At 40.5% G+C, this 69,187-nt stretch overlaps 9 protein-coding genes across 18 annotated transcripts in view; 7 read left to right on the plus strand and 2 right to left on the minus strand.

Moving 5' to 3' along the window:
- Positions 1-1,151: 1,151 nt before the first annotated feature.
- LOC124411797 (homeobox protein OTX2-like) lies at positions 1,152-11,265 on the plus strand. Of its 3 annotated transcripts, none has more exons than XM_046891240.1 (7): positions 1,152-1,791; positions 5,293-5,623; positions 6,222-6,373; positions 9,166-9,353; positions 10,377-10,497; positions 10,679-10,885; positions 11,076-11,265. In XM_046891240.1, exons 2-7 carry the CDS (start codon positions 5,368-5,370, stop codon positions 11,175-11,177), a joined length of 1,026 nt encoding a protein of 341 aa, XP_046747196.1. In that variant the 5' UTR covers positions 1,152-1,791; positions 5,293-5,367; the 3' UTR covers positions 11,178-11,265. The 3 variants fall into 3 exon arrangements, with proteins under 3 accessions (XP_046747196.1, XP_046747197.1, XP_046747198.1); XM_046891241.1 differs by having other exon boundaries at positions 10,679-10,882; XM_046891242.1 differs by having other exon boundaries at positions 5,293-5,608.
- A 3,711-nt stretch (positions 11,266-14,976) lies between these two features.
- Positions 14,977-37,676, plus strand: LOC124411790 (inactive tyrosine-protein kinase 7-like). The gene is made up of 9 exons (XM_046891224.1): positions 14,977-15,314; positions 21,047-21,361; positions 33,543-33,666; positions 33,753-34,186; positions 34,284-34,580; positions 34,705-35,268; positions 35,447-35,722; positions 36,295-36,480; positions 36,577-37,676. Exons 1-9 carry the CDS (start codon positions 15,272-15,274, stop codon positions 37,623-37,625), a joined length of 3,288 nt encoding a protein of 1,095 aa, XP_046747180.1. The 5' UTR covers positions 14,977-15,271; the 3' UTR covers positions 37,626-37,676.
- A 4,582-nt stretch (positions 37,677-42,258) lies between these two features.
- LOC124411795 (probable cytochrome P450 49a1) lies at positions 42,259-47,366 on the plus strand. 3 transcript variants are annotated; one of them, XM_046891235.1, is made up of 12 exons: positions 42,259-42,389; positions 44,239-44,531; positions 44,631-44,773; positions 44,860-44,972; positions 45,075-45,191; positions 45,309-45,385; positions 45,524-45,725; positions 45,795-45,951; positions 46,032-46,195; positions 46,367-46,445; positions 46,902-47,108; positions 47,194-47,366. In XM_046891235.1, exons 2-12 carry the CDS (start codon positions 44,315-44,317, stop codon positions 47,311-47,313), a joined length of 1,596 nt encoding a protein of 531 aa, XP_046747191.1. In that variant the 5' UTR covers positions 42,259-42,389; positions 44,239-44,314; the 3' UTR covers positions 47,314-47,366. The 3 variants fall into 3 exon arrangements, with proteins under 3 accessions (XP_046747191.1, XP_046747192.1, XP_046747193.1); XM_046891236.1 differs by having other exon boundaries at positions 42,294-42,389; positions 44,212-44,531; XM_046891237.1 differs by having other exon boundaries at positions 42,304-42,389; positions 44,261-44,531.
- Positions 47,367-47,529: 163 nt separating this feature from the next.
- Positions 47,530-49,774, plus strand: LOC124411802 (N-alpha-acetyltransferase 80-like). Its single transcript, XM_046891249.1, has 4 exons — positions 47,530-47,932; positions 48,228-48,425; positions 48,717-48,847; positions 49,112-49,774. Exons 1-4 carry the CDS (start codon positions 47,760-47,762, stop codon positions 49,441-49,443), a joined length of 834 nt encoding a protein of 277 aa, XP_046747205.1. The 5' UTR covers positions 47,530-47,759; the 3' UTR covers positions 49,444-49,774.
- Positions 49,775-50,354: 580 nt separating this feature from the next.
- Positions 50,355-52,078, minus strand: LOC124411805 (flavin reductase (NADPH)). Its single transcript, XM_046891254.1, has 5 exons — positions 51,878-52,078; positions 51,462-51,626; positions 50,996-51,085; positions 50,746-50,877; positions 50,355-50,645 (listed from the first exon to the last, which is right to left on the minus strand). Exons 1-5 carry the CDS (start codon positions 51,951-51,953, stop codon positions 50,503-50,505), a joined length of 606 nt encoding a protein of 201 aa, XP_046747210.1. The 5' UTR covers positions 51,954-52,078; the 3' UTR covers positions 50,355-50,502.
- Positions 52,079-53,461: 1,383 nt separating this feature from the next.
- On the plus strand, positions 53,462-54,936 carry LOC124411803 (mediator of RNA polymerase II transcription subunit 6). 2 transcript variants are annotated; one of them, XM_046891250.1, is made up of 5 exons: positions 53,462-53,623; positions 53,798-53,957; positions 54,043-54,217; positions 54,380-54,626; positions 54,712-54,936. In XM_046891250.1, the coding sequence occupies exons 1-5, from the start codon at positions 53,596-53,598 to the stop codon at positions 54,789-54,791; spliced, it is 690 nt and encodes a 229-aa protein (XP_046747206.1). In that variant the 5' UTR covers positions 53,462-53,595; the 3' UTR covers positions 54,792-54,936. The 2 variants fall into 2 exon arrangements, with proteins under 2 accessions (XP_046747206.1, XP_046747208.1); XM_046891252.1 differs by having other exon boundaries at positions 54,380-54,575.
- A 1,809-nt stretch (positions 54,937-56,745) lies between these two features.
- LOC124411437 (aquaporin AQPAe.a-like) lies at positions 56,746-58,017 on the plus strand. Its single transcript, XM_046890535.1, has 4 exons — positions 56,746-57,009; positions 57,129-57,321; positions 57,461-57,654; positions 57,829-58,017. The coding sequence occupies exons 1-4, from the start codon at positions 56,746-56,748 to the stop codon at positions 58,015-58,017; spliced, it is 840 nt and encodes a 279-aa protein (XP_046746491.1).
- An 83-nt stretch (positions 58,018-58,100) lies between these two features.
- Positions 58,101-62,537, minus strand: LOC124411798 (dual specificity mitogen-activated protein kinase kinase 6). 4 transcript variants are annotated; one of them, XM_046891245.1, is made up of 7 exons: positions 62,420-62,537; positions 61,591-61,777; positions 60,916-61,081; positions 60,466-60,702; positions 60,121-60,300; positions 59,734-59,951; positions 58,101-59,444 (listed from the first exon to the last, which is right to left on the minus strand). In XM_046891245.1, exons 2-7 carry the CDS (start codon positions 61,653-61,655, stop codon positions 59,300-59,302), a joined length of 1,011 nt encoding a protein of 336 aa, XP_046747201.1. In that variant the 5' UTR covers positions 61,656-61,777; positions 62,420-62,537; the 3' UTR covers positions 58,101-59,299. The 4 variants fall into 4 exon arrangements, with proteins under 4 accessions (XP_046747201.1, XP_046747199.1, XP_046747200.1 ...); XM_046891243.1 differs by lacking the exon at positions 62,420-62,537 and adding an exon at positions 62,090-62,253; XM_046891244.1 differs by lacking the exon at positions 62,420-62,537 and adding an exon at positions 61,921-62,016.
- Positions 62,538-62,924: 387 nt separating this feature from the next.
- Positions 62,925-69,187, plus strand: part of LOC124411786 (NEDD4-binding protein 2) — an 8,888-nt gene continuing 2,625 nt past the window's right edge. The window contains exons 1-4 of one of the 2 annotated variants that reach the window (XM_046891207.1): positions 62,925-63,076; positions 63,913-64,147; positions 64,298-64,487; positions 64,608-69,187. The exon at positions 64,608-69,187 is cut by the window's right edge and continues 844 nt beyond it. In XM_046891207.1, the coding sequence (XP_046747163.1) occupies positions 64,310-64,487; positions 64,608-69,187 (4,758 nt within the window). In that variant the 5' untranslated portion in view covers positions 62,925-63,076; positions 63,913-64,147; positions 64,298-64,309. Of the gene's footprint in view, positions 63,077-63,235; positions 63,405-63,912; positions 64,148-64,297; positions 64,488-64,607 lie in introns of those variants that run through there. The other variant, XM_046891208.1, reaches the window with a different exon arrangement.

The raw sequence follows: 69,187 nt of genomic DNA on the forward strand, positions 1-69,187 counted from the left end.
GGATCGTTAATGGATTTCGTTGGAAATGCATAAAAAATAAATTTCGATGATGTAATTAGGCACTCGCATTCCATAGGATGGGTAATTTCGAAGATGATGAAAGCAAAGTCTTTCGACCTAAACACTGTTGCCGTTTGATAGGAGCCGAGGCGGGAAGAGGATCACGAGTGGATCTCGCGCGGCGTTGATCATCGGATCGTTTCCATTCTCCGCGCAGGGTTCGAGTCAATAGCTGGTTAAATTGGCCGAGTCGGTGAATGGGTGCAAAGTATAACGCCGGTATATGTAGGTTTATAGAAGCAAGCCGGTCTTAGCTACGCTAATAGCATAGTAATGCTGGCTGATCTTTTCGGAATCCTGTAAGAGCATTAGCCGCGCTCTGGCACGTGAGCAAATTAAAGTGTTCCAAGCATACGCGTGTGTTCGTACACATCGCTGACTATATGCGCGTATAATATCACACGTATCCTATATCGGTGCGTTTATATGTGTATATAGCAAGCGTTGAAGAATGTTGTGACGGAAATTGGCGAGTGTAGTTCACCCAGCGCGAGATTAAACTCTTATTTTTTAAGTACAAGGTCATGCACTTTAGAAAAGGAGAAGAAAAACCAGATTTCTTGGGATCCACCATATCCTAAGTATATAACGCGTCTTATTTTCTTTATGGAACAGGAACTTCATCGTTTGAAATCCTGATCCGAGTTCCGCGGATGGCGGACTTAGTAGAACGCGATACGCCAACGGCCACGGGCCATTTGTTCGCCATGATGAAAGGGTTCCTAAGTATGAACAGGTACCAAGAGTGCTGGTTTTGAATATGACGAGATGGAATGCGTGGGCTGGCAAATACGAGGACCAAGTTAACGAGCCGAGATCCTTAAAGCCTCAAGTTTGGGACTTGAGAGCCACACCGCGCTGGTTCCTGGGACAAGTATTTCCGGAACCGGAGTGTACGAACCGCATATATCGTGAAGAGTGCGCAGTTGCGTTGATCGCAGTTAAAGCAACAGTGGGGAAATTGGTGGCGACCGATTGGTGCCCCACTGCCTTTGGCGCAGGCGTAGCCACCGTCGAGCATACCTTCCCCTCGCCCCCCTGGGCACGCCCTGATCCAGTAGCCGACGCTGTTAGTGCCCCCACGCCCCAAACAACCCTCCGAAGAGAGAGCGTACCGTAACAAACTAAACTTCTCGTGAAAAGTTGAGCTGCTTCTACTACGCCCTACTGCTATTATAGCAGGCTCTGTCTCTCGTCCGTTTGTCCGTTTGTCCGTCTGTCCGTGTGTTGTTCGCCTGGTTTCGCCTGATCGCGCGTTTGCCCGTGCCCCGGTATCGCGTACCTACATACGTACCTACCACGCGGGGTAAAAGCCAGGATTAAGTAAGGCTAAGGAATAAAGACGCTACCTGCACCACCTATATACACTTGGTCCAAGACCGAAACGTTATCTCTGATAATTGTCTGTGCTGGTTATCCGACACGACGAGTGCTTCGTTTCCCTGTTTATTTTTATCTTTGTTACGTTTTCCTTTCGTCGGTTTGTTCTCTGTGACTTACTACGTGGGATACCTTCTTACGCAATTATCACTCTCGAGTGGATAACACCGGATTTGTGATACACTGTGCGCCATTCGTCGTCGTAAGAAGTCAAACTGCAAGATACTGGATACTCATGCGACAAACTATTGCCAATAAAACCCAAGCACAACGCTTCAGGATTATCCAGCTCTACACATCCCTCTGATTTCTACTGCACTGAAGCTGACTGATCACGGAGAACGAGAATAGGTACGTTGTTTCACATACTCGATTTAATTTTACGTGGTTACTAAGTTCCTTCATTGCGCTCACCCTAAAATAACAACTCGGTTAATAACTTCTGGTTAAGAACTCGCACTCGAAGCCACAACAATGTTGTCCTGCACTTGGCACATTGGGTGTAGTCCTGTATGTATCCATTCGACGTCATGTTATCGTCGTGACGTTTGCCGAACCGTCGGCCGTTCAAGTAGTATCCGCAGACTCCTGGTTGACGGCAAGAGACGACTGTCTCGCGGTAGCTCGCGCACGAATTAGATGCGTGATTGCAACAGCGGCAGTAGCAGCAGCAGCAGCGGAGCCGAGGAACGCGGAGGCAGGACTCGGGGCGCTATCCGGCAGAATAATCTGCTTACGGTAATCTTCTTGGATTGCCCCTGCTACGCTCTTCCTGCCTCTCCCTTACAGTTCTCGCGGTGGACAACCGGCCAGGAACCGGGACAGTCGCCTCGGTTCCATCCGCCGTCGCAATGTCCTGTAGACCACTTGGAACAGGACGCGTTCGAAGACGGAGTGAACAGAAGAAGAAGAAGAAGAAGAAGAAGAAGAAGAAGCCTGAAGAGCATGGGAATTAGAAATTCGGTACCGAAATCAATCGCGGCGAGGGTTGTCACCTGGAGGAACGTGACGAAGGTCCGTCAGAGGCGCGTCAGAACAGAGGATTTACTTGGCTCTACAAGACTCGGGAATACTTGGAGAGTTTATGCTTATGAGATGCCCCGCGAGGACGTTTGGATGACGTCTGAAGCTCCGCGAGGATCGAGGCGCGATCCTATATCTCGCGTGGATGATTTCTAAAAGAACCAGCTGAAGGAGGCTTTGCTAGACGAAACTGACTCGACCACCCAGTTAGGGGGGGCAAAACCAAGCTGCGTTCATGATCGTTCGAGTCCTATCCTCGTCCTCGTTCGCGTGCGAACAAAAACCCGGCGAAATTGGCTCCGACGGAATTACAATGTGCTCCGCACGGACAACAACGTTAGGATCCTCGAACCCTGCGTGCATCCGTGTGCCAGGTATACATGGACGTCTTATGTATACGTTATAGTATACAACTCAGTGCCGTTTCCATGGGAATTAAGTTTTACGCTCAATGGATCCGCAACAACGGGGTATGAGTTTAAATTGCATTCAATTCCCTTGGGGTATTAAAAAGAATGGTTTGGATTTAAGGTGGTATATATGTGGATCGAAATACATAGGTTACGGCCTATTAAAAATCCAGCAGTTCGCTCGTCCGTTCGTCTTCTCTTTACCGTCGGTGCCACGAAAGAGAGAAAAATCCGTTCGGGTAATCGGTATGAATAGTTCCGTTGTTGTCCTGTCCAATAATAGAAGGTTCTCAGAATCAGTTGACGTCTGGTTCAAACTGAGCCCACATACATTGTGCTGAAAGAAAATAAATAAATAAAAGAAACATTCAAACATCCATAAATCATGCGGATGATGAGAGGTAACAGGCAACGAGAGAAGAGGAAAATAAAAACAAAAACAAAACAAGAAACCCGATGCACGTCCCGAGTTTAAATTATTGTTTGTGGACAGTTATCGAAAAATGTTCGCAGTCAAAATCAAGGATGAACATGGCTCTACGTGGGGAACACGGGGACTCTACTGATCACCCTGCGCAGCTACACCCACGCCTCCACCCACTCGATGATTTAATACCTACGGCACAGCCCAGCTTACGCGAGAGCACCGTGCAACTCGACTTTCTTGAGCATCCTCGAGTAACAATGCATGCTCGTTGAGCAAACACTCGGGAAAACAATGCGCGGTTCTACTCTAGTCCGGGAGTCTTTAGTGGCAGGAGGGTCGACAATCATCAGGTTTTTCTCTCGGTTTTTCCAATATCCATACGAACGTCGATGTCCCCGCGTGTACGGTGTGCAGAATCGAAGAATCATTCTTTGGTGATGGATATTGGACTGGCATTACAGACGATCGGCGTTCCAAGATCCACGATGTGGGCATCGAGGCGTGACATCAGCCACAAGGCAATAACAGAGATTTAGAAGTCGTTAGCCCGTCGGTCCAGATACACTCGACTCATACTCATTCATTGGCAACACAGAAAGAGTGTTTGCGGTTGGTTCGCGGCGGGGTAGCAGCCTGGCTGAAAGTGGAATCGATTGATCGGTGAGAGGTGCTCGTCGAGACGAGGCCGAGCGAAACGACCAGCCAGCGAAGGTCCAGAGGACGGGGAGAAGAGAGGAGAGACCCTCGAGGATTTTCAAGAGCCAATCCTTGAGGCCCGTCCTGTGGTTGCTTGTAGCAAGTGTAGGAAGAGGACCAGGATCGGAAAGAGAGCGAGATGCCGGAAAAATAAAGGGCAGCTCGCGCCTCGCCGATTTCACGGTTACCGCACAAGAGAGAACTGAAGCACCACTTCCTGCCATCGCGTTCCCTAATTCCTTCTGTCGAGTTTTTAATATAACCGACCAAGGCAAAGAGAGACTGTGCCGCGGCCCACACGAGTGCCCGAAGAACAATACTTTATTAAAAAGGGGACCGCGACTTCACCATCGACTTCACCATTTACACTCCGCCTACCTTTACACTTTGTACAAAACAAACCAAGCGTGGTTTATTGCTAGAATCGCGATTCCAACCCTCGCGTAGCTCGGTTCACACATCTGTACATCCAGGTTGTATCCACTGCTTGGCTTGGTTGCTACCCTTCGTTACCTCGCATATTCGTATCGGTCCACCAAAACGACGTCTTCATAATCTGTACAAAGTCCAAGTCGCGAAGGAGGAATTACGTCGCAGAAGACATTTGTGACCCTTGATCAAGCTTCTGTATAGAGTCAAGAAACATGCGAAATGTGACGGGTGTTGATTGAAGGAACAGTGAATGCAAATGAGAGTAATTAAAGTGATCCGAAACACGTGTGCGACGTCTGAAAGCCGACATGAGAGGTCTGCTTCACATCTGTGTCGCAAGTAAAAAAAAATATCTTATAGCTGGCCTCATTGCGCCTTACAGGTGTTCGGTCGAGGTATCGAGTGCCTGGATAGTAGTTGCGCTACGTCACCGGTTCTCATATGATTTCGTTCCAATCCTCAAGAGAGATAGGAGGTGGGAAAGCAGATGCAGTCGATACGGAGGCAGACCCAGAAGCGAGATGGCGTCGTCGGCGAAGATCCACGCCGAGTAAATATCTATGTTGGAAAAATAGCGTTTCGACTTCGTAACCGGAGAGGATAAAGCCGGGATCAAGCGCGTCCGGGACGCGGGGCGCTGCATCCACCGCGCCAAAGCTGAGGAATCGTGTTGCAAGTCGGGGATTATCCTGCGTCGGGCATCGCAGCTGCCATTCGTGCCAACGACGACCAACTGCCCGCGTGATCCTCGCTCTGCAATCGCCCCCCATGCGTGCCCCAAACTCTAAACGTTACGTCTAAAAACGCCGCCCAAAACCCCTAAACCACTAAACCACTATGTATGTCTAACTCCAGATTCTTCAGTTCCAGGGCGGGACGTCGAGGTCACCGACGTCTCTGTGGCTGGGCTGACAACGGGGACCGGAAGTGGCGGTGGTGATGTGGCCCAATAGCCTCGGCGGGGGGGCAGGTTGCGCCGGAGGCGGGGGCGGCGCCGATCTCGGCGGACTCGCCTCGTCCACCGCCTCGGCTACGGACTTGTTCGGGCCCGCGGGCTTCGGGGCCTCTGCCGCCGGGCCTTACGGGGCCCTGAAGACCAACCCTTACGTCAGCGCCCTGGGGATGCCACCGATCGAGGCCCTCCACACCAGTATTGGCTACCCCGGTTGCACAACCGCCGGTGAGTCCTACTACTGTGAGTGCCGAATTTCAACCCTACTAATAATTCCATCCCCACACACATACACATGTCACTTTATACACACGCTATGATCTTTAAACTCAATACCGATAAGCAGCGTCCGTTTACCTGACGGCTGATATCCCTTCAGTCATTGCCGTAATTCACCTGCCATGGGCACTTTTAGTCGCCACCCTCTCACCCTCGCCGACGATCGCTCGTCTGATTTTATCTGATCGTTATCTCGCGTCTTTTCACTTCCATGACCGTTTAGACTATATCGCTTCTTCTCTACCCCTTTGCTGTGGGTTTTTAATCTTGATGCTAATTAACGTCGGAGAATCAGTTTCTCTGTAGTTATAGATCTTTTTGATGTCGAAGTTTCGTGATTTGTCACGAGCATTGGCGGTGATTAGCCGTTGGGTAACAGCTGATACAAACCAATAATCAGGATAGTAACTATCGTTGCGAAACTTTAATGATACACTTTTGCCTACACAATTGTAACGATAATTGCAATGGCTCGATACAGTTTCAAAGAAACACGTTTCCAAGTAGATAACGACTCAACTTTTTCGAACTCACTGTCATTCGTGATGCGTCGTTTATGAAGGTAACCCTCGAAAGCAGCGACGGGAACGAACGACGTTCACAAGGGCTCAGCTGGACGTGCTCGAAGGACTTTTTTCGAAAACTAGGTATCCGGATATTTTCATGCGCGAGGAAGTCGCCCTCAAGATCAACCTACCAGAGTCACGAGTTCAGGTTTGTATTCAACCTTCGTAAATCTAGTAGAACGATGAAAAACGATCGGATGACGTGAATTATTTTTCTACGGAAAATCGTTTTTTCAAGACACGAATACACAGTTCACTCATCCATCATTGATCAGAATCGCGATCACTTTCATCTTCCAGGGACGAATTCCTTGGTACACTACCATTTCTACAATCTACCGTCGGAATTGGACGCGCTTTTCTTAATCGAAAAATGTAAATATAATATCCCGACTTTGCATTCTTCTCGCATGGAGCTTAACGAACCATCTAGCACAGCGAAGCAATCACAGAATTAAGAAAATTCTTAGCTATCTTTTGTACGCAGATTTACACACATTACCTGCCACGCGCATGTATAGAGATAAAAGCTCAATGCAAAACCTGCGTTGAAGTTCTATCTCAGAGTTGAATCTGGTTCCAATTACCAAACGAGTTGTTCCCAGCTTTGAAAATATCGAGATGTAAATCAGTAGCGTTCTTTTCAGGATATTTCGAATCCTGACCTAAAAAATGTCGCGCTGCGTCCTCTTCGACACGATTTAACAACGATTGTGGAGTTTGCGCGTCGTTGCGCAGTTTGAGAAAGAGAAAACGAGATGCGTATTAGGTCGGGGAGATTAGAACCTTAGGTACACCCCGTACAAACATAGTACAGAGGCGTAAGCGCAGTAGCCGTGTGTGTACAACGGCACGTGGCACTCATCGATTCGCCATTCCCAGTCGCCGGGAGCTAACTCGATTATCCTGTTAGGTCGCGTTAGAGGAATACCAACCACCCGACGGTCAATAAGGGGCCGAAGGTAGGTACGTGCGGGAATCTTTCTCAGGGTGGACGATCCTCGAGTACTGCACGATGCGTGCACCCTGCAGTCCATAAACGTCGCGTTGGATCCTCGAACAAACAGCTATCCATCGCCCCATCAGTGTCACTTGATGTCTGATCTGTGCCAAGTCGATGCATTCATACAGCAATTCCAAGGTTTTCTAATTCCGTAGGTGATCGGTTTACAGAGTTGTGACTGTATATCATGTCCTGAATGCACATGTACTTTTAAGAATTCAGGACCTCAAGTACCTTTCCATAACTCTCGCAACTTTCGATATCCAAGCGTTTGTCCCTCAGGAACATTTTCAAATCATTTTTTATTACCTTGTACTTGGAGACATTATAACTCTAATCCGCCTTTTGTCTATCTCAACTTCTTCAATCCTGCATCTATTGCATTTCTTTTACTGGACACCGCATTCCGCAAACTGTAACCTAATCTAACCAAGCTATACCGCAATTCTCATCCACATCACACATCCTGTTTGACTAAATTTTCATGCACAAAAAACTACCTGCAACTTGTTAATTTACGTCTTAAGTATTCGTAAGGATACCCAAGTCGGGCTTCGGTTTAGGGACTCGACTGAACACATCAAGCTCTGTGCGAGTTTGAAATTTTTTATAATAATCACCGATTACGCGCTTCCCTGTACTTTACTACAAATTATGTATCTACGTAATACGGATAAACGTTGAACATGGATAGGAGGAAAGCCGAGTTTTGGCTCGAAAAATTAGGCTGCCGCCTGTAACGCAGATCGCACAGGAACTGTGCTACGTGCAGAAATCTATAGCCCCAAGTTCTCTGTTCGACTTTTACCATTAGCACAAAGGCCAGGTGCAGGGAAGAGGTAAGGAGGTCCTGGTCTCTCAGCGGCAACTGATGAGCCGACGATATGCAGCGACACGAGTTCCATGAATTTCCTACCCTGCCGTCAATGCGCCCGCTTTTGGTAGCCATAAAAACCCGCCGTTTTGGCATCCAGTCTACGTCATTGCGGCAACCTTCGGGCAAAAGTCAGGAGAAGAACTTCCGATTCTCCGTCATGTCTGTCCTCGTGAAAGTAATTTCAATTCATTCCAGGCAGAAACTGGAACTTAATCGAGCTTCGATTCTCGTCCAGATGATCGCTGGTCAACGACTCTCTTTTCATGGGGAAAGTGCACTTCACACGCGATGCACCGGGATTTTCGGCTCGTTTTACCCCAAACCACCCCGTGGGTGAGGGTGAGGGGAGTTGGGGGTTGGGTATCAGGGTAGCCGGGGAGCCTCGCGATAGTAAAAGAACGTCGAGGCCGTGTCGTCGTTCCCCAGCGACAGAAAATCCCGAGAAACCTAAGCTCACCTCTGCGTAACATTGATCGCACGGGGCTTCGCAGCGGCTCTCTGTCTGCGGTCCTGGGGAAAACCGAGCCGCGTTCTCAACTTAAATTTAGAACAAAATCAAAGACTCGGTGTTTGTAGACGATCGGGTAAAACGGGTGTTGAAACATAGATCTGCGTCAATCGCGACGGACGAAGGATTCGAGGACACGCGGTGTAGAAACGGAGTTGCGGTTTTAGGTCCATCTGCAAATTTTCAGCGTTTAAAATCGTTATTCATCAAGCTTGATGGCGCAAACACGTCGACGAAGACCCGCGGAAGCAAGCTTTCGACTCTTCTGCGTACAGCTTTAAGCGCATTAAACTTCGCTTCACGCAAATTTTACCGAAACAAAAGAGCGTCGAGATTCTCTCACCTGCTAAACACCGTGAACCGGATGTACAACATAAAATTCCCCGTCGATGAATGTTGAATAGAAGTGAGAAACGAAGACTGAAATCCCTTCACTTTTCATTGGATTTGACAATTTTTTCAAGGATCTCGCGTTCGAAACAATCGACGTTTATACAGAATATTTATTATTTATACATGCAGTGAACAACGAGTCTTCTCCATGTTTTTTAGGTGTGGTTCAAGAATCGTAGAGCAAAATGCAGACAGCAGCAGAAGCAGCAACAGCAACAGCAGGAGAAAACACCGAGGTCGAAGAAACCCTCATCTAATGCAGGCAACAATCCTCCCACCGGAAAAACACCCTCTATTAGCGCCGCAACACCCGCCCCTGCTGCCGTTGTTCCAGCCACAACGCCACTGTGAGTTAAACTGTCATACGTTATAATTTCAAATGAAGAAAACAGAAAAATTGGTCCAAAAAAAACACACGCAACGACATGCATTTTTATATAAAAAAAAAAAAAATCAGTAGCGTTAATCGATGCTCTCGATCTCTGCAACCTTTTTTTGTCACCGTAATTAATGGTATGATACATGAAAATTGAGAAATTATCGTTTCAAATTAAAATAACTGGGTTTTTTTAAATATATATTTCAAGTCGATCATCCGTCGGACTTTGAATCATCAGGCTCTACAACTTTTAATTGAAGTGTTAGCTCGTGTGATGGTAGACTCGTAAGAAAAATCTTTCCTGAACCACGTTGGAGCTTTTTTATAATTGAAATCATCGTACCAACGTTGAATTCAAAAACTCACGCCACCCGTGTTTTGGCTAAAAAATTATTTACTATCAAGGAAAAATTGAGAAAGTCCGAACTTCGTTCGTATCAGTGATATTTCATCTTGGCTGTTATAATAACATGCATCTCGAATCTGGACAGTCATATTTACCCCATAATATCTAACCAACACTTCTTAGCGATCCAAATAAAATGATAAAGCCTCAATTTCACTCCAGTTTCACGATTACTTGATCATTCAAATTATCTTTTTTTTTCAAGTGACGTAACTACAAATGAACTATTTTCGGAATGTTTTCTTCACTTGTGCTGTGAGACCTCGTTTCTCTCCAAATTTCATGATTCTAGGTCAACAAGAAGTATCTTGTGTGTTTGCGACATAAGTGGCCGTATATCCTTTGATTGCATTAACTTAGAAGCTTGAATTTTTCAAACCTCCAAGGGACCGCAGACCTCAGTATTTGGTATTAATTTCAACCTAATACCTCTACCCACTTCCGAAGAAAAGGGTCGTAACAAACGGACGAACGGACGACGAAACGATCCTACAAGTGTTCCGTTTTTCCTTTCGACGTACGGAACCCTTAAACTCAAAACTGAAAATGAATAAAAAAAATACTAAAACGAACAAACTATTGCAGAAGCGGAGGTACCAGTGGTTCGGCGGCTAGTTCACCAGCTCTTCTGAGGGACTCGCCACAATACAAGCCTGCTGGAAGTGCAACGAGTCTACTGCTAGCGGCGAGTACGACTCCGCCAAGTGTGAGTCGTCGTTCAACAATAATGCATACTAGTACCTACCTACAAAATATTGCGGAATTAGCAAAGTGCCAAAACATCGGACCATCCCTGAACAATATCTTACGTTACGGTTCTCCCGACTTTCTCCCAGGACTCGGGTGTCTTTTCATCGACAACCGACTCACCCGGCTTTCCATTTCAGTTGGGCGGCACGGTTTACAGCAGCGGCGGAAGCAGCAGCAGTATTTGGAGTCCCGCCGTGACGGAAGGCGGGGGTGGCTTTCCCGGCGATCACCAGAGACTGGCATGGACCACGACGGCCAGTCAGCAACAGTGTTACCAGAACTACTCGTCCTACTACACGAACATGGATTACCTGTCACCGGCGCCACACCAGTTGAACGTGGTAGTAAGTCAGCTATGACTTTTGGGCATGATTTGGGCTTCGATTAGACCTCGGAAAACCGGACTAGAGCGAATAGTTTTTTTTGTTTTTTTTTTTATAAATTATAGACGATTCCCCTGCAGCCCCAGAAACGGTTTTATAACGAAAGAATCAGGCGAAACGCAGTATGTTTACAGATTTTCCTTTTTCGTAGGACGGAAGCGGCAGCGGGTTGGACACAACTTGGAGCAAAACGAGGGACGAAAGTGCCTCGTCGTGGTTTTATAACAGCGCCGGTTGGGGTGATCGGAAGTGAACTTCGGCCTAGCATCCGACTCTAGGCACTGCGAGGAAGGCCTAGGCAGGCACCTACATATCACCGACAATATAGAAAATCATGCAATCCGGACGCCGAAGCCCACGAAATCGAGAATAAGAGATGAACGTTGACGGTCAAGCGGCTCGAGACGATGACGAGAAAGAACAAGACGGTTTATATATTTATTATGTGAGAGAAACGAAACAAAACGAAGAAGAAAAAAACACACTCACGCGTGTGGAGGTAGAAGAAGAAAAGTAAAAAAAACAAAAAAAAAAAAAAAAAAAACAAAAAAAAAACAACATTAACGAATTCGCGACGGGAACGAAATTAGACATATCTTTAAAACACAAAAACGTTCTTTCCTTGAATTTTTCCCTGTTTTCACCAATCACCTCGAGAGGTATAATAATATGTTGTTTATAGTATAATAAGACGTATAAATGCGGTTAACATTTACAGTAAATCAGATTTTCGTTTACCAATAAGTGTCGTTATATATGCAAAAAATGAAACGAAAAGAAAGAGAGTACTAATGACGTAAAGTGACGAATAATGATATGTGTAACATGCAAATTTGAGCGAAGGCATAGCCGGAGGCAAAAAAGAAAAATCGAAAATTAAAAAAAATATATACATATATATACATACATATAAATATATATATATATATAAATATAAATAAATGAATATACATATAAAAGAATATATTAATGTAAATATTATATGAATTACTATTGCTCTTATTATTACTGTCATAAGTCAGATAAATTCTAGGTAAGGTAAATTAATTGGAAAAAAAAAAACATAAAAAGACAAAAAACTTCAAACCAGAATTATCATGTTTGTAAAATGATTAGCTTTTATTAAGAAACTACGTTCATATATACATATGTATAGGAAGTTAGATCGTATATAATGTATTGATCACCGTATTAATTAACGCACCCGACGAAAACAAAAAAAAGAAAAAAGAAAAGAAAAGAAAATAATATCTTTCAATAAATTCAGTGTAAAGAACCGATTTCTTTGCTTTTGGAGATTGAAAAAATGCAAAGAGAACAACATTTTTTTTTTTTTCATATTCTCTAATTTACCGACATATGACCGTGAAAAATTAAGTAACAAAACGTAGCCGGGGTCTGTGTATAAAGTATGATTGTATTAAATACGTAAAATGTGAATTCTGTTATTCTAAATATAACAATATCAGATGCGTTCATCGAATCTGTAACATCACTCTGACAAGTTAATGAATTAAATGAATGAACGAGTGGTTAAAATTTTATCGGTATTACGCTGTACGTAGAAATTACTAGGAATGAATTGAGTTGTTCGTATAATTATATTATCCGATGTCGCTGATTATAGATCAAATGAATCATCTAGCCTGCGTAATGCGTAAGATGAGAGAATATGATAAGCATGCAAGAATTTTAAAGAAAAAGAGGATGAAAAAACGAAAAAAAGGTATCCGAAAAATCATTAAATAAGTAAATAAAAACCGTAGAGGTATCATGTGAGTATGTGACTGTTTAGATTGTTAATACGATAATAATATTGATAAATAATAATGACGATGATGATGATGATGATGATGATGATGATGATGATGATGGCGGCGGCGAATATGAAAACAGCGTCATCGAACGAACACAACGACGTTACGAGATACATACACATTTGTCATTACGTCATGTATGAATTAATATATCAAATTTAAATTGTGTATCAAATTGTTGTACCTATGCGTTCTGTGTCGTTAAGTTTGCAATTTGTTATTCATTTGTTATCAATACTAAACACTATGATACATCCCCATTATGTATATATGTATACTAGGGTGGCGCAAAAAAAACTGACTATTTTTTTTTTCTGAGTCTCGTGTGACAAAATGTTAGTTTTTGATGTTTCAAGAGCCCACTCCAAAGGACAGCTCAAAAAAAAAAATTTCAAGAGGTCGCTCCAAATTTTTAAAAATGTCAAAAATCGTCAAAAAATTAAATTAAAAAAAAATTATATTTCCAGTATTTTGTTCGATTTTAATTCATGTCGTGGTGTATTGTTATCGATTCTTTCTTATTAAATTAGAGAAATAAAATGTATGAAATTTTAATATGAATATTAAAAGGTCGCTCGAAAAGAACTAAAGAAATGCACCAAAAAATCTAAAAAAAATTATGAGCAACCTTTCGAAATTCAAATTTTGAACTGAAACTATCGGAAACTTATCTTTTTTTTTTGTCTATAAAATTATACCGTAACGAGAAGAAAAAATAAAAAAAAAACAGATTTCTGACGATTTCTGACGTTTTAAAAAATGTGAAGCGACCTCTTAAAATTTTTTTTTTAACTCTCCTTTGGAGTGAGCTCTTAAAACATCAAAAACTAACATTTTGTCACACGAGACTAAAAAAACAAAAAAATAGTCGGTTTTTTGCGCCACCCTAATGTATACAGATTTTAGAATTTCATTAACCGTTGGAAGCTTTTTTCCCGGTTCATCGGTCGTCGTATTGACTGCGAATTCCGTTCTCGTCTGACTAAAAATTGTCTCACACACACACACACACAGTGATCATGTCGAAATTGTGCTCTGCGTGAGCTACTGAATAATTTTTTACAGCAACGAACAAAATTAATAGCAGAAACGAGAGAGACGCAGGTATTTCCGTATATAAAACATTTAATTCTATAGCATTTTTCAACATCGCTTCAACTATTTGCAAAAATCTGAAAAACAAGTTAAAGGACAATGATGTACAGAAATATAGGTTTCTTTCATCGAAAAAAATCGTACGCGATAATCTTCAATAAAGCAGCTAATTCGTACCAAAAGAAGAACTTCACTTCCGTATTCATTGATTTCCGAAACACTTTTAGCCAGCTAACTGCTACCCCACTTAGCTACGTCGCGTTGACGAAACAGTATAAAAACGAATGTTTCCAGTAAAAAAAAAAAAAAAATCGAACACATGAATTTAAATCGAGACATGTGACTACAAGCATCTAAATAAGCACCAAATTTTGCTGTAATTTTATGACTGTATTTTTTTAAAGCGATTTTGCTAACTGTTTCACACCGTCCGTGATTCAAGCCACTGATCCTTACCATCAGACGTACATATCAGGACGTTACTTAAACGGTAACGCCAGTTTAAAAACAAAAGAATATCATTTTTTTGGATGGATGATAAAAAGGTAATGAAACAATAAAATTTAAGAAAGTTATTAGGCATATATTTAAGTATATTGCCAAAAATTATTAAAATGGCGACACTGGATATACGCCTGATAATTTCCTCAAATATTATTATTATTATCTTATTACCTTTTCTTCCACCCAAAAAAAAAAAAAAAAAAAATGGTGCATGTTTTAGGTTTTTACAGTGGTGTCAACCCCTAACCCTGCGCGAAACTTCCGAAGATAACACAGCGCTCTTTGGACAGTTCAAGCCTGCAGTTCTACCCACGGAGGTTTCAGGACCAACGTATAACGATACCTGAACACGGTGACGACGAAAATCGAGTCGACGATGGCTCAAGAGTAACGAACGATCGGTCAAACAGAGCTTTGCGATCATCGGAGGGTAAAAAGGGCGTCACGCAGGCTCCCCAACTCTCCGAGAACAGCAGCTGGTGCGATCAGGACTACTTTAAGTCGCGTTAGCGCAGCGAGTGGCGCGCACTGCGCAGCTTGAACAAAGTGCATCGAACCGGGACTGTTTCGAACGATCACCAGACGGCGTTGTTCGTATTTCCATCTCGGGGCGTCCAGTCGCAGTGCCGCGCGTCGTTTCGTTTGAGCCGGCCGGCGTCTAACCGGATAGCCGGATGTTGGTTCTTAAATTTTGACTGAAACTTATCCCGGCGTTGTGAAAAAAAAATGACAATTACGTGAGAAGACTAGAGATAAGAGAGGAGAAAAGGGACGGAGAGCCCAGAAGAGCTTTCATAGTTTTTATCAGTTTGCGCGATTTAAAAATATTAATCAAACGCTGATTAGAAGGGAGCAGAGTATATAGAAGGAAACGCGAATCGGTTCTCGGCGCTCCGCAAACTCCGTTCGATTACAACAAAAAACAGTGACAATGTGGTTTTTCCTCATTCTAATCCAAGTCTGCAGCTTCTTCCGTAAGTATTTTGCGCTGATAATATTCTGCACCCTTAACATTTCTTATATATATATATATATATGTCTGTGTGTGTATTTTCCCGTTTCACCCCGCACAACACTGTAATTTTCTCGCTGCTCACCCGCCACGCACGGTCGAACAAGGGATGAATCATGGCCCAAGTACATACGTATGCATGTACGCGTTACTACGAGCCAAGCCATGAGAGTCAGGGACCGACCTCCCTTCCGAGCTGGAATCCCGAGGTCCGCACGGCTGCGGAGTCTGATTTTCAAAGCCCCATCCCCGCCAATTAAGGCAACGAAATATTTACATTTATGCATGCATGTTTTTCGTTTACGTTTTCTCTCTCTGTGTTTTTTTTTTAATTTTTTTTATTTTTTTATATCTCCCTGAACAGAGCGCGAGAGGAGTGATTTACCGCTTAATTGCAGGGTGATCTGTGGGTAATACGTGCGGCAATTAGTTAATTGGCGTTAAAGCCGTACAAGTCTTACAATTATAAACTCGTTTGATAAAAGTTGGAATAAAAATATTTTCAGAAAGAAAAAAATGTCCGCGCGAAACTTGTCGTGTAATTAGAGGTTAAATTAGTATGTACAATTGCGATCGCGTGTACAATTCATCGTTGTTTCAGTCGTGATACTCTCGATCGAAATTACATGTATGTACGTACATACGAGCGGACAGGAGGATGTGAAGTTTCGTAACAACGCGTCACCCCGTCGCACAAAACCCTTCATTTGAAAGAGAGGGAAAGAGGAGAATAAAAAAAAACCTCCCGGAAAACCAACCCCTGTTTGTCCAATCAGGCCCGTTTCACGTATTTTATCGTTCGCCATAAACGCCAGTTCGTGAGTCGTAACAGTAAAGATTAAGGATTACATAGCAGAGCTCCAAATTGAATCAGAATTGAATCTAGGCTCTGATTATTCACATTCCGCAGTTGACATTAGATGCTTGGAAAGAAACTTTGTGGATTCACTGCAGCTATATAACGAAATTATAACTTATTTTCAAATTGATTTCTTTCAGCGCGTAATAGGACTATGGCTACAGTCAGAGAATTAAATACGAACATCCATTTTTGCGAGATAAGCACGAAGTTATGAAACAACGGTTAGCATCTCTTAAAACTGGATCAATATTTCTTCGCGAACCTGCAAAGTACAATCTTACTTACAATGAAACTTATTTTTAACGCGGCATTCTCACATGGTCTTCGTATACAAAAACACAAAAACTCTATGCAGGCATTAGAGTAACAGAACCATAAGAGTGGGATGATTTCAGACCAAGAGAGTCAGCTTCATCGCGAACCCTTACAGTCCGTTATGCACTGGCCCTCATGGGTCGCCTGCACCACGTATGCACCATAGACCAGGCGCAGTTCGTTAGGCCACAACAGCAGCCATGGCATTGTTCTTCTATATAAGAGGTTTCACCATAGTCAGTCTGCATCAGTGCGTGTAGAGGCACAATGAGCTGATCAACCAATACATAGTATAGTTGCTGATAAAAAAAAAATTCAGATCCACAGTTCTAATCGTTGAATGTATGTGTGCGTGTGTGGGTGTGCAGGACGTGTGTAACTTACCGACAAACACTGGGATGAGAATGAGAAACCGGTTGAAGAATCCCGCGAGAGGCAGTCCTCGCACATGGATGGAGAGGAGAGCTCAATGTGTGTACACGCCGCAAAGGAGGCTAGAAAAAGATAGAAAAAGAGAATGAGAGTGAGATAGAGATAGAGGAGAAGGAGAACTGCAGGTTCGAGGGATCCGCATATTATATCCCGCAGCCACCTAATACTGGAGGAGGGCGCCCTGCGCGCTTCACCGTAAAGGTAAAGGTAGGCGGAGATCTGACGATGGGGCAGAAAGCCCAGTACCGTATTATCGGGCAACCTGCATCGACGGTTTCAGTTGGGCCCATGGAACCCATTGCAGAGAAGCAGCGAGCGGAAAAAATACGATTGAATCCACGGGTTTTCAACCGTTTAGATCGACGAGCTTGTGGCACAGAAGGGACTATCCTTAAAGAACTAAAAAACGGTACTGAGGGTTGTGGGAATGAGGTACAGATAAAATTATGGTCCCTCACAACTTTTCACGTGGTACTACTCATCGTTGTGGAAATGAGATAGAGACGAAATTCTGGTTCATGAAGTCAGTCCATGAAACTGCTTTACAACTCTTCATGAAGAAACCTGGAGAATGACACAGTGGAACGTTCGAAGTCAGTACCATGAAACTGCTTTACAACTTTCTATTTGGTACTAGTAATTGCTGTAGGGATATGGTACAGAAAAAATTCTGGTACATATGATCTGGAGTCAGTATCTTCTGGAGTCCATGAAGAAACCTGAAGAATGACACAGTAGAACATTAAACTCCATTAGGGGTACCATAAGGCGTATGAACTTGTGTGTAATGGGGAAAGGTGAAGAACAGGAAAACGAAACGATGATCGCTAGAGTGTGCATATACATTATACACCTATTCGAGAAATAAGAGTTGTTTCAACTTTCATGAATTTCCTTCAATGCAACAAGGATTAATTATTAATACTTGAGACAGCACTGAGGCGGTGTAGGGTGAGTGTGCATATCCCCATGCACTCGGGCAAGCCACTCACTCCGCTATTCATCTTGGTTCGGTGGTCCTAATTACACGTCTCCGGTTACCGACGAGGGTTCAAGCCCGTCTTCCTTTCAATGGCACCACATTTTTTACATGTTTCGTACTAAAACCTTCTTTGTTCGACGCATGCAGGCCATAGTGGTGCAGCGGCTGCAGGCAGGTATACCTATACCGTCTATGGTCACGGAAATCTTGTCGGTATAACTAGGCGTGAATACTGGACAGCCACCCCCATAATGGAAAAATGTGATGCAAATTAACATAGAAGTAAATCATCGGTTTCCCATTGTTTGAGAGCATCCTGTAAGCAGGTACAGGGCATTCCGTGCCAACTCTCGCCGTCTCCGATTTTGCTTCAACTTTAATGTAGAATTTCAGTGGTCGAAAAAGTAATCCCTGAATTATTTGAGATTTATTTTTAACACTGGTCGAAGAGATGTTCTATTTTCACACTAATTTATATCCCAAGATCCGTTAATCAAAACAAAAAATCATAGCGATAAGCTGAAATGGAAAGAAACAATTTTTGTCGATTCTTTTTTTTCGTGACTTGATGCATAAAATTACAATTTTCACGGTGTTGGCCACTTTCGATTTTCATGAAATTCTCACCATAAATTCATTACGAAGATACGAAACTTTTGATACCGTAAACTTTTTTCATCCCCAACATCACGTTAGCGTCAATTTTAGTGGTATAGAAGTTTGAGGCAGTATGAAGTTCAGCAACTCTTAGGTACGTAACTTTGGAGCATCCGGCTTCCCATCGACCAGCAATACCTGCCTATCGGGATGGAGGAAACTTCCGATGGGTATTGAAAGATGTAAAGACTGATTTCGAATTCATCGGATGAATGCAGCATCCACGTGATGAGCGGGAAGAAAATAATTGGACGAGTCGTTTCGTGGATTTGCAGAGTCGTTCTTCGTTATCGTCGTTTGTTGACGTCGTTGTCGTAGCTGCGTAGATTCATCGAATGGTTCACGTCTACATCGAACATTGAAATGAATGCTTCCTGCGCCATAGAGATAAAGAGAATTCAATACCGCCGCATCGTGCCGAGGATCAAAGCAATTTCTCTTGGCTTTTTTCCTCCGTCACTATCGTCGGGAAGAATATTTTCATCATCAGGTTTCTCCAACGCGATCGTCGGTTGTAATACCGGGCCGAAAATGAGTCACAAGTGTATCTCAGAGGCAATCTTCGGGCTTCTCATCCGGCCGTATAACCGTGTAACCGTATGGTAAAAAGCTATAAAACAAAGAATGCGGTTAGACTCACCCAGTGTTTCCCACAGGATCGTAGCCTCGCGTAGAAATTGCTTCGGTAAATGCAGCTAACCGATAGAAGGAATTATCCGGCACGGTAATCGCAAGCCGCTCCTTAGGCGAGAGAAAGAGAGAAAGAGAGAGAGATAGGAAGATAGAGGTAAGAAGAAAAATGAGAAAAAGAAAGAGCGAGAGAAGGAAAGAAAGCGAGTCGCGGCGAAGGGGGGGGGGGGGGGGGGAGACCCGGTGCAAGATAGAAGATAAAAGGGTTCGGCAGACTTCCAACCGAAGTTCCAGCAGCACGCAGCCCCCGCCACTCGGTCTCAGCTCCGTGTCAGTCATCGGCTCGTATAACATCAAATGCCGCTAAGTACGTACCGCTGAGTTAGAGTCTGAGTTTGGTTGATCCAACGAAATAAGAGAAATACGTACGGGACGAGGGAAGGCTGGCTGACTGATAACCGTCAGTGGATGGTATACCGGGCTCTTGTGAAATTTTCTCCTCGCGGAGTAAACAGCCAAGTCTTTTACGACTGACAACCTCAGCTCGCGCATGCTGCCCTCGAGAACATCTCCTGCATTCGTCATTCGTCGTCTTCGCCCCCCCATCCAGCCCGGAACGAAGTAAAAAAACGTAGGGGCCGAAAAAGATAACAAAAAAAAAAAAAAAACAAATGAAGGAAACTTCTTCATTCGAAATATAGGTATAACTGGCTAGTTGAATTTACAAATGTCGAGATTTTTCTTACATCGAATCATCACTTAATTGGTACTGCACCGAACTTGAAACTAAGATCCCAGCTGCAGTTTCTTACTTGAAACTTTTTTTAAACTGATAAGAAAAACGAATTCATTTTTTCAATACGGGAATGTTGGTCGTTGCAAATCAATGATCAGTTAACACTCGTTGGGTATCGTTGCATTTCGATTCATCGGACTGACAATGAAAGCGCAACTGGCACGGACTGACTATACATTGGAACAAGAGCGAGCAGGGGAATAGGGGATCAGGGGAGAACTGGCCGTGTACCTGGACGACTAGATAGGGCAGTTATAGCGCGATCAGGGCTCGGAGTAACGCAGACGAGCGGCATAGCAGCTCAGATAAAAGGGCGAGGGACCGTCCGGGACGATTTATGGCATGACACAACTGCTTGCTTCGAGCCGAAGGATCGATAGACGTGTAGCCACACGTGCGTGTGTATCTGACGTGTAGATTTCGTGTGAAAAAAAGGATATATGTATATGTATATATATATATGTGGTGCGATGAACGACTTTCACAAAATCGGTAAGGAATATAAACCAAAAGTAGAAGAAGAACCGAGTTATTACTTAGATTTTGTTGAATAATGATAGAGATCAATCAACTTCTCAAGAATAGATTGTGGATAATGTTCACGTGACAGATACAGTGGCGTCGAAAAGTTCGAGATCGTTATCACTCGAAATGGATCCTCAATTCTGTAGATTGGGACGGAAAATAGGAAGAAGCCATTCACTTTCGACGAATGATAAAAGAGATTTTTGAGCGCCATATCCTGTTTATAATGACCTGACAAGTGTACATAATTTTTATCGAGAACACTTTGGAACCAGAATTTCGGAAGTAAAGAACGACGTGTTCGAAAATCACATTCCATTTCATTGTCAAGGTTCATTCGATATCACCAAGAGTCTAAGCGATACCCGGTAGTCGTCGATTAATTTCAAATCAAGAAGCCCATCAGAAAGATAATCCTACCCGTAAACTTGACCCAACCCAACAGGATTCAGTGAACTGATGTGAGTAAGAAGATTGATTTTCCATTTCTTGCAGTGGATCCGACCGATGCTCAAAGCAGGGATCCTGGATTATCGTTTTCCGTGAGCCCCGGTGATCACTCTGCGGCTGAAGGAACTCCGGTGAGACTGAGATGCGAGGTCGACCCTGGGTCTGGGAAGGACGTCGTCTACTCCTGGAGCCTTGAGGGTAAGGATCTGTCTCCAAGCCCCCGGCGACACCAGGACGGCGGTGATCTCGTCATTACCAGAGTCGACCGAACCTCGGACAGCGGAAGCTTCGTCTGCAAAGCAACCCACCGCCTCACCGGTCTCTTCATCGAAAGTTCACCGGCAACAATCAGCGTTCAATGTAAGTTCTCCGTTCGATATTTCATTCTGCGTTAGTTTCGTTGTGCGACTTGCTAGTTGCAGAAAGAATAAAACTTCATCGGTGAAGTAGAAAAATTGGAAGTATGGATATTTTTTTTTGTTTTGTTAATGTTCGTTTTCATGACCATGCCAAACAGATCGTAAACGGATTTTTCAATATTTTGTAATTCATTAAATAGCCGAATTGGCAATATTGTCTTAAACTTCAATCATAGTGACAATAATAATAGTGAAATAATCATAATCCGATCAGGGAACATTGAGGGAATTACCTCAGTGACTACTATATGAACATTAGGGTGGCGCAAAAAAACCGACTATTTTTTTTTTTTTTCGAGTCTTGTGCGACAAAATGTTAGTTTTTGATGTTTTAAGAGCCCACTCCAATGGTCAGCTCAAAAAAAAAATTGAAGAATTCGCTCCAAATTTTTAAAAATGTCAAAAATCGTCAAAAAATTAAATTAAAAAAATTATATTTTCAGTATTTTTTTTGATTTTCAATTCATGTCGCGGTGTATTGTTATCGATTCTTTCTTACTAAATTAGAGAAAAAAAATTTACGAAATTTTAATATGAATATTAAAAGGTCGCTCGAAAAGATCTAAAGAAATGTACCAAAAAAATTGAAAAAAAATTATGAGCGAACTTTCAAAATTCAAATTTTGAACTGAAACTTTCAGAAGCTTATTTTTTTTTTTGTCTATAAAATTATATCGTGAGGAGAAAAAAAATTGAAAAAAATCGATTTTTGACGATTTCTGAGGTTTTAAAAAATGCGGAGCGACCTCTGAAAATTGTTTTTTTGAACTGCCCTTTGGAGTGGGCTCTTAAAACATCAAAAACTAACATTTTGTCACACGAGACTAAAAAAAAAAAAAATATTCGGTTTTTTTGCGCCACCCTAATGAACATGATAACAGCTACTATGCGCATTACATCATGGTCGTTACCATGTTTACACAGTTTGAAGCATGAAAAGTATAGTATAACCTTGGCAATAAGAGTTTTGCATGAGTGTAAAAGAATCATTCATAAGTGGATAGAAAATTTTCCAATAATTGGTGTCAGACCGTTTGAAAGAACCTTTGCAAGCTCGATTATGTATGAGGAAGGATTTCAGACGGGGTATGAAAAGTAGATAAAGTGTAGATTCCGGCCACCCCTTCACAATGTGATAATTTCAATCAGAGATAAAAACCGCGGGTGTTTCCCCATTGAATATACAGCGTCGTCACCACCAGCCGATGGTGGAACGGAGGGTCCTGACTCTCTCCTGACGCGTCGTTGACGGAAAAGCGTATTTGGCTCCCCCCACGTGCATTGAATGAGAGAATCAGACTCGTTCTCGGAATAACTGCAGAGAGAGTATCAGAAAAGTGGATTTTTCCGCACATTTTTAAAACGAGGTGTAAATACAAGTATACTTTATGTACGTATACCTACAAGTCACGAGTAACGCGATGATATTAATGATCCCAAGTATTGTACAACCTCCTGAAGCAGTTTTTTCCTCGTAAAACCAAACCAAATCAGCATTATAGCCTGCAGACGTTACCGCACCTTTGGTGCATCGGGACATGGAAACAAGTGTGGGAAAGGGACGTTTTTTTCGTCAGTTTCTTCTTTTCCTTCTTTCTTTGCTTTCTACTTCCATCCTTCATCCAACGCGCGAAATATCACCAAGCAAGCAATGCACACTGTCACCACCGGTGGCCGGATATAATATATATATATATATATATATACACTATATGTACACGTGTAATATGCAGGAGGAATAAGTAATGAAAATATTATGAGAAAAACATATTATTATTACGCGAAGAGACGTCGCCGCGAGGGGGCGTCGTTAGCGCACCGACACCTCGTTATCATGTATCGTTTCATAATTATTATTACTACACCCTGGCACTTCACATTCTCGCACCATCGCCGCCAACTACCACTGAACCTCCGTAGGTATGTACTGCCGGGCCCTTCTCAAATTATAACTGCGTACCGCATTTTTATACAACTCATACCTGTACAAGTTAACCTGTAAATACTAAACGCTCGCCTCATTATTCAAAGCCGTGCGCGGTGCAAATTGCACAAAGTCATGATACTCAATTAATTTTTTTAAAGTATTTCCAATTACGAAGGCGTCATCATCGTGGCAAAGAGGCTGACTAATTGTCAAATAAATTTTTTTAAATGATGATATATGTATAAATAGGACCGTCGATGGAGATTTCAACTTAATGAAAAACGAAAGAATCAAAAAATTAATGGAAACATACTTCACTCTTCATCGTCGTCAGATCGCTATTGAATAATTACGCGAAGAGTGTATCGGTTGTCAAAGTTAATACAGGCGAACGTTAAGTTCTCTCGTTCGAGTTGACGAACAAGTTATGGACTCGGTAAGTCACAACCGACTTGCTAAACTCTGCAAGCTTTACCCGGATATACTGTATATGTATAGGTACGATATTTTTAATTGATCACTCGTACCCTGCCTCTCGCCAATCCAACTCAGGCGGTGTAAAATATTCAACGAGTCGTTGCCGGCGTCGTGTTTCAACGAGTAGGTACCTAAACATGCTACGTACATGCTTGTTGAATTTAACGTTGAAGAGGTGAAGAAAAATAACGATAACAACTCTGAACGACCTGTGCTATACCCTCGTTCATCATATTCGCACGTAAAGGTGTACGAATATCAACTTCGATAACAATAATCAAGAAACCGCAAAGGAATCATGCATTGAGCCCAGTCCCATGAGATTTGATGGTGAATTGACGAAATGGCAGCTGATCTGGTTTTCGATTACGAAGTACACCGAAATCTCATTTCGGCGACATTTGTTACCGACCTTTCACGCATGCCGGTAATTTTTTACCGACATTACGCGTATAAACGTCGCCAAAATGAGATTTCGGTGCACTTCGTAATCGAAAATCAGATCAGCTGCCATTTCGTCATTTCACCATAAAATCTCATGGGACTGGGCTCAAAATGTATGTTTCATCACCGCCGAGTGGCATCATACCGGATAGTTCGATCCATTCAGTGCAACTGTGAAAATTTGGCCAATTTCTGTGGGTGGTAACCAATCTGTAATTTTTTTTTCAAAATTTTAAAAAAGTAAAAAGACGCTCCACTTTTTGCCAAAATAAGGCATTAACTGCCCAAGTTTCACTCTGATCGCTTGAGCGGTATAGGAGTTTTGCTTCCCCGCGTTTTCGAGGTGTACAACGCTTCTTTATAAGCACCTTAATGGATGCTCAGTAATCCGTGTGAAGTGATATAACACTAACTGCAGTACAGCTCGCAAAAGTAAAAACTTATCAGCAGAGCGTGTGGAAAGCTTGACAAATTCATAGTGCAATCAGTAGCCAATATAACAGAAGAGCTTCTTTCATCATTCATTCAATCAACACCTACGTACCTACCAGTCAGCCATCGGGTGCTGACACGTTGATAACTGAAAGGCGCGATCATTGTGCTCATATCGTGAGTCAGAGAGGCTAGGAAAGTGTCGCGATTAGGGAGGGTTTTTAGTGGTTCAAGTCTGAAAGAGTCACGAGCCAAGACCGAGCGGGGCACCAACATCGTGACATTTCAGTGATGGACCCTTCAGTGCAAACACCTTTGTTACCATCGTATGCATGGGTTTCGACTCAGTTACGGTCATGCTTGTATACTTCCATTCTTGGTATACAGAGTGAAAACTAAATGCTCATTCCATACCAATTGTATCAGCTACTTATTCAATTTCGAAGTTATATAATTACAGACACGCAGTTATGTGATAACGTCGTACATTCTGTAAATGAAATCCCGGTATTTTAAAGTTGGTAGACACTTTTATCCTGCCTTCGCAAAGCATTTACTTTAGCATTGGGTAATATTAAAAATGGTGTGGCAGTAGCTCGATAAGATGTAGTATATATTCGTTTTCGCTTGGGTTGTCAGTTGTCAAGATGTATGCATTGTATAAAAGATCTCGTTTCACGCTCTGCTAGGGTGTAGCAATGGTGAAAATATCAGACTCTCCACGTCGAGTTCGAGTGGGCGTCGTCGCTTCTTCCTTTCACATATCAGTATATGCAAGGGTTGCAGGCGGATGACTGACGGTGATACACGAGCGTACCTACCTCTCACTGTTTTATTTACACGGGTAAACACGACAGACCCGCGAAACCCTGAAACGCGAGATAGTGAGTGAAAAAAGAGAAAAAAATTAAGCGGAGGAGAAGTGAATTTTCTCATGACCTTGATTTTCGATTACCCGAAGGGTTCGACGAACGGATAACGAAAAGCTTGCAACTCGTCAAGTCGCACATAAAAACGATGTTGCATTTTCACGGGACAATCGAGACTGCCGAGCATCCCTGGAGGGTTGCGAAGTTGAGAATGGGAAAGCAGTCCATTTTTTATTTCTCATCTGGTAATTCTGGTAAGAGAAGAAGTCTACCGGTACCCAGGGGCTAATAACGTGAAAGAGTCTTTCATGCGATAAAAGAAGAAAAAAAAAAAAAAAGAAAAGGAAAAAAGGTACATACCCATAAGCGCAGAGGGAAAAAAGTAGCGAAGCACGCGACGATGCAAGTTGGATAGAGCTAGATGAGGGCACTAGCTGTAGAAGTGAAATAATAAAAGCAAAATAAAAAATAACCAGAAAGAGTAATGGAAAGAGGTTGACGGGGGCAAAAATGCGATGCAAAAATATAATGGCCATGCACGTACACGCGCCCACACAAACAGGCGCAGGTGCACGCATGCTCGCTAAGTATGTATTGTATAAAACAAATAACATCTCGTAGTCGCACGTGGAAGCAGCTTGCAGACTCACTGGTGAAGCGTTTCCATTTGGCGGGTAGATACACTCATACTTCCTACTGCTTACCCATAACGAGATCATCGCCTCACTACTCGATAGGCACAGCTTCAGATGCATGGCGATATAACGTCGACCGGTAATCATGCTATCGAGGTTGGAAGCTTCCCAAATTGAATATCAGTTCGACAGGAAGTCTGCTGCAGCTGACAAAAGCAAAAACTTCGATTTATACACAGCCAAGGAAATTGCAGTGTTGGTCTAACGATGGTCTGGTTCTGTAACGGTCCATACTGATGCCCAATGGTGACTCAGACACTGATTACTGGCAATGGAAAAAGGTATCGACTAACATCTAAGATGTTGGAAGACTTGATAAACGACTCCAAGTGTCATATTTTCGAACCACTACTACCCAAGTATAAAAATTGAATACAGGAAGTATGGAACGGGGTTTGGAATTGCGAATCCAAAGGATCGTGGGTGCGCCGGTGGTTCGCAAACTGTAAAACAGTGGGTACCTATAGACACGGGGTCCTCGGTAGAGCTGGGAACTCAATTCGTAAGGGGGTTTGCATTTTCATTGTCTCGCCTCTGGAGTTTTTTCCACCGTAGTTGGAGGTTTCGCGCGCTCTGGTTCGACCTGAGTGAGCTAATCGTTGAGTCTGCCTCAGGCTCTTTCATTTTTAAAACACTGCACACATACCGTCGACGACTGAACGACGACGCGTTTTCTCGTATTATACCCTGTGCGCCTATTGTGCAGAGTGTATACAGGGTGGTTCGAGTTGATTTCGTAACGATAAAAGGAAATACTGCACGAGTAACAAACCGGATTGAAAATATTCACTTCGCGTAAGAAAATTTATAATCTCTTCTAGTTCGAAGAAAGGTAAATCGTGGATGGAGTCAAGAGAAGCAGTTGAGCACAAAAAAAAAATCAAAAGTAGAGATGAAAGAAATTCTAGTCGCCGTTGAATCTCGAATCGGTAATTTCGGTACGAATTTCTCTTTCCTTCTCTTTACTTCACCTCTTTCTCTGTCTCTCTCTCTCTCTCTCGTTTTTATCGCGATAGTTTATTGTTTGTACGCGTACACCGCCCCTTTGTCTTCACAGCTCTCATTCAACTGTACCGGAAAACGCGACGGGGCGTAAGCAGGGCGAAGAGAAAAGGAACGATCACAAACATTCCTACGATCGTACCTAGTTCTTTCCGCCGGTGCATCGTACAGACAGACAACCAGCACAATTTTACTTGCATATCCTCCGAGTTGTAACAGGGATCTCTTTGTTCAACGCCGGTACTGCAACGAGACTTGCGGCCATGCCATGGCGAATGCAGGCTCCGAAGTGCGATCGCGGGTCGTACTTGCAATCGGAGATCCTCGATACGACCGCGTAAATCACAGCGCCAAAGGCCACCGCCATGGACCGCCGCTCAACCCCTCAGACATGCAAAAACCGTAACGGTTGTACAGTAAAACCTCAGTTATACGTTTCGCACTTGTAAGTTTTTCTCGTTTGTACGTTGAATTTTTCTTGATCCTGGAAATTTCTGCCTGTAAACCATGGGGAAATGTTTTACTTGTACGTTTCTCGTTTATACGCTTTTCGCACTTGGGTATAAAGTGGGTACTATTTACTTTGCAGGTGAAAACAAGGATCAGAAAGAAAACATCGACTCATGATAGGGTAGATGCTGAAATACCAGAAACGGATGAAATTCATTTGATTCAATTCGTTATGCAAATAAGACAAAGTTCTCCACCGTATGTATCGATTAGATATTCAGAATTATTGTGTTTTTCTATAATTTCAATCAATTTTTATAACTCGAAGGAACGTTCATCAAACACTGTATTTAAGCTTTTATTCAACCATTAACTCGCACTGCATCACAACGTCGAATTGACAACTTGATTTGAAAGGGGATCCAGATGTGCAGAAACGACTGGGGCGAAAACTGATATTCTCTGAAAGTTACAAGGTCCATGGATGCAAATCCATGGTACATATAAAATGGAAACGCGTTGGTACAGTGTGGATCGAAACTTTGAAAGTGAGAGAGGCCAGTGATTGCATCAACTCTGTTGGAAATGATTTATCTGAAACCACGTGCTCGTTTGATTTGATGTGCACCATTTTCGAACGACGACACACCCCATATCCGCGAATGCAGGGCGTGAACCGCGAAGCTGCTTTCATCTTCGTGTTTCTATGGTGTAAAGTCTATGCGTAGCTAAATGTATAAATATGTGAAAGAGAAACCGATGATTCAACGAACGAGCAAGTAATTATTCGCTTCGGATTCGTTGGTTTAATCTGCACACCGTGACACATGTTACCACTGCTGAACAGTTGCGAGTGTAGAAGGTAAAATCAAAGTGGCAGGTCTAAAATGCAGTGACGAATATTTGTTATGAAACCACTGCAATTTATATACTTGGTGGATTACTCAATTCTGAAACAAGATATGAATAACAATCTGGACCGGCATCGACATCGCTTTTGAAGCGTCTATGGTCAGGTCACCCACTAATATCGATTTATCGACGTTCAGCTGTAACAACGAGACGGCCAAGAACCACCAAAAAAGGGAACGGAAATTGAAAACCACTTGACACTCGCCATCCGTCTTGATAAAGCTTCGTCTCTCGACAATCAATCCGGTGAGCGGATAAATCGCTGAACACCTATAAGATCTCTGGTGATCAGCGGCGATTGGGATACACAATTAGCATCCCAGTTAATCAAGTGTATCTGTTGAATCATGGCCGATCAGCAACTCAAACGAACAATTCCTTATGAATTAATTTGTCTAATTTATCAAAAATGAAAAATTGCAGCTGTAACTTTTAACTAAACATTCATGCTGTAAAATAAATTCAAAATTAAACCATAAACATTATAGTTTGCTATGGAATTCGAGTCACGAACAAAAGTCACCGACCTCGACGTCTTTCCATAATAAACAGTTGACACTATGAACACGCACGCGCACCTGCACCCTGCAGTGGTTTGCGAAGAGTTTTGCACCGTCTTGTCTTCACGCGAGCTCCTAATTCAAGGAGACGTGAATTCCGCCCCCTGCTGAGCCAGATATCAGAAACGTGCGCCGCGTACAGATACGAGCGACGAGCTTATGGAATACGAAACTCGTCCGGGTGGTATAATTATTATTGCAACTGGCGTAAGAAGTCACCGGCTCGCGACCAGCCTGCGGGGACTATGAAGTCAGCAGCTATATCTCAACGAGGATTTCTCATCCGAAAAAGAATCAGCTGGAGGGTGAAGCCACCTTCGAGGAAACCATACAGCCACGTCGTACATCCTTTACCAGCGACTCTATACCTTCCAAGTTTTTCACTAGATACTTTTGTTTCATCATCACACGATGAATTGCCATCAGTAAATGTTTCACGGACCAAATCCTTCGGAACGAAATTCACCAGGCCGAGCTCATTAGATTTGTTCAGTGATTTAGTCCTGACACCTTACAGTCCAAGAATCGCGCATCGAGTACTACTGCTAATGGGCTTGTCAGTGACCATCTGAGTAAAAAAAGAAAAAACAAAACAAGGGCTTCTCCGGTTTCCTCTTCTTTTTCCGGACGCCATGCATCGAAAGAAGCCCCAGCGTGGTGCACTGTCGTCCAACTCCTACGGAGGCAGGGTGTGGAGTCCCGATATAAGGGCACATCGTGACTCGGTAGGTTGGTAGGTAGGTAGGACGGTACCTTGGGTAACTTGGCGAATAGGTACTTATCACCCCAGTGAGCTCCGGAGCCTAGTACAACTTAAATTCGGTGTGGATTTCAGCCTGATTTTCAGGCCCTTGACTCTCGGCAAACGCGTCCCACCCCATCATCTCCAAGGGCTCACGACCGTTTCCCTCGCCCGCGAAATCCCTGCTTCCCCATCAGCGTCGACTCCTTACGCCGCCGACAAGCCTCGCCGAGTTGGTTGGTACCCGAGTGTGTGTGTGTGTGTGTATGTGTGTATGTGTGTATGTGTGCATGTGTGCATGTGTGGACAGCGAGAGAGGGAGAGGAAAATAGAGAGCGCTCAACGTGCCGAGTGTAGACAGACGACGTGCTGGGGCAGCAGGCGGACAGGATAGCGAGCGGCGGCGGTGGCAGCAGCTAGGTGTACAGTCTGGAGGGCCGACTGCCGAGAGCCGGGCCCATAAAACTTTATGGTGGGTTTGCATCGACCGTGCCTTCCCTTCCCGTCGCCCCGGACCCCTCCCAGTCCTTCCTTTCCGTCCCTCCCTCCCGCCGTTCCCTTGCCACGTTCACCCCCACGGTCCCGTCGCCCCAGCCTTTCGTTACCCTGGCAACGCCGTCGCTGGCAGCCCCTCGACGCCGGCCACGAGCATCTCCACTTTCCCCTGGATCCACACGCCAATTGGCTGCTCCTTCACCTTTCCCGGGTCAAATGTGTACGGCATAGGACAGGTATCGTACAACCTTGATGTGTGTATCTCCTTGTCGAGTTACATACGTTACGTACTTTCGTTCAGACGCGTGGGTTCGCATTTCGGTGCATGACTATTCAGATTTTGAGGACCTGCCATAAGTGTATTCATGTGCAATTTTAGTCTTCTGTTGTTCTTTTCAAGTGACTGACTCAGTAGCTTCCAATTTTGATTTTCAAATCTTTGAAGGAGTCCACTTTCAGCGTCTACTTTCTCATGGCCATCATAAAATTATGTCCAACTTTGGCTCACTTCTATAGGAGATATTCTAGAAGTGAATCTTGAAGGTTCGTTCACGGACCTTTTTCACTAGCTATAAAACTTGACGCAACTCAGCAGACTGCTTGGAACTAGCTAAGGAATCTGCTGGTCATCATTAGGGCGTTCGTTTTGTACTGAATAACAGTTCGGATTGCACTGGTAAATCAAGACACCGTAAAGACGTGCACCTCCTCGCGGAATATTCTTGAAATACCACCAGACGTCATTAGGACATCATAAAAGCCATCTGCAAGGCATTGAACGAAACTCTCTCAGACACCGGTTGGATAAGATTGAAAGCAGACTAATTTAAGAATCATTTCATTCATCCACAATATGGATTACATAACACAGACCACCACCATGTCTTCTCGAATAACTTTGTGTACCTACCAACCATTGCAACAAAACATTCCTTTCATAAACATCTGAATTCTTTTAACAAATGCCTGAACACGTGTTACTCAGAAATTAAGAGCAGCTAGTATCGGTCTAACCAAATTTCATCTGCATTGTGTTCCGAGGACTTCAAAGTATTTCACGCCTCGGTGAAGCTGCTGGTTTCGCTTTGGCACGTATTTCTCTTCCTTTTGTAACGCGTATCACGGACGTACACTTCCGTGTGAAGTGTCTCTGAAAACGGGGCTTCCAGGACCAACGGACTTGCAGCATGTTGACGTAATTGAACTGTTTAAACCTGCAGGACTGGATAAGCCGTGGCTGCCGGCGCTGGCTTTGCGACAGCCAGTGTTGGACGCAGCTTGCGGGTTGAGACCCGTGCTGGCGTCGTTTGTTTGCTCGCCTAGGATAAATAGTAGCGCCTGCCACCTCCTTGGACCACCCACCCCAAGCCAAGGCGATCTCTACGTCTCAACGCTACAGCGGTCTTCTTTCAAGTCCTTCATCCCGCTGCTTCCGCTGCTTCCCTAAAACGCGTTTACATTACAGCTTCCCTTTCTTACCTCGCCTCTTTCTCTCCTACTATCATCGTCTTTCTCACTTCTCCTTATCCCGATGACGGAACTCTACCGCTTCTGCATTTCACCAACAGTTCAAGTCTGTAACAGTACCTTCAGGTATTTTCAGGCATTATCACATTTGCACGAAGATGAAAATCTCTGAATTTCGATGCCCCTAACGATCCACAATTTCGTTCATCCCATAAGTCGACACATTTACGTTGCTTAAATCTAGCTGAAAGATTAATCATTCAGATCAACCATAGTGTACGTCATCATGCTACGAAAACGGCTCCCATTTACTTCACGTCTTTCACTACAGCACGATTTTCTTGGTCTCAAAAGATTGCACACACGCTAGAGGAGAACCTTGAAAGTACAGCCTCCTTTGAACGGTCGTTTTTTTCCTCCCTTCTTTCTGTATCTATTTCTACTCCTCAGTCGTCACCTATTTCCCTGACGACTCGAGAGCTCGGCCCCATCACGCGGCGATGTGCTGTCAGTGTAGCTGGCTTCATTTGTAACGTACTACTAGTTCGGATAGTTACTTGAGCCAAAGGCCACCACGAGATAGTAAAACGTGTTGGGGATTCCACGCCGGTTGGCTGTCGCACTTTGCTGTTGTCCAAGTCTCGGTCTGCTCTTCTGGCTCCACCTCGTCCCGTTCCACGGTCGTGTTTACACGAAAGTTAATCTTGCGCGGGAGATGATAATAATAAACGCCACTCTCTCTCTCTTTCTCTCTATTTCCTTCTGTCTCTTCGTGCTCAACGCGATGTTGCAGGCGGTCGCTTTGATCTCGGTGATGTCGTTTGTGCGTTTAAACACAGCTTTCCGAGTATAGCCGAGACTTCGAGAGAAAGAGAGTCGAGTGGCCGGTATGAAAGCAGGCTGTAAACCATCCCGCAAAGCGGCTTCGCCACCGGAGCGCCACCTGCAAAGGATTGAAGCCCACCCGACCGCCCGGACGCGAAGTTAAGTGTGTAAAGTAAGTTACAGAGACTGTTGCTCCACCCGCTCGTCACCGGGCGGCACTTCCGCAATTGCGGGAGCAGCACGTACATACATACCTACCCACTTACTTACCAGACCGTCGAGCATTCACGCAATTTACTATTTATTGTACCATTGTCTCACGCTCTTTTACCGCAAATTCACTTTGCCCGATTCCCTCTTTGAGCCTAATGCTCATACCACCACCACCTCGGACCCTTCAACGGCGTCAAATGGCCACGCACTTCGGTCTTTGACTGCTCTCCAAGTGCTCGGGACAAAAACGAAAGCAAAGAAAAATACTCACAATACCACGACGGGCTGTAATCAAGAAACGCGCGCGTCTCTCGTACGGTGGAGTGAAATTAAAACACAAAAAAAGGATAAATCCTGTCTCATCTTTAACTTACGAAACCAAATATACTAAAGTATATATGTATATCTAACAACATGTATATAGAAGCGAAGAATGGAGATCAAAAAGAAGAACAATTCTTCTTTCACTGCTTGCAACCAATATTGTGAAAACTAAATCAACTACGATGACGTTTATCATAGAGTAAAAATGTAATAAAGATTACTCATGAAAGATTAATCATTTAATCGCTATACTAATATATTTCATTTTTTTTTTTTTTTTTGTCTCAGGGATAAGCACAGCTGACGTTCAACTGCAGCTACCAAAGTTTCCGAACCTTCTTAAACCCGGCGTCGATGTCGAGCTCAAATGTCACGTTGAAGGATCGGGAGAAATGCGCTACGAATGGTTCAAGTAAGCTTTTTCATTTGAACCCTAAACACTGAATTAAATGCGTGACGATATTAGACTTAAAAACGCGCGATTACGATATTTTACAGAAACTCTGAACGTGTATCAAAGTCGGATCGGATCGAGATCAAGAAGAAGAAGCTTCACATCCGTAAATCAAGCACCGATGACAACGGAGTGTATACGTGCCAAGCGCGTAACGAGGTCGGTTCTTCACCAGTGGGAAAAAATTTTCCACTTGTGATACCGAGTAACGATACAGCCACGATAAAGACCGTGCCGCAAAATATAATCGCAAAGCGTGGCGAGCCGGCGTTCTTTCATTGCCAATACGAAAATGCCGACACAGTACAGTGGTTCTTTGACAACAATGGACCCCTTGAATCAGACGACGAGAGAATAGTGTACGAAAATGGTACCCTGGTGATTCTAGCCGCGGAGCATCGGGATCAAGGAATGTATTCGTGTCACGGACCGAGAGGCGAAACTTTGCAAGTCTATTCCGCCGAGTTGCAAATTGCTTGTGAGTAAACACGACGGCAATGAATAGATCGCTGAGAAGCCTGAACAATAATAGAGGCTCGTTGTAATTCGATGTTGAAATCTGTCGCGATTTTCAGATCTGAGGAACCTGTCCGTCACTTCTTTCGAACCTGCCTTATCCAACCAACTGGCTATAGTGGGCGAACAGCAGGAGCTGCAGATAAGCTGTTTGGAACCATCTGGTCTTCCACGACCCAAAGTCTACTGGAAGAACCCGAATGGGCACATCATTAGCGATTCCGGAGAGGTCAGAGTCCAGGACAACACGCTGATAATCAGCAAGGCACGGTTGGACGATGATGACGGAAATTACACCTGCGTTGCCGAAAATTTAGCAGGGGAAACGGCGATGAGTGTTCAGGTCGTCGTATCCAGTGAGTGAAGATCATTTGAAACCGTTTCGTTCTTTATAAGTTATTAGTTCAATTGATTTTAGCAGTAAGTTTCGAACAAACAAAATCTCCCATCTTATAAACTTTTATTTCCTCGCTTTCTCAGCTCCACCGGGCTTGGTCTCCTCGCCAGAATCAATAACGGTTACGGAAGGAGATCCAGCGACGTTGTCCTGTTCGTACGTTGGAATGGAATCGCCAATCACGCACATCCGGTGGCTGAAAGACGGTGAACCACTACGAGAAAGCGGAGGTCCAGTGAGGCACCGAGTGTCTGACAACCGAGGGAACGTAACTCTTTTCTTAACAAGCGTCGACTTATCAGACAAGGGTAGCTACAAATGCGAGATATTCACCAAGGGTTTTCCATCGATATTTTCCGAGCATGCCGAGCTCGTGGTTAAGGAGAAGCTAAAGTTCTCATCCCTCTACAACGAACGACTCGAACTCGGCTCGACGAGCAAGGTTTACTGCAAAGCACACGGCGCCACTGAACCCACTGTTAAGTGGATAAAAGAAGGATACGGTACTGAGTTCCCCCCACATGTTCAAGACGTAAACGGTACCTTGCACTTCAACGGCGTTGTCGAGGATGACAAAGGGAGATACACGTGCTTGGCGACAAACAGTCAGGGATCCATAAATCACACCATCACCATCGACGTTGTCAGTGAGTAACTCCAGTCGTTTATCTGAAACAATGAGGTATTCATTAGCTTGAATAAGTCAAAAGCGAGATCTGATGGTTGGCAATGATTCATAATGGAAAACAGTCCGTAACAAGAATTAAAACACTCTCTATTGCGTGCTGAGTTTCAACTTTCATTGTATGTAATTCTCTCCAACAGTTGCTCCCAAGTTCACCGTTCAACCCCAAAATCTGACAGAGGCTATCGAGGGTCACTCCGTACTGATTGACTGCTCCGCCGAGGGAGATCCGAAGCCAAAAATTCAGTGGATGAAAAATTTGAAATCGAACGATTTGGAAAGCCCTCGTTTTCAGGTACTTCAAAATGGAAGTCTCTACATTCGTGAAGTTTATCTCACAGACGAGGGGAGCTACGGTTGCATCGCCGGAAACAGCGGGGGACTGAGAACGAAAGAAGTTCAGCTAATCGTTCGACGTAAGTGAATAACTACGCCAAAATTTTTTTTTGTGCATTTATATGTCTGTACGAGTGTATGTGTGTCTACCGGACAAGAGATTCGGGGTTACTCAGAAGGAAGGTATCCCAAGTCGATCTCTCCGAATTGATTTCTTCTGTAATATGTTATAGTAGACTAAAAACTAAGCAACAAGTATATTTTTTTATCCGCCATTAAACACTTTAAGGGGGTAAAAGCGACCCCCAAAGATGCGCACCAAACGGAGTGACTTTTTGATGCGTTTAAAACACTTCGACGTTAGTTTTGAATACATCAAGCACATCAAAAAATCACTTCATTGGATGCCCTTCTTGGTGGATCGGTTCCAACCCCTCGTCACTTAGTTTTTAGTCTACTATAGCATATTACAAACGAAATCAAATCGGAGATCGATCAGGGGTACCTTCCTTGTCAGTCGTTCGGTGTACCAAGAAGAAGACAAAGTATTTTCCATATCTTCCCGTTAACCCTGTCCCAAAATCATATCTACTAAAATTAATATTGCAGTGTAGACCTGTTGAGAATGAATTTTTTATTTCAATTTGTGCAGCCGGAGATGGCTACCGTTCAGATATGGACATGAATAACGAAGAGGATGAATCAATGATGGGAAGAACAGTGATTATAACGCTGGGTGCAGCAGCAGCATACATGGTTTTGGTGGTCGGGTTGATGCTGTACTGTCGATACAGAAGAAAACGCAGGAAGCAGCAATACTTGCAAGAGCAAGCCGAAGGTATTTGTCAATACGACAAAAATATCGTAACAACGAGATCAACTGCGCGTAGATTTAAATCTAGTACTGATCTATACCCGAAACTTTTCTCCGCAGAAAAACTGGAGAACGGAGAAGTGCATGATGAGCAAACGGAGCTGAACGAAACGAACCACAAAACATCGTCAGCCAAGAAGAATGAAAACCGAGATTCCCATCGAAGTGACGGTGCGGACACAGCGCAAAGCCAGAGCAGCAACCACTCTAAGAAGTCGAAGTCAAGCTACGACAAGATCGCGGTGTCCCGAAGTAACCTCAAGGATCAAAAACCGTTGGGGCGCGGTGAGTTCGGAGACGTATTTCGTTCAAAGTACCAGGTCGAAGGAGAGAAGGAGAACCTGGTGATGATAAAGAGCCTGACAAACACAAAGGACGAGAACGCGCTGCAGGAGTTCAAGCGGGAACTCGATCTTCTGTACAAACTGAGCCACGAAAACGTTGCGAGACTCATTGGTCTGTGCAGAGAAGAGGAACCGCACTACATGCTCCTCGAGTACACGGACTGGGGTGACCTCAAGCAGTTCTTGATCGCCTCGCGGAAGGACAGCGCGTCCAGCCCGAGTCACGACGCGAAAAAGCGGGTCCCCCAGCTCTCGGTTGCCCAGATATTGTCCCTTTCGATCCAGGCAGCCAAAGGGCTGAAACACCTCGCGGACAACCGTCTCGTCCATAAGGACATAGCCGCAAGGAACTGCCTGATATCGAGTAATTTTTCGATCAAGATATCGTTCCCTTGCATGACAAAGGAGCCCTACCATCAGGAGTACACGAAATATCGTAACCGGGTCATCCCTCTTAGGTGGCTTCCCTACGAGGCGGTTTACGAGGACGAGTACTCGACGAAGAGCGACGTCTACTCGTTCTCGTGCCTCGTATGGGAGATGTTCCACCAGGGTGAGCTGCCCTTCAACAAGCTCAACGACGACTCCGTACTTGCACAGCTTAAAACTGAGAAACTCGGTTGGAAGGCCCACAAGGCTGCGCCTCCAGCCCTTCAGGAGCTTCAGGCAACCTGCTGGGCCAACGATCCCAGGGAACGTCCTACCTTCGACGATGTTGTTATTAAATTAGGCGAAATTGTTGTAGATAGCTGCCTTTCTACGTAGGCTATTTTAGTTTATTTTTTGTCTTTTTTTTTTCTTATTTCGACACATATACATATTTTTTAACTTCTTTCTATCGCTCTTTACTCATATTTGTGTTTTTTGTTGTTTTTTTTTTTTTTCTAACGGAAAGTAAATTCTCGATGAAGAAAAAAAGAAAAAGAAAACGAAATACTGTAACGCGTCCAAGGATCATCGATTCGATATGCAAGATCTGGATAAAATTTTTTTCCAGACACAAAATCTGTCATATTTGACAGTCGGTTTGTACTCTCACCGTTTCTAACCTAAAATTGAGAAAAACAAGGTCTTTTTTAAGTCGCTGTCAAGGAATCGATTCTTGCTCAAAGTAAACATATCTTCGGATATTTCTCTGAATTAGAAAACTCGTTCGAGAGAAGAAATTTTTATTTGATAAATTGATTTTTGAACGGTAAAGTCCGTAAGTGATTATATCGGTTACGAGATATGAAAAAAAATTTCATTACCAAGTATCCGCGGCAAGGTTGGAAAATTGAAAAATTTTTTGCTGATAAATGAGTGATTGGCGCAGTTGCAGTGTTTCAAATCGTCCATTAGCTCTCTAAGGATAATGAAATATTTATATCCGATATTAAATCCGCCCCTTTCATCAATACCGATTTCACGTAAGCCTATGAACTTTAAAACCGATATTTAAATGCACGAAAACCGTAATATACTAGTAATTGATAGCATTAATAACAATAATAATAATAATAATAATAATAATAATAATGATAATATCTCTCTGAGAAAAGGTACAGTATATCTACAATACAACACATAATTTTATAGTCATCGTCGAAAGTAGGATTAACTCTTAAGTCTGATTCATCTAACATCGAATAATAATTTTAAACATAATATATAATATAACGTACTTATGGTATAAATATTTGAATATGCAGCAGAATTTTTTCGCCGTTGCATTAAAATTAGGAAAGTAACGCCATCATATCAAAATCGATTGAGAAAATATAAATTTGCTAATACAATTTCTACTATCCAACTCGACCAAAAAGGGCCACAGAATCACAATCGATCACTCGATTTATTAACGATAAAATCGATAAAAATAATTTTACACGGTTGAAAAGTAATGAAATGAATCGATAAGAAAAAAAAAAAAAAAAAATGGCCTTGTAAATACAAAAAATTAATCGAATTTAAACAAAGTTGTACATTTTTTACGTATAACATGTACGGCGCATGAAATATGTGGCTATTATAGCACGAATGAATTCATTAATGCTTTTCAACTCGTATCCTGACGTATCGTACGAATATGACTAAAAACTGTACAGAGAATCCAAATTTTACATCGGATGCTTCTCGAGACTCTGAAAATACTCAAAAATTCATATTCATGATGAAAAATATTTCTGTGGCGTTATTTCTTTTCTTCGTTTTCGTGCAAGCTACGTAATACATAATGATAAGAATAAACTTCGATTAAAAATCCGGACAATGATAACAATGAGAGTAGTTTCAATCAATTTAAACAATTGCTAGAAAGTTTTTAGTATAGAAAGTCTGGTTATGTTAAAAAGAAAGTAAAAACGTAGATTTTTCGTTTACCGATCGAGCAATGTTCAGTTTCGTGATCTCTTAAGAGGTGTGATTGAAGAAAAGAAAGGAATAAAGTTAACTTCAGCCAATAAAAGAAGCCTAATGCTGTCTTCTCAAGTTGTACTTGAAAAAGAGAACAAAAAAAAAAAAAAAAAAAAAAAAAACTGTTCAATTTCATCAAGTTTTTGTGTTAATGAATTTTCTTTAATCCAACGACGGTAATAAATCTATAATGGCCTTACTAGAGGCTATTTGAGTGTAAATAAAATATAATTTATTTCATAACATTAAATAATATCGACATGCTCATTAAAAAAAAAAAAGCCTATATAATTGCGCATATATACATTACAAATTATATGTTGTGTATCAAGTACACACACACACAGTATAAAATTCACCGCATGATGAAAAATAAATATAACGGTAATAATAGTATTAAAAATAATGATAAAAACAATAATAATAATAATAATAAATAAATAAATAAATAAATAAGTAATAAATTAGTACTTACCGGTTAGGTATTATACATATATGTTATTATAAATTATAAATGTGCTTCAGACACCGTATCTGTTGCTGCAGCTTTGCGACCAGTGTGACAATTTTTTTTGTTGAAAATTAATTATTTATAACAAATGGTGAACCTCGAGACATTTAAACGCTGCATTGTCGATGTATTCAAAACAGTTTTCTAGGTCATAAGTGACATTTTGTAATACGGAATCGAAAGTGATTGAAACAAGTCTTTTTTACTCGTTAATTCTGACGTAATTTTTATACATGTAACCTAAAACCCGATGCCATAACTCATTACGATCGAGTGATCGTAATATTGAAATAAAAAAAGAAATAAAAAAACGTTATAGAATAGGGAAAAAGTTTCATATTTTCATCGATAATGGCCGAAGTTGAAGGAAAAAAACAGGGTTGACTTGATCTTTTGATTCAGATGGTCTGCAAGAATGGATGTGCGCTTTGCAGCTTATTTATCGATTAGGTACTCATACATTATAATAATCACTCACATATTCATATGCGGAAAAATACATAACTATAGGCTTGCAAACACTGCCAATAATAATATTCATGAATTCATACATATAATCACATATAAACTGTCCGATTATATTAAATTGATATACTGATAATATATTCACCTGCATCATGTATTCATCGCTTGAGACCGTGGAGATTTAGTTTTATAAGAATGTGATTTTTCTGTAAACCTAGAAAAATATCCTCAGCTTTCCACCGTTAGTAATATTGTAATTTTGATATCGAATTGTAACCTCTGAAGAAAAAAAAAACTGTTGGACTAACTCGGCGTTGCAATTCATATTTAAAGATTTAATCAAATTTTGAAAAACATTCGGAAGTTGAAAGTCGATGATTTGGTTTCAAGATCTCACAGGTTTTTACTGGGAGAATTTAACGTTCATTTTCCTTGTTTTTTTTTTTTTTTTTACTGCACACGGTATAATTTACATCGTCGAAATGCGAGCTGTTTTTATAAAAATTAATTCAATCTTTAAGGACATTTCGATTAGATTGAAATCGCGGATGGAATAAATTGGAAATATGTAATAGGAATTGGAAAGGCGTGCAGCAAGCCCCGGTTTTTTGAAAGTACGTAACTCGTGCGTCATAATTTATCGAATTCATACAAATATCTAGTCAACCGAATGACAAATAATTGAACACGAGAAGTACTCTAGCTAATTATAATATACCGTATAAATTTTCATAAAGCGCTACAAATAAATAATTCATGATGTATGTACAATGAAATCATATTGGTCATATCCCCCAGTTTGAATAACGAAATTAAACATTATTTTTTTTAATTCGTAATTTTGTAAATATTTGTACTTTTTTATCTAAATGATAATCATTAAACTACACACACACACACACACACACGCGCGCGCGCGCGCGCGTTACATATAATATACATATTATACATAATGAATATAAATATTATTATATAAATTATATAAATACATACATTATACATATTACGTGTAAAACATTATACAATACGTACGTCTGAAATTATTATTATATTATTATTAAACACATTATTATGCTACGATGAAATAAAATCTAATCGAATATACTTCGACTATATTTGTTTCAATATGTTTTTTTCGGGTAGAGTAAAATTATTTTGAAATTCATCTCTATGTTCCTGAGATAAACCAAATTTTTAGAATGACGGTTGAAGTGAATAAGCTAAAAAAACGGGCGCTAAATGTCGCAGTTGAAGATAACGATTCGTACGATACATTAAAATCCATCGATAAACGGCGGCGTTTGAATTGCAAATGAAATTCTCACTGAATCCGAGCTGACGGAACAGCGGCCAAAAAGAGATCAAGATTATAGATAAAAGATCGTCATCCCCGTTGTCATCAGCTTGCAAAAACCTGCGGAAACGGTTACTAAAAAATGGATCAGAACTGTGACGAATAGAAAAGTGACATTTTCAGTTTTTTCCATGACCAAATTAAAAATCCCCTGAAAATTCCAGGTTTTTCATGACCCCTTTTAAATCTCCTGACATTTCCAGGTTTTCCAGATTTTCCAGGTCTGTCGCCACCCTCTTATATTACTAACACTCCGTCGCGATCCCGCCAACGAAAATTTTCAAATACTTACTATGGCAAAACCATCAAAACTCTTCAAAACAACAAGCGTGTGATCCCGTTCCGACTTGGCTTACGAATATCATCATATCTCCTCAACTATTGATCCGGTTGTAACGAAATTTAGCCTAAATTCTTCCGAGACGTCGTAGCTATCCACAGAAAAAAAAAACAATCCAAATCGTTCCAATGGTTCTCAAGTTGGAAGCCAACGTACGTTGCACATTTTTTACAGAGTTTTATTAATACACGTAGGACAGAGAGAGAGAGAGAGAGAGAGAGATACCAGCTAGATTTTTACCGCGTGCACACGATCCTACGCCACTGGTAGTGATTCGCAACAACGCAGAGTTGAATAATTTAAAAATAATTCTCCGCCCATTAGAGTTGAGTCGTAGGCAATTGGATATTCCACGAGCGGCGCTCGATCGCATGCGGAATATCTCCTGGCAGTGTATCGCCGGACAGCGACGACGATAGTGCATTGCCAGGAGCTGGTAAGATCGAACTCATACTGCACGCAAATGTTATTATATTATACACCGAACGCTTGTTTCGAGATCAGTTGTTGAGATCATTCAGACCGTTTCAAATTCATCGCAAAGCATTTCGAAGTGATTAGAACAGTAGAAACATTTATATAACGCGAGTATGTTCAACGCCTTTTTCCGCGCGTGTTTTGCGTACACAAAGTACCCGAAGCTGCGAATGCGCATGCGCGGAGTACGGAAAAGACCAGTTTTAAGTCCTAGGAGTCGAAAGTGGTCTTTTCTGTACTGCGCGCATGCGCCGTCGCGAAGAAATCTGACATTACGTGACCCTAACCTCAATTTTGTGCTCCGTGAAAAAACGCGTAACGTTTTCTTGTCATATGAAGATTCGTCTCCGGCTCATCTACGACTCATATTGAAAACTTACGCTCGGCTCGAAAAGACCGAGTTTGCCTCCTTGTTACACAATGTACCATACCAATATTCAATGGTGTTATTGTCTACTCGCAAACAACCAAAACGAACTCAGTTTTCCAACTCATTTCAATTCCCATACATTTTTCTCGCATATTTTTTCCACGTACTGCACCCTCGCTGCAAGTATACTTTAATCTCGTCTGACCTTGAGTTATCCATACGGCTTGCATACTGGTATCGTCGGTTATCTTAGTTTCTGCATTGAACCTTTTTTTCACTTAGATTAGATAAGAAATATAAATAATTTCAAGTTTCATTATTCACACGGGATTATTAACGTACAATATTTACCACCATAATGGACGATATTGTACAAGATAGTAAAAGTTATCAGCGGGTTTTTAAATTGAAAAAATTATTCCCGCCAAATTTTCGCCCTGTTTTAGTTATTTTTTCTGAAAATGTATACTCTCGATCATATCCAGACCCGAAAGTTGGCATCTGCAGAACAAACTTTGGAAGCAACGGTATAAAACAAGGCTGTAACTGTGCGATGGTAACTTGGCTTGTCACACCTGACCAAACAACAAGGTCTATCTACCCATTGATTTGTGTAAAGTAATACCAACCTACGATAATGCAGTGACTTTTTACCAGCCAGTAATAAAGTGGTCGCGAAGTACGATGACATAACTTGATTCGTACTAGGAAAATCGGGATTTTAATTAAAGGTCAAGGCTAGCGGGCAGTTATTATACCGCAGCAACACTGCGATTACGTCACATCCGAACGCTTCAAGCTATCGACGTCGCGTGTGGAAAAAAGATAACAAAAACCTCTGTGGACGACAGAAGCAGATGATCAACGGGATCAATTGATGTCAAACGGTGTCGCATTTTTTAGCGTGTGAGGCTTAACATCTTTTGGAAAATTCGTATAAATAGAAAAAAAAAAAAATAATAATAATAATAATTGTCAAGTGACGTTTGTAGAAAACAAGATTTTCCAGAAAATGTATAAAACCAGGATTGAATTAAGTAAAATTGCAGACTCGCGTCGGAACATTAGTTTCGTGTCCCCTTCTGATTTCGTTGGGACTCGTGATTTCTTGCTGGGCTTGATGTATGTGAATAAAACCAACGCTGAAATGTTTCTATTCATTAACAAAATGTTTCAGCGATCGTTTCGAAAGTACCAAACGAATAGAGACCATCTGAAGACACGTATAGTTTTGTATTCTTCAAGTCCGGTAACTTGTGTTCTGACCGAAAAGTAAGCAAGTTAGGAAAAAAATCTGCAAATATAAACAAAATTGATCATGTCACGTGACAGCTGGCTTTACCGTGTGTTCAGGTCTATAATTCGAGTTATCTGTGAGAGAGTCAATACAGCTATAACACAATAGATAGGCATATATATTGTTTATTTGTTACTTGTCAGTCGAGATTAGATTTGGTGATTGTAGAATAACAGCGTACTTTTTTAAAAGAGTGCAGTCTACCGAGCAACTTGGTGAAAAGTGGTAATGAACTTTTGATCAACCATGAAGAAGATTTTACGATCTGTAAAAGTTGGTGCCCAGGGTCAGAATCGAACCATCATCAGAACACTTGGAAACGCTTATCCTGCGGCAACACCCAACGAAAATGCCACGACGCCTAAACCGATTTCGTGGGAAGAAGCGAAACCCTTCAATGAAATGCCTGGGCCAAAACCACTTCCGGTAATCGGAAATATTCACAGATTCTTACCCCTTATCGGTGAGTCGGAGAGTTGGTGTAAAAAAAAAAAAAATAGAGAATTAACTTATAATCGATTGTTGATAACCGTCTTTCACGCTACTTTCCACCACCTTTTAGGCGAATATTACGAGAAAGATAAAAAAGATAACAGTATCTTTATGCGGAAGATCAACGAAACATTTGGCAAAGTGGTACGAGTAGCTGGTCTACCTGCATTACCGGAATCCGTTTTCGTTTACGATCCTGACGAGGCCGAAAAGGTATAGTCAATTGTTATTAGGAGAAGGAGAGTATAATGGGAATACGAAAAACAGAGTTTATGCAACTTCCTTTAATCGTTTCTCAGGTATATAGAAACGCTGGTCAATGGCCGATGAGGGATGAAATAAAAACTCTCAGCCGCTACCGAAGGGTGATACGGAAAGAGGTCTACGACGAGGCATACGGTCTCTTAATTACGTAAGGAAGTAAATACGGCAAATTAAATAATTCTATAGGTGTAAATATAGTGCAAGCTGGATGTTCAAGCCTGACCTCAGCCCTACGATCCTCTTTAACTAGGCAGGGAGAGGAATGGTGGAAATTTCGAAGCATCGTCAACAAAGTCCTGATGCGACCCCAAATTACCAAACTCTACATCGACGCCATAGACAAGATTGCCGAAGACTTTGTAAGAAGGCAAGTGGATTGAATTTCAATTCATTTTTCATAGTTGAATTCGAACATAAATTATCATTCACTCATGCTCCGTAACTTGAAAATTTTCACTCTTTAACCACGTCAGTATACTTCCAGAATCCGACTAATTCGAGAGGAAAATTTCGAGATGCCAGAAAACTTTACCAACGAATTGAACAGATGGGCTCTAGAGTGTGAGTATCATTACCGTGCGAGTAATCGATTAATCGACGCTTTTGATTCATATACCGATGGATTTGCAGAATTATTGAGGCAACTTCGATTAATCGATTATTCGACTGACCATGAATATCTCCGCATTCTTTCCTTAGCAATCGGGGTTGTTGCCCTGGACACAAGGTTCGGATGCCTAGAAGGAGATCTTTCCGAGGATTCCGAGGCGCAACGTTTGATACAGACGGTGCTGGCATGGTTCGAGCTGTGGTACCAGCTGGAAGCACAGCCGTCGCTTCACCACTGGGTGAACACAAAGAACTGGAAGCAATTCATCTCGACAATGGATTATTTCAATGAGTGAGTATTTGCGTGCATGTATGACAAAGGACTTTAGTCAGGTCAAGATTGACTCTGATGCTATCTTAGGACCGCGATGAAATACGTCAACGAAGCTGTAGAGAGGATAAAAAAGCACCCGAAAAGCGACGAGGAAGACAAGAGCGTCCTCGAGAGGCTGATCGCCGTCGATAAGAAAGTTGCCTGTGTCATGGCTCTGGACATGCTCCAGGCGGGTATCGATACCGTGCGTATTTCACCTCGATGTCAAATGAATTCTGTCTGTACTCGTCATGAACATTTGAGTAGTGAAACGCCTTGTTTTAGACTTCCCAAACTGCAGCGGTGTGTCTTTACTACTTGGCTAAAAATCCTGACAAGCAGGATATCCTGCGACAAGAGTTGAGAGAGTATGCACCAAATGGAAGAATTACCGCGGAAAACAACGAGAAAATGGCGTACTTGAAGGCTTGCATGAGAGAGTCTGCAAGGTTTAATTTTTTCTAAATTAGAATTGCGGAAATCCTTTGAGTTGTAACCATAGAGATATAAAATCGATTAATCGAAACAATCGATCAATCGATTAATCGGAAAAACGATTACACGAAATCGACGATTAATCGATTAATCGCTAGTTGTAACGCAGTTTTCGCCCTTTTCAGATTATCACCAATAGCGTACGCGAATCAACGACTTTTGCCCAACGACGTAGTCATTGGTGGTTATCAGGTGCCAAAAAGGGTGAGAATAGAGAATTATAACCTTTGAGTTGAAACGGTTATAATATTAAAAAGTTGAACGCATCTTCAATGATCAGTTATCTCACTATTTAAGGGGGTGCCCTGGTCGATTTTGAAGTTGACGTATAATCGCTAAGACAAAAAAGTCTTTAACAGCGTAATTCTTTATGCAATCTTCAACAAAGACACTCCAATGTATTTTCATTCTACACAGAAATAAAGAAATGGCACGAAAACTAGGAACTTACTATCGCGATTTCGTAGAAAGCATTTTCAGCAATGTATTGTCGTGTTTTTTTTCATGATAATTGCATACAGAATTGCGCTATATTAAGGCCTTTTCCGTGTTAGTGATACGTAGACTTTGATATTTGAAGATATATACGTCAACGTCGAAATCAACCAAGGAATCCCCTTAATTATACACAACTGGTTCGATTTTTAATCCTGATCACAGACTCCAGTTATTCTCTGTCACATGGCGATGGCAACAAACCCTGAAATATTTCCTGAGCCAATGAAATATATTCCCGAAAGATGGCTGAGATCAAGTCCGCATTTCAATAACGCCCACAAGTTTGCGATGATGCCATTTGGCCATGGATCACGTATGTGCATCGGTAAAAGATTTGCGGAAATGGAAGTTGAGGCTCTTGTTACAAAGGTATATCAACGATTATAAAACTTCTTCAACCTTTTATACTCGATGGACTATCGCCTCGTGAACTTCCATTTCCCCCTACTTGCAGGTGATAACGAACTTCAATTTGTCCTGGCATCACAAAGACATGGAATTCACTAGCAAAATAATTAACGTGCCCAGAAGTCCGCTGAGGTTCAAGATGACCGATGTTCAAGTAAAAATTTAACCATAATCGGTGCTGCATTATTTTAAATAACATACGTTTATACAAGATTACTTGTTTATTTTTATTTTCGAAAATAAATGTCAATACTACCATGTGATAGAACTCAACCATTTCAAAGAACAAATTCTGTGATAATTTAAAAACAGCACAGTTTCAATGGTGAAATGTAATACAAAGAACAAGTTACACTCTAGCTACACTTATCGATACTAGAGACACGAGTGGCGCTTCCATTTATCGCATATGGCCTTGTCTCGCTGACGATAATCAATCTCAAATATTTCGTATCTAGATACAACGTAATTCATGATCGAAGCTTATCACAACAAACACGTGACGTTAGTGTCGAGGTTTTCTTTGCGTCATGTTTGACAGAATTGAAATTTTCTCGAATTACGTAGAGTAGAATAATCAAAATTAAAAGAATATTGCTAAGAAAAATATTTATGCATATTTCTGTGATAAAAAGATCGAACTCTTCCTATGCAAAAAACAAAAAAAAAAACAAAAAAAAAAAAAACTCCATAGTTCTCCACGATATTAATATTCATGACGTAGTACGTCTCAAGGAACTTCTTGAGTTTCAAGTCTCCATTCTAAAAACAATTATACGGTCAAGGTAATTTTCATCCGCGTATAATCGATCGTGCCAATTTTATTCAGTGCTTGAATTCGTCACCTTTAATATAATAAATAAATAAATAAATAAATAAATAAATAAAAGAATCCCGAGAAGCTGATAAATTTTTTATTTAACGTTCAAAGAAAATTACCAACTCATTTTTACAACCGACATATTTGAGCATCAGGTACTGTCTGTAATAACGCGCCAGAAATAAAATGTATATTTATAGTTCCGGTGCAAACTGAGAATCAGTTGCTTTCGATTTTACAGTTGTTCGTCAATTTTCCAGAGAAATACTTCGGCAGCATTGGCGATTGATCTTTTCAACCAAGTATTACACTGAAAACGTTTTTAAAGAGAAAAGTAAACGTCTAGGCATAATGAAAGACACGCCCTACTCGGTGGTACCCCTGCACAAACGAATGGAACTAACGCGGCAGTGTGCAAAACTAGTGAATTCCGAATGGCCAAGAAGCGAAACGGCGCGGTAAGTTGAATTTCTGTAAGCGTAAAAAATGAAAAAAAGTTCGACGGATTTCATTGTCAGTTGAAAAAAATGTCTGCAACTTTTTCAGACAAGTACCTCTTTCGAAATTCATCAATGGTTTATGAACAAAAAAAAAATATCCAATTCGAAAACTTTGAAAAAAATATCACCTCAATATCTTAAACTAAAATCACTGCTTCGTAACTGCCGGCTAAATTCAAATTTCTCCAAACATTTCATATCAGATTGAAATTAAGTATTGATTAAATTTAAATTTACTTTTTTTCACAGGTTGAAAAGCTTGTACACTTCGTGTGATAAATTTCCCACGTGTCTTGTACTTTTGGATGATACAAGTGTCATAGGACATTGTAAAATATCCTTGGTGCCAAATACATGCGATTGTTGTTTCATAGAATCTGGTGAATACGACATTTTTCTAAACAGTATAGAATTACACGAACCGTAATTTGGCTCGTATTTCGTAGTAAATTTTTATACTCACAAATTGCCTTATTTATACCTATTTATAAAAATAATCATTTATTTGAAACCACTCAGTTTCATTTTGTTTATTTGATAATAGAAACAGGAAAAAAAAAATTAGACACAAAAGAGATCCGTTGCATAAATAATGTGAAAAACAAAGGTTTAAAAAACTCAAAAAAATGTTCAATAAATTTCAGTTGTAATTGATCAAAAATATAGAGGACGAGGTTTGGGTTCATTGCTGATGCGTCGTTCCGAAGAATACGTGTCAAAGAGAGGAATAACAAAGATTCTTCTATCGACAAAAGGACAAGAGGATTTTTACAAAAAATTAGGATACAGAATTTGCGACCCGTTAAGCTTGTATGATGATTCATATCGAGAAAAAGATTCTGCAAACTCTACGCCAGAAAAAGGATCTAAAACAACGACATCGATAGGACCTCCTCCTCCACCCATGCCAAGTATACTACGGAATACCAGTTTGCTGTTTTCAGCAGGAAAAACATACATGATGAAGATATTATGAAGTACCAAATCATTTTGGTAGAACTGCAACGATGATTATTATCATTATTATTAATATTATTATATTTATAAATGAAAGCCGCATACATATTATACATAAAAATTTTCTTTCAACTATCGGTTATCTGCCAAATAACCTCATCGACAATGCGTAACTATGTAACATGTGTACAGTACTACGTGTATATTACAATTTCTGTGATATTCCCTGCAATCACCTCAACGCCTCCGCTTAAAATATACTTGTTTTATAACTATGTGTACCTGAATCAGTAAAATGTCCAATGAATTCAAACTGTCTTATCTTACACATTATTTACTCTCGTCTGATTACGTCTATAATTCCAATAAGAAGATATCGAAAGCAAACTTTATGTTTCTCGTGAATTATTCGCTAGTCTATTCTCACTTTAATTTACTGCTACTTCGTTTGATTACAAATTGCTTGTACTGTACATTTTCCAATGACACACAAGGATGATACAAATACCAAACTGAATCTATTGAACCAGTATTCTCGATTTTTCAATAACAAAGATAGACTTGATCGACAATTTAACGATGGCTGTACTAAAACAGTCACGATTGAAATGACTGAATATCAAAGAAGCTCTCAAGATATTCAATATTGGATAATTTGTTGAAACGATTTCTGATCTTATATACGAGTACATCTACGAAAATTTTATTTCTTGTGAGCCATTTTTAATTTTCAATTCGTTAAGAAACAGGGAACTTTAACAGACTTGTGTTTCCTAAATTTTGTCTTTAAATCTGATTTCAACTGGAATGCTGCAAAAATGTATTGTGAGAATAGGTAAAGCTTTCTTTCCGGATTAAAGGGAAGCAATTTTCATTGTTAGCTCGCAATCCAGACAGTCAAAACAGTAATAAAAGTCTTTGTTAGCCCAGTTCATAAATGCATGACGTAAATACTGTAGAAAATGGATATTTAAATATCCATCAGACCAAAATATTGTTGAATTGAACATTTCATTATTGACAATTTGTATAAAAACTCGAGGAAACAACACGAAGATAAAAATAATTAAATTAATTATCAAACATTTGCAATGCCACATACCTTGTGGTAGTGCTCTGGCTGGTTGAGACTTTCTATTAAAAATGCGCCTAAATCATACTTAGATATAGCACGGCCGCCAGATTCGTCATACTTGATATGATATTTCGTGCTTGGAGCATCTGGAAATAACAGACAATCATGGTGAATCGGCAAGAGCAACGATTTTCGTACCTCATACTTCTGCTCTGGAATAAGCTAATTCAAAACCTCGCTAGTTACCTGCGATATGGGGTGGTAACACCGCAATCCATTTCAGCCCGCTCATTTTAGTTACTTCAAACTGGCGTTCGTGATCGGCATTCAAAGATTTAAAAATCGCCGGCACCTTCTCAGGTGGGTAAAACAAGAAAGCTAGAGAGCAAAATAAAAATTAGAATTTTTCTTCTCAAAGCCTGCCTCGACTCGGTCGAAGTTCTTAATTTACACAAACCCATAGACGGCGGTAGAATGAATGAGAGAAAATGATCACCTGATAAACACACAGAGACCACTTCGACGTTGTGCTTTTTCATAGCATCGACTATGTTTTTCATACCATCGGAAAGTACTGTGGTCGGTGCTGCGAAGAACAAAAGAAGAAACGAGTATGTTTCTGTTAATTATTGCAAATCTCAACAGGCAATAGTTTTTGTAAACATCGATTGTTCTGTGCAATTGAGAAATACGATGTGTACGTATAAAATATCGTGTTTCAATTTCAACGATGCTAGGAGACCAATTGTAGCAGACTAAGGAGACTTGTGTTCAAATTTAAATTCGACTAATAAGACAAACATGCTTTCATCCAGTGAGAAACAAAACAATATTTCAACTGTGAACTTCAGCTATGAAAAGCTTCGATGATAGCTGCTGTAAACACTTGAGTCAACATTCATTGAAATGAATAAGCGTTACTTGCAGCTGGATAAGTGCACGTTAAAGATTTGTGTTATCACCTAGTTCGTTTCTTGTTCCCAGAACAACAACGACGCCCTCCTGACCAGATACAGCCTCAGAAACTTGTTCTTGATTTGTAACGTCGCCAACGACAACATTCACCTTTTCCTTAATGTTGAGCGGGACTTTAGCTTCGTCCCTCACAAAAGCCGTCACTTGCAATCCTGGACGAACGGATAAAAGCAAGAAGCTTATTATAGGGTTTGAAAAATGATTGATACGTAGGTACAAATAACAACAAGAGTTGTATCGTCAAATTCTCTTTGATGAAAAATAAATTTGTTAGCCTAGGTAAAATACGTAAAACTTGAATAAAGTAGAGACCCGCCGATAAATTCGTAGAGGATTAAGATGTATGTACTCATTCGAAAGACGGAAATTACGTAATGGTTGGTAGTTAACCTAAAATAATTACCTTTTTCAACTGCAGCGTTCAGGGCGCACAGACCAGTCATACCCGTGGCCCCAAAAATAACGACTTTCTTAATCATTCTGATTAATAAGACAAATTTTACCACCTTTCGTACTGCAAATCCGACAATGAATTGCTCTCGAAGCCGGTCGAAGACTACAGTCAACCGACCGATTCAGGAATTGTCGATTTTCTGATTGCGGGATCACGAGTATCGTAATACGCGTTGGCGGGGGGGGGGGGGGGGGGGGGGGGGGGGGGGGATTGAAGCCGCGTAGAGACTTGAAACGACGGTGAAACGCCGCCTTCGTAACGTTACTGAGAAACGACGCGTCTGAAGCGTCAATGAAATGGAATTCAATGCAATGTGCCTGAGTATATTGGCGGTTAAAATGTCCTGGTATAATATAATTAACAGCAAGCTAATTGCTCCGACGATAATCGATGCAACTAATGCGTTAGAACTGATTACAACCGACTCTCCAGACATCCTATTCTAATGATCTGCGGGCGTGCGGCATAATAATACGGTTTTTGTCGATAATTTTTTTCACTGACACATAGTCGATACATAATGCATCGTGTTTCGTATTAATTAATGCCACACGGACGCAATGACTTGCGGCTTGTGGCAACGAACAGCGACGCAATTCAAATGTTGTTCCACTTGTCATTCCCCCTGATTGCCACTGATTGTCCTACTTGAATAAACGAATACGAATTGGTTTGATCTATACATTCCATGTATGAAGGATTCAGAATTGAAACATATATCGTACAAATTATACGTTTTCACGCTACAACTTTTACAATTTCCAATATAAAATTGAATTTCGCTTCTTGTTTTGCTTGCTTTCAGACAAGTTTTATGGTCATTAATGATAATACTTATTTGATATTGTCAATTAGCGATGTAAAATAATCCCATTTACCTATCGTATTGTTGAAAGTATAAGCTGACCTCGCATCTAAGACCAGCCCCAATTCTGAGACAGTATCTCAGGGTGTTTTCCTTAGTTACCCGCTCACTAACCACTTATGAGGTCCGATTTTTCCAACGTTAATGGAAGTGTAAACTAAATTCAGTCTATCCCCAAACCATACAGAAAAAATTGAACACCGTTTAAACTGTGTCCCAAAAAACGGCCTCAAGAGGGGTCTGCATATAAACGAGGACGATTTTGACGGGTGCTGTCAACGACAAAGAACCCTGGCTTATATTCTGAAAAATACGCTAATATCTATCCTATATTTACTGAGTTATGTACATTTTCTCCACCAAAATTCAAATAACCCCAATCGTAGATCGATATAGCATTGGATGGAGGTAGGCTTTTGTTTTTCAACAACTGGTTCTTCTTTACCGACAGATTCACAACAGGCAACGGTTTTTAAGCTCTTTGTTCAAATACCCTCACCATAGATGGCGATAGTTCACTCGGCATATCTCACTCCTTCTCTCTCGCTCTGCGTCGTGATTGGCTAATTTCGCTCCCTCAGCCAATCACGTCGCAGAGTGAGAGAGACAAAGCGTGTGTGCGATTGCCCTTACCCAGCACGCATCAGCATCGTCAAAATTAATGTACACTCGTTGTTCTGTTCAAGTTCAACACCGTGTTTCTGTCACATACATTTTTCAAACTTGTATATTTACTTGCGGTTATCTTTCCAACAATTAAATAACATCGTAAAATCGGCAAAATATCAATTCCGGAATCAATATGGTGCCGGGAAGACCGCCAGTTCCTGGTTTGTAAAATCAGTAATATGATATTTACAGTAGTGAAAGCATAACCTATAAACAAAAACTATTGTAAACATCTACCCCATGATTTTTTCCACTTCAAATCTAATCTACATACATTTAATAGATTTTCCATCAAATAACTAGAGACTTTTGTCTAATGCAAACTATTTTTTCAGATAATCCACTGGGACTTTCATGGCATGACAGTGCCTTGATCCCGATGCTAAATCCGACCAACATAATGGAGTATTTTTCGGAAAAAAGCAATCCGTTTTATGACAGAACTTGCAATAACGAAATAGTCAAAATGCAACGTCTCAATCCAGAGCAGTTAACGTAAGAAAACTCGTCACTGATACAGCTGCTGAGTACATAATCACGCCTAAGAATGAATCACCGAGTATTACAATATTTTTTTCAGAAATATGACAGGCCTCGAGTACATACTGTTACACGTTCAAGAGCCAATACTTTACGTGATAAGGAAACAAGAACGTCATTCACCTACCCAAGCCACCCCTTTAGCGGATTACTACATCATAGCAGGCGTAGTTTACCAAGCACCTGACCTAGGATCTGTCGTCAACTCAAGACTGGTACGGCTGCTGCTAGTCAAGGCTCTAGGTTTCGATTAAAGTTTCTAGATTTCTAAACTAACAGATGGATTAAAGATCAGGAAATCCGACCTCCAAGATCAACAATATGCAATTCAGACATCTATTATTCTTCATTCATTGTTGATTCTACCCTCATTTCAGTTGTCGACTGTTCATCACTTGCAATCAGCCATTGAGGAAGCAAGCTCTTGCTCTAGATACCATCCTAGCAAGGGTTATACGTGGGATTTTAAGAATGGAAAATCCCTGCCAGCGAAGAAAGAAGTACCAGTTAGAGAAGAGCCTAGTTCGTTGTTCCAGCGTCAAAGAGTTGATATGTTACTGGCTGAGCTGACCCGTAAATTTCCTCTACCTGTACCAAAGCCGATACAGCCAGCCCCTGAATCTAGTGAGTATTTGCTGATTAATCATCGCAAAACACATCCTATTTCTTGTTTATTCAAGTTAAGTTTATTAATCAATTGCGATTCCAGCTGTGGAGGTTAAACAAGAAATCAAAACTGAGAAGAAGGACATGAAACCGCCACCCGAAAAGAAGCCAAGAGTTAATTGAATTTGTTTTAAATATTATGAAAGTGGATTATGCTGTGCAAGTCTGAATGTCAAATAATATTAGTGAAACTAGTTCTACTGTTAATTGTATGGAAAATTTTTATTAGCTTATTTATGATTTGAATTGAGAATAAGATTCCAAATAATTTGAGTAGTATGTGAGAAAAACAAATATCAAAACTGCGATGCATGACAAAATTTAAATGAATTTGTTTGAACTTTGCCCATTCATAGTTTCTCAAAGTAAATGATCATCACGTTCTATTTGTGCTATCATGTGAAATAAACGAGTTATTTTTTACAATAAGGGCAATCTGGGTTATCAATTTCTGGTTCAATCCTTTTCTCACACTCCGGGGAATTCGGAGGGGGCTTGTAGTCGCCACCTGGATCCAACTTGCAAATATGGGTATTTGGGCAGCACTGCGGCTTCTTTGGTTTCTGTGGTGGGCATCGCGTTTCAGAGTTTTTACGGTGTGCAGATAGTATTGTAGTATTTGTTGAAAGTTTAATAGATAAAACCTGTTTCAATATAAATAATTTTGTACATACGGGCAGCAGAAATGTTAATGCGTTCTACAGTTACGTGATATTCAGGGAAATATTTTACAAACCGGCCACCTCGTAGTTTCTAATTTCAGAACAGGACGTAAAAATTTATGCATAAGTGTCATTTTAATTTATCCTAGAAAAGTGTGAAATATGAGAAAAAATACATACTTGTGACTCTATTGATTAAATTTTGACAGAACTGATGGCAATTTATTTGCTTGCCTCATTTGCGCCTAAACATACGAATGCAGAAATAAGTAAATTATGAGCAACCTCAGAGTAATGTGAAAAATCTATATATATTTGAGAAATATTATGGACTTTGACATCCATTTAAGGAGACACTTTTTTAATTAACCGAACCTTATATGTATATATAATTTTATCATTCAACGAATTTGATACAAGTATTTCATGGTATGACGACCGCTCAATGTTGCAATAGGTCGGGATGCATAGTTTTGGATAGCGAAATTGGAGATAATGTTGATACCTTTAACCCGTCAAAGACAAACGTAGAAGTGGTCAAGCGGATACGTCATGCTAAGTGTAAGGTGATTCGATTGGCCCGAGAACAGATACGGAAATTCAACGAAAGACAAGTATGCGCGATTTATTTCATTCGTTGAAAATTACGAAGTATAAATCAAAACGTCGATATTGCAACCGAGACAAAACTTTCTAAGAATCAAAATTTTTCTATTACGTTCTACATTTTTTCATAATACAGGCCGAATTTGAACAGAGATTGCGAGCTGCCAACACTGTATGGAACCGCATTCGTAAACGTGGACACGTAATAGCATTCGCAGTGATAGTTGCTGTTCTTGTATGGATGTCTTTGGTATACGGGGCACTCCTTGGAGCCTCGCTTTGTAGCAGTGGACGATCGTGTTTTCCATTTATGTCTTTTCACACGACGCAAGTCAAACACTCTCTCTTTTGATGAAAAATCCTTGCCATGTATTCCCTTTGGATACCATACTTTGGTCGTTCTCAGGTTTAAAATATAATAAGCAACGAGAATGATAGAAAAGAAATGATGAAATTTATAATCCTTGCTCGGTAGAATATACGATTTTTAAACAATCGCTTGTCTCTTCCTTTACTTCGAGGTAATTTTTTCTCTTTCTTTTGCTAGATTAAAGTGATTTTTTACGCGCCAAACTGTTCTAACAATTTTGGAACATCGTAAAGATCTGACGATCTCAGCAGTGAAAATATTTTCTACTCAGCAAAAGTTTAAACGTGAATAGTTGTAGAAAGTAAGAAGGAATCTAGTCGCATAATCCTTCGATCCGATATAAACGAGCAAACCGCAGCAACACATGACTTACTCCTGAATCTGAAACATCTGACTCGTATATTCTTGAAGTAAAGAAAATAAACTAGACAAAAAAAAAATGGCAGACATTGATTGCCTAGGATTAGGTGAGCTGGATTCGAGCCTAGTGTACGCTATGCTGAGCGAATTCATTGGATGTACCGCGATATGCTTTTTTGGCTGCGGAAGCTCTATGAAATTTGATCCCGAGACACCATTTTATATGTTCAGTGTCGCTCTGACTTTTGGCATAATGTACACAGTTTGCACATTCATGTTCGCCGATATGTCAGACGCTCACTTCAACCCTGCCATCACCGCAGGATTAATGATCATTAATGAGGTGAAATTATACAACTTAACTGACACTATTGACTACACGTAAGATTCGTTTGAGCCCAAGTTGTGCAAAAATTGAACTTTTGACCAAGAAATTTGACAACTTGACACAAATATTTCCAGACAAAGGTACTGCGAGGAGCGCTTTACATTGTGATGCATCTACTTGGTTGCTGCCTTGGAGTTTTGTTCCTACTTTGCGTAACTCCCTTTGACAGGGAGCGGAAATTTTTCTACAGAAATTACACGCTTGGATATACAGCCCCGAGCAAGTACATTTCAGCCACGCAAGCGTTGCTCATCGAAACGCTCGTCAGTAAGAAGACCAACAATAAATTTCCTCTATGAATGCAACGGTGTAATTGTCGATGAATTTTCGGAAAGAATTATTCATCCTACAAGGAACTAAAATGGCACTCTGCAACAATACTGCACAGGACCATGTTTTCTTACAGCATTCATACTGATGATGACTATTCTCCTAACAACGCGCACGAGTAACTCGAGTGTTCGTTTGTTCGGACCTTTCGCGATTGGATTTATTTTTATAGCCGGTATCACTGCGTTCGGCTCAAACACCGGCGGGTCGTTTAATCCGGCGAGAAGTTTTGCACCAGCTCTGTTAGCCAGACACTGGCACGATCATTGGGTACATGAAAAAACGTTGCACCCAATCTAATTTCGAGCTTGATTATACCAAAGTATCGTATAATTTGTCAAAGTTCAGTCAGCCTCTATTTTCTGTTTCAAATTTCAAGGATAAAAGTCAGATTCACATGTAAAAAATGAACTTTCTTGAAACAAATCATTTTTTCATTCGAAGGTTTACTGGTTGGGACCAATTCTCGGTTCGGTGGTAGCCGCTTTTTTATACAAATGCATATTCAAGTCAGCAATTGAGGAGGGAGAAGAATCGGAAGAAGAAGACGCAACGGATAAATCCAACGATGTAGTGGCAAAGCCAGGAGAAAAAGAATCCCAAGAAAGAAAAGGGGAAGAAAAGAAACTGTGAAAGATTTGGAGCCATGAAAATTGATTGTAGGGATAAAAATAACGCGTTGATAATATCAGTTGAGGAAAAAACGACTCCATATATATGTGTAAATAACTGTATTGAAAAGTTTTATTCAATCCATGGATTTTTATTGCACCGATTGTTAATGCACTTCTTATTTTATAATATACATATGTGTTTTTATGTATATTCAGGATGTATACATAATTTGCCAAATTTTTATGTACAATTGACGTAAATCTAATTTACATACTACACGTGTAAAAAAAAAACATGTTCATTTGTCATTGGACAAAATCTGTTAAACTTATTTTGCAGGCATTCAGTTCAATTTATATACTTTGATTTGAATCAAATGAAAAATTTGATATATTGTTATATTATTCCATGAAAAACGGACAACATTTCGGACACGAATAAAGTGTTGCACGGATAAATTATAATTCAGTAACACAAGAAAAGAATTTATTATTAAAAATGTTTAAAGAAGCAAAAACGTACAATCAACCTACAATTTTAGCAAGTATTTGTTAATTTTTTTTGTTCTGATATTAAATCTGATAACAATTCCAAATATCACTTCTTTTAAGAAAAAAAAAAATAAAGAAAAAAAAACGTAGCATACGAAGAGAATTTTTAAAAATTGACAATTAGAAAATTAGCGCTCTTGGCATCACTGTACTCGCGTCATATATTTTGATGTGTTAAAGTTTCTAAAATAGAAACCAATAATCTCTGTTAAGAATTCAACGTAGTGTTGTTATTAATTTCTAAATAATTCAATCAATTATAATATTTGATGAAAGTAAATGAAAATTATTTGATTCTGAAGAATGAAGATATCAAAAAACATTATTTATGATGTGATAAAAACCATTTTGTCTCTATTATAAATAATATTACTGGAAGCAATGTTTCATCTATTTACAAAAACCGCGTTTGATTCTAATCTTGATTATGCGAAAGAAAAAAAATATATACACAACACTACGTGAGTGTGTACATCTATAATTCTAGTTTTAATTAATGTCATTACTGCAAACTGATGAATTCGATTACCGATGCATATGCATATCTACCTAATACATAAAACGAACGCACACTGAATAAAGATGAGAGAGAAAAAAAAAAAAAAAAAGAAATAATCAACGTGAAATTCATAGATTACAATGAGCTAGCCAACTTATTAACAATCCAATATGTATAATAAGATACATCTGTGAATCGGATATTGATTTTTGTGAAAAGTGAACGATGAACGCAATGGTCTTTACACCTATTAAACAGGTCTTTCTGAATCTGTCAATCTCAAAATTTCACCAACGAAAGCTGCTACATCGGTATCCTTAGCAGCGTGTGCTGTTAAGAAACTAAATTCCAATAATTGATTATAATTAGGCCGGGCAGTGTAATCCTTCATTAGGCTGGAAGTAGAAAAACGATTTGACAAATTTATTTCACATGTCGTTTCCACGTAACTCTGTTGCAAACGATCATTGGGAGACTCTAAAGAGAACATTCGAGAGTTTGAGATTTAACTTTCCTAAGATAATCGCAACATAGATGAAATGACGAAGATTTTTTTTTCATAAACTGTAGTTCATTTATCTCAAAAAATGTTTAATGTCTCTTCTGAATATCCTGATAATTTTTACTTGCAGAGTTACAAAGTGAATTTTCTTTTTTTATATCATCCTCGGGAAACGCGCTTACCACTTGTTTATAAATTCCTCAAAGTCTGAAGAAAATTTACCAGCAGGCAATTTTGGGGCGTCATCTTTAACAACTTGCTTTAGTTGTTCAAACGGAGTACCCCACGAGGCATAAGGAAATTTTCCCGTCGCCAGTTCAACGAGGGATATTCCTAGCGACCAAACGTCTGAGCGTATGTCATATTGCGAAGGATTACCTGTTGGGTCTATCCTTTCTGGCTAAAAAAATAAGTAAATATACTCTTTTTTCTTACTTTTTCGCTGTTAAATTGTGTGCGCGATAACTTTTTTCATAATAATGTTCTCATATCTTTTACTGAGAGGCCCTGGAACAGGGCTTAGAGTAAAAAGTTTTAAAAAAACGAAGAATGGGAGAAGAAATACGTACCGCCATATACGGCTTGCACCCAGCATCTATGGTTTTTGCTACCGAATCTACGAGATAACCTGATATCCCAAAATCACAGATCTTCACCTCTCCTTTTTGATTTATCAATATATTACTCGGCTTTACATCCCTGTGTATAACGCGTAGCTGTGAGTAAAGATAGTGAAGTGCACTAACTACCTAGAAGATGGAATAAAAACGTTTTCAGATTTTCCACTAGTCATAAATATCAATGTGAAAATGATGCGTCAAGTTAATTGATTCCGACAAGTAACTTTTCACGAGATGTGGATCACCGTTGAAACATAGATAAAACGCACAAATTAGCGTAAGAATAATACTTACGGCGAAAGCTATTTTTCCAAGTATATCTTCGGGAATCGATCGCCCATGTTCGTAAACATTAATATAAAACTTGTCTAAACTCATATCCATTACTTCCATACATATCCAAACATCACCTTCCCTAAATAAAGCACCGTAAAACTGTACTGTGTATGGACAGGCCGAACTTCGCATAGAAACGTCGAGATCCATCAGCAATCTTTTTTGTTCTTGCGTATTTACCGTCGCTGTTATTCTCTATATTAAATAAAGAAATGGTGAAACGTCTGACAATTTTACTTTCCTACGAATCTGAGATCGGAATGAATAGGATGAGGAATTGAACGGACGACTCAAGTTGGACTGTGCGGCGAATGACGAGCTAACGAAGAGTGTCAATGAAAAGGAAACAAATGGATATCGTTCGATAGGAAAAAAGGTGCGACTAACTGACTATTTCACATCAGTTACCTTAACAGCCATTATTGTACCACTTTGTTTGTGCTTCATCTTCTCCACAACGCCGTATGCTCCGCGTCCAAGAACGCACAAGACTTCCAGATCGTCAGCTTCGACATTGAACGTTTTTTCACCAATAGTTATAGTCGTTCGTTTATCCAAGTTTCTCGGTGGAGTTCTTGTAGAAAAAATATAAAATATCTGCATACTAGGGTCAATAAATTCATCCCCATTATCAATAGCAAAACGGTATGTACTTTAGAATAACACCAGGGTTGTCGGCACCCAAACAGGCCAAAAAAAAGTCGGTCGACTAGCGCAATTCAATACTTTAGCAAAAATGTTATGAACCCGATACCAGATATATTAGAGATGTTGTCTTTAACTTATGATATATCGAGAACTATGGACTGCTTCATTTTACAGTAAATAAAAAAGATTTCTGCATCGGAAGATGTTCAACGCCGTACAGATACCTGACTAAATGGAACAACATTTGGCCCAATTTATGAAAAATAATGGTTAGATCATAAAATATGAATTTTTGGTGAAATACGTCGAAGATATACAAACTGGCAAGGGTTTGTTGTCAATGCGACAACAATCGTGAGTACTTTAAACAAAATAAATGATTTTCATTCAGAAGCGAATACGATTATTGTAATCATGATGAGGTGAAAGACTTACAACGGAACCGCTGCCTCCTCTGACATTTGAATTCTCAAATTTCTTTTCCCCTTACGTGAAGCCATGATGTTGATGTTTATCGATCAATGGACTGCAACGATAGCTGGGTTTTGTTTACTTGTTCTATTCCTTTTTTTGGAGGGGGGGTCTTAAATCTCAACACTCGTTCTGCTCATGCTTAATCGATCTGAAAATAAATTGACATACATTGTCGTGAATTAAAGATTGAAAAATCGCTGGGAGAAAAAAGAAAGCGCTATTGTACCGAAAACAATACTCTAGTGATTTCACTGTACGACTAGCGAGCTTTTTCGTCAAAGGAAAACGTACCGACTTAGGTTATATAAAAAGATGCAAATTGATTCTGTTTGGAAAAAGAAAAAGCTATGTGTAGAAAATACGGTGGAGACGTAATGTTCGATCGCATTCCGTAACACATCCGCGAGTTAGTTGGGGATAGCAAATTGATAAATATAATAAGAAAAATCTTAATCTTTACCTCATATAAATAATAAGTAAATACCAAAATTTTCTTGCCCATATATGAAGTTTCTAATCAACTCAAACTATGGATTGAATTTGGTCACAAAAATTTACCAACACGGAATAACGAACCCATGCAAGAGTGTGTTGGTCGTAACTAGGGAAATGTAAATTTTTCTGCCAATATGAGAAAAAAAAAAAACAACAACTCTACATTGAAACAAATGACAATGAATGTAAACAGATAAAAATCGTCTACACGTACAGAATATTTGAAAAATTAATTAACAAAGATTAATTACATAGCAATCAATATTACGGCTAAAACTCTCAGTATCTAACTTACATACATGTTACGGAAACTTGATAGTAAACTTTACGTAAATATTTTTATATTTGCAGAATTTAATAACCACTAGACTAGATCCGAATTAGAATATTGGCAACACTGCGATCGATAGACCAATTTCGATAATACGCGGGACGCACTTTTTTCCTGGTATTTAGTGAAATTCACCTGCGATAAGAGAGAATGGTTACAATTGGGTGTATAGCGAAGTTAGCTCCCAGTGCTGTCGACAATTTTTCGTCTTCTTTGCTCTGACGAATTTGTGACTAGCTCTGCCTCTGTCCTAGGGAGTTTTTTTTTACCGCTGCCAGCTAGTTTCGGAACGCACCTAATTAATATAATGTTGCAAACCACCTTCAGAGCGTACGTGTAAAGCGACGGCAATGTTGCCAAAGTAACGGATATTCGAACACACACTATTTTTAAGTAGTAATTGGTAAGCTTGGCTGGCTATATATACACCCGGGGATCCAGGGATATATACATGAGTTTGTTATCGCCAGTCTTCATTGTGTGATACACGCTCCATAAAATATTGTTCCGTACAGTTGCGAATTCAAGTTCATCGATCAGTGATCATATGTTTATCTGTGAGCCCCAAAAATCAGGGGTGAATTTTTGACAGTTGAATAAATCCGTTATAACGAATTTTTCGTAAGTGCCTAACCATGCATAATAACACGCGGTTACGCGTCATTTCTTCGTCACACCCCAAATACCCGACGAGTATTCGTCAAAATAATTTTCATGGCCATATTTATGTACCAATGTCCCATGTGTCAGTACGACAAACCCAAACAATAAGCGATACGTGCATCGTAGTTGTGGATGCGCAATAAACTTGACGAGCCAACAACGTAACGCCGTTCATCGCACTCTGACAAAACTATGCAGTTGAAACTAATGCCATCAGTACTTACTTACGTCTGACCAATGAACTCACCGTCGTTGCTGAATCGGAAAAACCATCGACGCTTATTAAGTATCAGCAGATTTATTTTCATCGTATACAAGTTATGATCGCGTTTATCAATACTCGACAATCTTTTCTTTATCTCCTCCCCGTTCCTAAATTATAAAAACTATGAAAATATTACAATTTTTAGTCCATTCGAGTCATATAATACAAATAATATCAGCAGTGATAGCAAGAATTTCATTGGCAGTAATAGATTATCCGGGAAATGGCTTTTTTCTCATTATTTTCACATCTTCGTTTTTAACAATATTATCTGTAATGCAGGACAATCGAAATATTGCCTAGTGTGAAATAATTTTTTCAGTCATAAATAGCACGGATTAGATTATCTGTCATTCCGCGTCATTATCTATTGTGGTTGTTGCGCAAACATTTCCTGCTTTGTGCCTCCCAACACACTTAAAACTACTATAAAATGTATTTTATTTTGTATTAAAACCCTAGATTTTTTACCTACATTGCTGTTTACAATATCGTTTTAATTATCTTAATTTTAATGTTTACATTTCAGATGCAGTAATCAAGGTTCATAATGTTGTGCGATCGAGCAAAGAGACGTGTTAAAGTTACGATGTAACACGAGACAGACGTTTCCTATAACCCATGGCAAAAATAAGAACAACAGAGAGAATATCAATGAGAGTCAAAAGAGTTTTTCGTTATTTAACGATACTGTAATAGATTACCAATCCGTAACATCGTTATTGTGGCAGTGAACATCGCTGAAAAGTAATAGGCGATAACAGGTTTGATACTTCAAAAACAAATTAGTGTCTTTATTTTCTCTTACTCGCTTTCCATGGACTTACGCTGAAAAAGTTTACATTTTTTTTAATACCAATTTTTCATTTTTGCCTATAACTTGATCGGTTATTTTTATTACATTTTTATTGCAGCGTGTAATAATAATGGCGTCCAATAATCAACGGACACCCTCGGCTCCGCCGCAGCCGAGATGGTCTAACGATGGTAAAAAAACTGTCAAAGAACAGCAGCAGCAGGTACTTAATCAAGTGAAGGAAATGTTTGGCAGTATCTTAGAGCCAGATATAATATTGTCTGTCGTCCTGAATTGTAAATGGAAACGTAAGTTTCGAATGAAAATGTTCATCGCATAAAATATTGCAAAATTCTTAACACTCATATTTTAATGCAATTAGAATTCTGAGCATTGCTGATTTTCTTTCTTTTTCTATTTTTCAACAGTACAACCATCGATCGACGCGCTGATCATGCTCTCAGAAAATGCTGAAATTCCATTCAATCGTGGCAGTCAAAATTTTAGCCAACACAGCAGTCGACCAATGTCAAATTCAATGGGAATGAGTTCCGACAGCGGGAAAAGGATGAGAAATGACGATCAGGATAAAACGATGCATAAATCAAACGTTGAGAACGACACTACAACTGGCTTCCTTAACTTGAATGATAAAGAATTGCTGCGTCAACAGGAAGAATTTCGGAAGTTTGAACTGCTCAAGAAAGATTTGACGGATAAAGAGTTTGTCTCCCTGGTTAATGAGAACGTGTCGAAACTCAGCTACCCTAACGAGAGTACGAAAGTACCGCCTCTAAAACTGCAACAATTTGGCCAAGCCTGGTCATCTGGAAATCAGACAACTGGAAAAGCTGATTTTTCCAAAGTTTATTATTGCAGCGACATAGAAAGCGAATCGCCGTGTGCTCAAATAAATCCTACGATGAATCAGCTCTGGGGTAATACAAGTAACATAGGTCAAAGAAAAGCCAAAGAAACTAACAATCAATTTGATAATCTGTTCGGAAGCAAGCTCCAATTCTCACGCGATCTCCCCGATAAAATCGGGAACAAAGGAACTATACCGAAAAATAATAAGACACAAAACCAACAGTTGTTTTCGCCTCAACAGCACCAGCAACATCAGAACTTTAACCCTGATCATCCCGGCTCTGCCCAAAGCCCAAAATCAAAAGATACGAAGAACTTGAACCCCAATGAAGGTTCAAAGTCGCAATCTGCAGAGCCAAACATCAAAGGGTTTCCCTACGCTTCGATTCACTTCACTTCCGCCGATTATAAATCGACGGATTACGAACATGACTTCCAAGAACCACAAATGGATCAGCATCAGCAGCAAGTTGAGCAGTTCGGTTCAAACTACGATGATGAGATAAAGAACAGAACGGGAAATGGTAAATCAAACCTTTACAAAGGAGAAACAGAATCGCTCTGTGGACTGAAAGTTCAATACCGTCTTCCTGGATTGGAAAATAGCTCAGATGATGATGCAGATGTTGTCATAGAGGAAGAGAGAACAGACTATCCTACGCAGATACCCTCCCTCGTGTCGACCAATGTGTGTCAATTTATATCTAGCTCTATTGAAAGACAGCCGAAAAATACGCGCCCTGAAATGTCTGTAAGCAGCACGCCGTCTCCGTCTGACTCTCCGCAACACAGTACCTACGACAATACATTGCAAAATATAATATCCTCAATCATTGAAGGCCACAAAGTTTTAATCATCACGCGGGGGCTACCTGGAAGTGGTAAATCGCATCTAGTAACGAATATCGTTAGATCCTCTGTAGGTGGGGATCCGCATCAATTCGTGTTCAGTGCTGATGATTACTTTGTAATGTTAGGAAGAGGCACATATCAATTTGTCCGTTCAAAATTGACCGAAGCGCACAGCTATACACAAAAACGGGCTTTCAAGGCAATGAGAGATGGCGTCAGTCCAGTTATTGTCGACAACACAAGTACTCAGTCGTGGGAAATGCAACCGTACGTTGTAATGGGGGTTCAAAATGGATACATTATCGAAGTTGTCGAGCCGAATACACCGTGGGCTAATAACGTGAACGAATTGGTTAAAAGAAATACACACGGGGTGTCCAAGGATACTATAAGACACATGATAGAAAGATATGAAAGAAACATCACGGGACCGAAGCTTGTAGAACAGTTTTCCCTTCGTTATTCGCCAGATAATGTTCCCCCGCAATACAGGAAATTCCCACCCCTGAGTTCGATGAGCAAGAACCAGGAACAGCAGAAAAACGAAAAGCAGAAATCTACGAAAAGAAACAGGAGGCGAAAAAAAGCCCAAGCCTTCAACAGCGATGACGCGTTCACTGTGTCAAACACAGATGAATTGGATCACCTACTCAGCGACAAAGATAAGAACATGAAACCCTCCGCTAATTCTCATGGATCACAAAACACCAAGGATACCCTGGAAAATATTGTGTCGAATGCTCTAATGTCTGAAAATGATACTCTTAATAAGTCTCTCGTCGATTATTGCATCGAAACCGACTCCAGTGATGAAATGGATGTAGACAAAGTCCCTGGCCAGCAAGAAGATTGCAACAGTCCTACTGATAATAACAAAGTGCTTGACTTACTCAGCGAAAATGTCGTCAATGACCGTAAATGTGAAGTGCCTTTAAGCAATAATTCCTCGCCTTCCCTTAGTAAGGACGAGGGTAATTCTCGGTCGGAAACGATGCAAAACAACGACTCACCTTCAAAGTCGAACGATTTCAACACAAGAAAAATTTCAAGCAACCTTCAGCATCAGAGCCTAGGAGCTATTGGATCGGAGAGAAAAGGGAGTGTCACTACGATAGAATATGAAACAGCGAGAAAAAATGCTGTAGATGAATGTAATCAAGAGAATCCAGAAAATATTCTATCGCAGTGCTGGGATTTCACTTTACTCGTAAACGGCAGACAAATACATAGCACTGGTAATTATAAACCTTCGAAAACGTTCAAACAAAATGAACCAGAATTCGAAGATATTGAGAAAGAAGTTGATTCAAACATTGAAACGGAAATTGAGATAGATCCCGATTATCCGACAGGCGTTATCATAACTGAAATTGATACTGAGGAGGCCGAGGTCGAATGGAGAAAGTCTGTAAGCTTAGTTGAAACCTTTGGGGACAATATATCAATCTCCGAAGATCCGGAAGTGACAATCACAAACATAATGAAAAAAATGGACGCCGAGGAGCCAGAAATAGATGTCGAATGCAAAATGAACCCCTTAGATACTGACTTTATTTCAGAATTGGTTGACACAGAACCAGAATCGAGCTCTGAGAGCCAGGGATTGATCGGGTCGATATTCACTGGGATAAAAAATTCTCTGTTAGGTTTCAATAGCAATACTAGACGTGTCGAGGACACTGTGAGAAACGAGGAGAGTATGATGAAGTACAAGCATCAAACGAACGATAATTCCCTATCGGAAACAGATGCTTTTGAAAACGAAATGTCTCACAGAGAACCCAGCGTTATCCCCCCTAAAGAAAACGATTCCCAAGAAACTGAACCAAACTCGGTGCTAACTGGAATATCTACCACTATAGTAGGCGATGATTTAAGTTCCAAATTATCTGACTTAAATTTAAACAGCACTCTTGTTGCATCGACTGACTATGATAAAGGTTTATTATGTCAGTTATCAACGCCTGTCATGTTTGATAATACTGAAAATGGTGCAAACTCAAAGCTTGTAGTTAACGATACATTGACAAAGAAATTGGCTGGTGAAAATAGAGGCTCGCGAACTCAGAATCAGACTCAAAATCCGTGTGCTTATTCATCCATAGAGGCAAACGACGCTTTTAAAATCAATGAAGATGAAACGAGTAATGGACAAATCACGAATGAAAAGTCTCAAAGAATTTATGAGTCTGACAGGGAAGATCTTATCGCATTAAAGCTACAGGGTGATGGAGATCAGGGTGAAGAAGAAAATAGCAAAAATCTTGTAGAGAGTATCGACAAGTTAATTATATCAAGTCAGAGCGATATTGATCAGATTCAGAAAGTTGAAGGAGTTCCAGAAAATCCTTGCGATTTAAAAATGACTGGTTTAGAAGGCAATACCTCGACCGAGGAAATTAGTGAAATAATCTGCAAGAAAAAATTCGCATATACCTGCGGAATTGATTCTAATGACAAGGAATCCGAGTCTGGTGAAATTGAACCCTCGAATTTGATCTCAAGTGCGGAAATTTGTAAGAAAGAAACTGCAAAAGTCCCGGAAAGTAATGTCACCGAATTATTAAGTACAGAAAGAGAATCTCTAAGCAAAAGTCATGACTTGAAATTAACTAGTGACAATAAACCTGAAGACCTGTCTCCTGCATCTCCTACAGAAAATAGTTTGGAATATAAAAGCGAGTATTCGGCACTGCTCGAAGGTGAAAAAGAAAGTGAAAATAATTTTGAATCCTCGATTCACCCTGACAATAATTTGGATGATTCCTCGACAGAAGAATGTTGTGAATGTTTTGAAGAATGCTGCGAATTGTTGATACCATCGGATACAGAAGATTTAATCGATGTGAAACCAGTCGAAAATGTTGATGAGGCAAAAACTACTACCAATCAAAACCTGGGTGGAGATGGAGATAAGACTGAGAGTGAGAATAAAACCGTCGAAATTATTGATAATATGAACCAAGTAACATGGAAAGAGTCCCCATTTCCCGTAGAACGAATTAGTCCAGTAAAAGAAACAGAGAAGAAATCTGACAATGTGATGAAGTCGGATTCTTCTACAAACACTAGCAGTTATGACTTCAACGTTTTATATGTTGGGGGTACATCGGAATACAGAATTATGAGCGCTGAAAGCAGATCAATAAATAATAATACATCGTTAGTTGTTGAGGAGAAACCGCCATTGAAACTAATGTTAGATAAAAGCTCAATGACTTCTGTAGTCGACATTCTGAGTGGCGAGGAAAGCCTAGAATTCAGAACAGAAGTTGAAACAATAAAG

Source organism: Diprion similis, chromosome 10 (assembly GCF_021155765.1).
Source record: "Diprion similis isolate iyDipSimi1 chromosome 10, iyDipSimi1.1, whole genome shotgun sequence".
Classification (NCBI taxonomy): domain Eukaryota; kingdom Metazoa; phylum Arthropoda; class Insecta; order Hymenoptera; family Diprionidae; genus Diprion; species Diprion similis.

Coding starts and splice junctions, on each gene's coding strand:
- LOC124411805 (XM_046891254.1), bottom strand. CDS start 51,953: ATGATTAAGAAAGTCGTTATTTTTGGGGCCACGGGTATGACTGGTCTG. Junction 50,878..50,995: donor GGTCTCTGTGTGTTTATCAG/GTGATCATTTTC, acceptor TTTGCTCTCTAG/CTTTCTTGTTTTACCCACCT. Junction 50,646..50,745: donor GTTACCACCCCATATCGCAG/GTAACTAGCGAG, acceptor TGTTATTTCCAG/ATGCTCCAAGCACGAAATAT.
- LOC124411790 (XM_046891224.1), top strand. CDS start 15,272: ATGTGGTTTTTCCTCATTCTAATCCAAGTCTGCAGCTTCTTCC. Junction 21,362..33,542: donor GGCAACAATCAGCGTTCAAT/GTAAGTTCTCCG, acceptor TTTTTGTCTCAG/GGATAAGCACAGCTGACGTT. Junction 35,723..36,294: donor AGTTCAGCTAATCGTTCGAC/GTAAGTGAATAA, acceptor CAATTTGTGCAG/CCGGAGATGGCTACCGTTCA.
- LOC124411803 (XM_046891250.1), top strand. CDS start 53,596: ATGGTGCCGGGAAGACCGCCAGTTCCTG. Junction 54,218..54,379: donor CTGTCGTCAACTCAAGACTG/GTACGGCTGCTG, acceptor CCCTCATTTCAG/TTGTCGACTGTTCATCACTT. Junction 54,627..54,711: donor ACAGCCAGCCCCTGAATCTA/GTGAGTATTTGC, acceptor TTGCGATTCCAG/CTGTGGAGGTTAAACAAGAA.
- LOC124411437 (XM_046890535.1), top strand. CDS start 56,746: ATGGCAGACATTGATTGCCTAGGATTAGGTGAGCTGGATTCGAGCCTA. Junction 57,010..57,128: donor GATTAATGATCATTAATGAG/GTGAAATTATAC, acceptor AAATATTTCCAG/ACAAAGGTACTGCGAGGAGC. Junction 57,655..57,828: donor GACACTGGCACGATCATTGG/GTACATGAAAAA, acceptor TTTCATTCGAAG/GTTTACTGGTTGGGACCAAT.
- LOC124411802 (XM_046891249.1), top strand. CDS start 47,760: ATGCATATTTCTGTGATAAAAAGATCGAACTCTTCCTATGCAAAAAAC. Junction 47,933..48,227: donor AAAACAATTATACGGTCAAG/GTAATTTTCATC, acceptor TCAATTTTCCAG/AGAAATACTTCGGCAGCATT. Junction 48,426..48,716: donor CCAAGAAGCGAAACGGCGCG/GTAAGTTGAATT, acceptor TTTTTTTCACAG/GTTGAAAAGCTTGTACACTT.
- LOC124411797 (XM_046891240.1), top strand. CDS start 5,368: ATGTGGCCCAATAGCCTCGGCGGGGGGGCAGGTTGCGCCGGAGGCGGG. Junction 5,624..6,221: donor CGCCGGTGAGTCCTACTACT/GTGAGTGCCGAA, acceptor TCGTTTATGAAG/GTAACCCTCGAAAGCAGCGA. Junction 9,354..10,376: donor GTTCCAGCCACAACGCCACT/GTGAGTTAAACT, acceptor AAACTATTGCAG/AAGCGGAGGTACCAGTGGTT.
- LOC124411798 (XM_046891245.1), bottom strand. CDS start 61,655: ATGGCTTCACGTAAGGGGAAAAGAAATTTGAGAATTCAAATGTCAGAG. Junction 60,703..60,915: donor GTACAATAATGGCTGTTAAG/GTAACTGATGTG, acceptor TATTTAATATAG/AGAATAACAGCGACGGTAAA. Junction 59,952..60,120: donor GGTGCAAGCCGTATATGGCG/GTACGTATTTCT, acceptor TTATTTTTTTAG/CCAGAAAGGATAGACCCAAC.
- LOC124411795 (XM_046891235.1), top strand. CDS start 44,315: ATGAAGAAGATTTTACGATCTGTAAAAGTTGGTGCCCAGGGTCAGAAT. Junction 45,192..45,308: donor GCCGAAGACTTTGTAAGAAG/GCAAGTGGATTG, acceptor GTATACTTCCAG/AATCCGACTAATTCGAGAGG. Junction 45,386..45,523: donor GAACAGATGGGCTCTAGAGT/GTGAGTATCATT, acceptor TTCTTTCCTTAG/CAATCGGGGTTGTTGCCCTG.